Source organism: Larus michahellis, chromosome 7 (assembly GCF_964199755.1).
Source record: "Larus michahellis chromosome 7, bLarMic1.1, whole genome shotgun sequence".
NCBI classification, from domain to species: domain Eukaryota; kingdom Metazoa; phylum Chordata; class Aves; order Charadriiformes; family Laridae; genus Larus; species Larus michahellis.
This window is the reverse complement of record NC_133902.1, coordinates 10,084,013-10,156,101: the sequence shown is the minus strand read 5'-3', so window position 1 is coordinate 10,156,101 and position 72,089 is coordinate 10,084,013. Positions and strand designations below refer to the sequence as shown.

Below are 72,089 nucleotides of genomic sequence, written 5' to 3'. Positions count from 1 at the left end.
CAATAGGGGGTTATTTCTTATGAAAAACTAACTGAAAAAGCAGGCAGTGGTGTTAATTATATTCATTACTGGATCCAATCCTCTCCCCTCCTTTTCCTTTCCAAACCCAGGCTTACTTTACAGTATCAGTAAGAAAACGCAGGAGTGAACAATGCCCAACAAAAGTTTTGCAAGTCATGGATCTTCTCCATAACTGCCATCATAACCATGGGAAAATATTTTATAGCTGCAATAATGCCCTTTAAAGGGGATTACCAAAGTTAACAGCCATGATTGAACAGTAACTGGTCCCAGCTTTGTTTCAGTCCTTAATTTGTACACTTTGCTAATTGCAAGTTATTGCTGAAGCACAGTGAATTTTGCTTGGTAAATCATTTTAAAGAGTGTTTCTCCATATATTAAAAGGCCTGAAAGTGAGGTTAGGAAAACCAATAAACTTAAGAGTATGAAAAGCTACAGACACAGAGAAATCTTTTATCAATGCACAGCATTGTAGTGAGACATCCCGACATGAAAAAGTAATTTGCATGTTTACTGATGCATTGTGGATATTTGTTCAAAGCCTTTAACATAAGCTGTTAGTTCCACAGCACTGATTCATTTAAGTTCTGATGATTTCTCAAAGTTTTAATTAGTTCTGAGAAAATGTTTTATGTAGAAGTCACAAGTCACCGTGAAGTAGTGACTTCCCCTCCCTTCTTCCAGTGGTTCAAAACCTCACGGGAGAAGTCCTGCATATTAGACTTGGGCAGAGAATGATAACGCTCCTTAAACAGAAAGCTGCAGCACTTCCCTGGCTGCCACACAGCACCCTGCATTTTTTAGCACCCAAAATACTTTACAAAGACAGTACATTTATCTGCGTTTTACAGATGAACCCAAGCTGCAGAGAAATAATGTCATTTCCTATGCACTGATAGCCATGGCAGCATCAAGGGAATAAAATAAATAAATAAAGATCGGCAGCAAAGGTTTTCTGAACGTCAGTGCAGCATGGCTGTGGCAGTATGGGGTCCGGCACGATGGGAGAGGCGGGCTTGCAAGGCCCCTGCTCTGTTCAAACCTGCACCCCACGTTCCCATCAACACGGAGAAGCAACAAAGCTCACATTCATCCATCCACACAGGTTGGTACTGCCATCAAACCTCTAGTACAAGCTAGTTTGCTGCCCCCAGCTCTTTGCGCCTCTCGCTCAGAACACGGCATACTAACTCTGCATTCTGTCCTGCGGGATGACTAAGAAAACCCTAGCCTACTGGAAGCGGACAATCTGAAGTTCTACAGTACAGAATCATGGCTGTAGCTTTCTATTTTTTTTTACCATCTCACTGCCTTCATTCCAGTGAAGTTCTATGAATGACACTGAAAGCTGGCTCTGGCATGTGTGATTTGCTGAGGTGATGGACTTTCTGCAAGCTTCAGTGTGTGTGTTGTTTTCTTACTCTCTTATTTTACAAAATAAAGTAATTGGAGCGCATTCTTGTGGCAAGCCAAAAGCAAGATAACATTTCTGAAAATTGCACCTACCAGATGAATTAAGTAGAGCAAACCACTCTCGAATGTTTAAAAGCCTAATAAATGCACTTCGTACATATGCTTTTATAATCTTCTACAAGATCTCTGACATTTGAGTTACATCTAATTCTTGTTTCTCCATTTGCTTTTGTATTTCCAGTCTCCACTTCCAGATTGTGTTTAGGACTAAAGCAGCAGAAGGGAGAAAAATAGCTCATGTCTTGTTGTCTGTAGCCTGGTGAGAGGGAGACACAGGATTATCTGGCAAGAAATTGCAATCCTGCAAGAATTCAATTTCTGCATCAAAACAACTAAAATACTGTAAATCTGGATAAGCAAGCACCCACACTTTCAGATGCTTATCTAAGCTGAACTAAATTTCTCCGTTCTGCCATTACTGTTGAAGATGACTATTCTAATAATTCATACATTTTCACGGCTTGGATACTTAATGATGCTAGAAAGCTCTGAACAGAAGAAGAGTATATCCCACGACAGAAAGAAAGAGCTTCTTTAATAAGTGTCTTTAGAACTTTTTTGTGTCTCAAAATGTGCATCTTATGTCAGCCACAAGAACAAAGGACAAAGAATTTTGCATACTAACTGCCTCACTAAATGCAACCTCAGTACACAGGATCAAGACAGAACTCCTCCTTCACCCTCTCTTTCCTCACCCCAATGCAAAGTTACTTCAGTTTTTCTTGGATCTGTCCTGACATGTCTTATTGCCTGCTACCATAAGATAGTTATTACCAATACAATTCTGGTTTTATTTAAGTCACCTGACCTGTAGTTTAATTGGTGATTCTTGGATACTGCATTTCCAAACACATATTAGATAAGGCATTTCTCTGGTCCCATTTACTGTTATGAAGATATAATAAACAATTTCCTTTATTTACCAATATTTACACACCACAACAGTGGCACACTTCTGTCACACAGTGACTTCAAGTATGCCATTTAAATGGTGTAAGTCTCGCCCCCCCCCCCCCACCCCGTGACATAAACTTAATTCAAGTGACAATGCATAGAAAAATTACAGTGTGATCATGGGGCTTATTCTATCCTACAATAACCACCTCAGTTCAGCCTTTGTTTGCCATGTTACTGTTTAGGAACCTGGCATCCCCATGTCTGTCTAGCACAAGACACTGAAGTGTTCGTAGCCTTTTACATCCAAGCTGAATCAGCATGACTAGGCAGACAGCTCTTAGCAGGCATCAACTATTGGTTCAAAAATTTTCTGTAGGTTTTTACCTTAAACCAAATTACCTTCTCACATTTCCATCAGCAGGAAATCATTGCTGTGACTTCCAGTATGGAATCACTTAAAACATCAATACATTGGCAAAATTATTAGAAGTGCTACTGCTACACTCCCCAAAGATGATGTTAAGCATTACTGGTTTATCCTTTAGGCCTATTCGTATGATTGCCAACAGACTCTAATTATTATACTTGTTATTCCTAGGGCTCCAGAAACCACAATCAACTTGAACTTTGAGGGACATTTCAGCTTAGGTTTCTGAAGCTCTTCTGATTTCCACACAGATTCCACAGTCAATGTATGAACGCAGCAGAGCAGGCTCTCTGTCTGCTGGTACAAGTGACATTTGTAAAATCATGCTTAGCAAATACTGTTTGACTTGCAAAGCACTTGTAATAGAATATATCTTTTTAATCTTAAACTTTGCTATTATAATCTGAACTTCATAATTATTTACGGTTCTGCTACTTCTTGGCTGAATCTATGCAACCAGCCTGCCCTTGTGGCTGTATCCACTCATTTGTGTGCGTGCTCTCAGTGCCATCCTACCTACCTGTTTTCAATAAGCCAAGCAACCAAAATAGTGAAAATCTGAAAACAAAGTGAAAGAAAGCAGAGGTATGAAAGACATCGCTAGTTTGAAAGAAAACCAGAGAAAACTGCATGTGATGCTTCTTTGTTACCATAAAACACCCAAAATTTCACACAGCTATATTGTAACTGAGGAAAACCTACCTGAAGGAAGCATCTTTTGTCCAAGCCCTGAACTCATTAAGACTGGTGACAAACATGCTCTTAACAGCAACGTTATTTGATGAACTTATAAACCAAAAAGCTAAGCATTCAACAGTTACCCTCTTGACAGCCTTTCCCTCAGTCATCATAAAGAAAACCCAATTGGACAAAACCATTTGATGGCATACTTAACTGACTGTTCCATTGTCTCAAATAGGAGAATAAACGTTATTCTGCAACTGTTAAACTATAACCTTCTAACAACTCCCTGGGAACCAGTTGATTCTTTACAGTCAACTTTGGTTGAGATATTTTAAACAAGCGCTGACTCCTCACGGATAAACCCCTAAAGACAGTTAAAAGAATTCAGCAGGGATGCAAAAAGCTTAGCTGTGAAATTTAAGTTACCACTGAGATACCCAAGTACAGTATACAGAGAGACTGCAATAACCTAAGTTATCTATATTCCTCTATCAATGCTCCATGCTTAAGAATCACGCAAAAAAAAATTAAAAAGTGAAAAAGCCACATGTGTAACTGAGCCTCACCTGACTGTATATATCAAGTAAAAACAATTGTTTAGATCCTTACTCTGCTTATGTAGCTTTTCATGTTGCTCTGCTAAAAGCAATGTGATGGCAATTACTGAATGCCATCACAGGGCTCACAAACCACTAGAGAAAACACTATCTACTACAATATAATGACACATGATCGTAGTTAAACCATTCACGTTTACCAACTAGGAGCACACAGATGGTCAATTGTTGAAGTTTGGCTGATAAGTTGCTTGCTAAGCCACTGGAACATAGGCACACAGGATCTTAAGAATAAACACTGAGAGCCCCCACTGAAAAAAAATCCAGGAGGCTTGTGTTACTAATTGCTTTGGATGCTTTTGATTATCAAACCTCAGTGGGAACTGCGCTGCTCTGCAATGCTTCAGAAAAAAGGTACAATGTCTTTTCCTAATGCTTCTACACACACTCTTTGACACCATGGGTTGTTTCCCATTGCTGTGCCACAAGCATCTTCTGATCAGTATTTACTTCTGTGGTACTTAATATGGACACAACATGGTGAGGTCTGCAGAGACTAAAGGAGTACCAAACTCTTTACTGCTTAGACCACAGCAGTACAGAGCACTCAGAAGGTTAAGATTATCCCAAATTTCCCTTAAGAACTTATGCTGCAGCGCCAGCCATTCTTCTGTGTGGGTCTCGCTCTGTGGAGCAGGAAGCAGTTTTCTTTCCACATCACTGCAAGTCATGGCCAGGAGTCCCAAGTGACAGAGCACTGCAGGGCTAACATTGCCGATGTATCTGGCTAGAACGAAAGCTCAGTAATAGCCACGTCAAAAAAATTTTATTTACTACAGTGGGGAGAATTTTTGTGAAACCACAGCACCATCATCTGGTAAAATGCCTGCACTGCTTTTTGCCCTGATGTTAACACTAGATTATTTTGAGCATAAACATTTTAATACCTGTCTCAGCATCTCACAGCGTTTTACATTATAAACACATTTCATGTAATTATGTTTAGAATGAAAAAAAGTAATTCGCTCGGTACTCTTTTTACCATTTTACCGCTGCTTTCCCTACCTTTCTAGTGCCAGTTCCATTAATTCTTCCTTTTCCTTCAGTCTCACAAGAGTGGATTTTCAAAAGCAATAGATCTTCAAGGGAGTTCTGGAAAAATCCCTGATCCAGAAAAATACAAATAAATCCCTAACCAGCTTTGCTAGTACAGTGAGAAAGATAAGAATAAATCTAACTATGGCTCCAATTCAGTCTTCTTACAACCTAAAAAGTCTATTGGAAAGGAAGACTGATGGTTGCTTTACTGCATGTTACCTGTACTATTATTTTAAAATATTTCTTAACTGTTAAACTAGAGAGACATTCCTGCCCAATGAAGGTTTAACTCTGCCTCCCTTGCAATCAAGTAGGACGTGATGACTCCATCTACTACCTCGTTCTCTGAGGCACCCTATAAACCTGCTACACAAGAACAGCAGAACAGAGCTCCTGCCAAAGAGGAGAGAGCTGAAAGCAGACATTGTTAGCTAGAAGCTGGGAAATCAGATGATGAAACCCCTAAAGTCCCGTTACCCTGAGGGACAGGACTTGGCACTCTACTTCAAAATTCTACTGCTTGATCTGCCACCGCAGCTCCTCAGCCCTCTTTCCCATTCAAACACACATTGTTCACATCCATATCATGGTACAGAGAAGCAGCCAGGGAATTTTCTCATCCTGCACTAACAGAACTCAGAGGAACTACTACAACCCATCCTCCTGTCCTCAGCTTTAACATACCACATTCACACTGTGTCATGGTGCTCTCATGCTGGCATTGAAGAGTTAACCCAGATCAGCAGCTCATTGCTCCAGGCACAGCGCACACAGTTACTTGTAATCAGTCACAGTCCTTTACAGTTTAGAACCCAAATACACGAGAAAGGGAAAGAGATACACTGGCACAGCCAGCATGTCCTGGGTCTCCCACACACATTGCAGAGGCTGCCTCCTGCTTTCCATTCATGACATGTACCGGGTTGCTGAACTTTAGTACTCGGACCCAGCCGCTCCCAGCACTGAAGCACACGATGTGCTAGATAGATTTCGGAGCCCAGGTCATCACTAACTTCATGATCTCCTTACAACGCTGTATTCAGTATATACTTACTCTGCAGTGTCCTTATGAATCATGTGCAGCACTACGGCCCAAAACAGGCACATGTGAAACGGGACAACCAACAGCACTAAGTTCCCTCCACAGCGGCCAAAGACAAACAAATACCACAACCCTTGGAAACCATGCAAACTGAGATGGGTTTTGTAAAGTCATCCAAAAGATTTAGGCATAAGTATCATTTAAGATAAACTTACTGGCTATTAAAACAGGTATTACTTTTAACAAGGCCAAATACAATTTCAGTGGTGAACAATAACAGGATTCATGCTTTAGAATTTAGAACATCCTTGTAAACACATTTGAAAAAATAAATGAAACAATTCACGTTTTCAGGAGTTTGTCAACAGCATTCATTTAAAACTGCAAGTCCACCTGGGTGCGTCCATTCTTAAATAAAGGACATGAACTAAACTACATGTTTTCTACTCATGACTTCTGTTGCCCACCACCACCACTCTACCTAAAAAAAAGTTAGGTTAGCCAATACTTTGCATGCTACTGCTTGAAAGAGGGGGGGATACACAGAGCCAGCACTGTACAGAGCTGGAGACAACGTGAGGGGAAGTAATTTTTATACGTATGAGAGGTTAGAAGTAGCCTAGCCTTTCAGTTGTCCAGCAGCCCACAAGCAACAGAACAACTTCAAATGCAACAAACCCAAACCATGCAGCAGGTTTTTGGTATCTGTCTGGGACACATTTGAAATATCAGATCACCCTAGTTCACGTGTGCTTCTAAAGGCCTGATGAGAACTTTAAGCTGTTCAAACTTCCTTTGCGTTCCTTATTTGGCATGCTACCAGAACTCCTGCAGAGCGAGCAGGGGATGCAGCACAGTGCGATATACCTCGTGGTACTGAATGGCTGGAAACCTCAGCCCCGGCATCAAGAGTTTGATGAGCCTTAATCACAGAGGACTTGGACTGATGAGCAGGAACTGCATAGCTTTGAGTAGCTAATGAAGTTGCAGTGGGGCACTTACCAAGGGATTTTTAAAGTAAACATCATTGATTTCCTTGCTGCAAAATGTAGCACTTAAGTGACGAATTCAGAAGTGGCTCAGCTACCTGGTCTCTGGGGAGCAGGGAGGTGGCGAGGACAGTAACCTTATCAGTCACTGCAAGCAGTGCCATCTCTGTTGTCTATCCAGCTGTTGCCTCCAGCTGGATTTAAGGACTATTTCAATGAAGCAAAGCAAGTACTTGAGGGTATCAGTCTTCCATCCTGGGTCAATGCTCTGACAACCAGGCTTTTGAACTGTTAGAGGAGTGCATCCCTCATGTTCACAAGACTTATACTAGGAGCCCTCCTTAAAAGTTTTAACAAAGCCAATATGCTTCAAGAAGATGTTTTTCTCATTTTGAGAAGCCAGCATTTTCTAATAAAAAAAAAATGGAACGGTTCACAACCAGCTCCATTTATTGTCCTAAATTATTTATCCTGTTCCTCTGGGCACCTTGGGGGAAAGTAATTTCATTATGTTTTGCAAACATGTTCAAACAAACTTGCTCTACCCTTTCCTTTACTTGGCCACTCGGCTTTCGTGCTGTCTCCTCAGTTGGCTGCAGCTCAGTTCTTTCACAGCAAAGGAACAAGGGAACCAGCCATATTTGCTAACTGTGGGAGGTAGCACACTCCTGCCTTGGGAGACTGGGGTGCTCTCGGCAACTGAAGGCAGTTTGCAGTTCCCCAGCCAGAGTAAGTATTTGCAGCCATTTACAATCTCACTCCCTTTTCCCAAAGGAAACAAACTACAGAACTGTTTTTCCCCACAACCACCGCATGGTTCCCAGTCTCTTTTGAACTCTTGCAGAAGTGGTCCACAAAGGCCAGTCTATGTAGCAGTTTTTCTATATGGATTTCCATTACTTCTGGTCTCACCTGAAATTATGTCAAACTGGTCTCAACTGAATTCTGTCAGTCACAAATGGGGCCAGTGGAAACAAACAATAGCCACACGGAAATCACACCCAAACCAGACCCACACCACAGGCTAAGGTTACAAAAGACAAATTGCTGCAGACCATTAGCTTAAAAACTAGAAGTTGCACAATAACAAAGTCCGCTAAGCCCCTTGAGAGTAAACCCACTGATGGAAAAGACCATAAAAATACAGTGCCAAAATATAACAGCTGCATACGCGGGTATTTCAATAGATGAACGCTCTATAGTTTCTCAAAGATTTGTTACTGCTAGTCAGTAACCAAAACACATTCAGTAATTGAACACAGTTAGTAATGCAGTTAGGAACATGCACACAAGAAGACTATGCTGGCACCGCACAGCTCATTGTTTCAGGTCACAATTGACAAGACTCCACTGATGCAGATTAAATGCAGCTGCAAGACCCAAATGGACAAGATGGACAAAGTGCCACGAAAAAGAAACAGAAGAATGAAATTCAGCAGTCACATGTTATTCATGAAAGGCTATTAAGTGAACATTTCAACATGCGTGTTTGGTTATTAAAGGATAAACAGAATGTACATCTAAGATTTAAATAAAAATTCATTAAAAACAAAGAAAGTTTTGCAAAAGAGCTACTTATCTGCACTAATGGCCGCTAAGAGATTGTCTATGTCAAGCGCTTGTATTAAATAACAGCCACAGTCATGGTACTTTGGCAATAAACAAAGGATCACTGAAAACTATGAGTTGCAGTGCTTCTCCTAGACAGATTTTGGAGTCTGCAGGCAGTTATCTCAACTCACTAAAGTACAACTGTCTTTTGCTATACCAAAAACTGAAAAGCTGCCAGCAACACTTATGCATACTACAGAAAACATTCTGCATGACTTCCATCTGGTATTCATCAATCTAAATGGATGTAAGGATGGCATATGTTAGTGTTCTCCCACAACCTAGAGAAAGTAATCAGCTTGCCCTCCTTGATGCAAACATCACATTTTTTTTGCATGAAACAGATATTTTTATTTAGTAGTTTTTAACATGCTACAAACACTTCTACCTAGGAGAAAGCCTTCTGGGCATTCCCACTGGAAGCACCAGGTCACTGGATGGTGTTATGTCTAATTTTTCCAAAGCAGAATTCTACCTACAAGCAAATCAAAGAATCAGGCTACAGAGAAAGCTCCAGGTGGTTTGTACCACTGAAAGACATGTGGGGCTGTCACTTCACCACAGAGGAGTCCCCTTCTATCTGAACAAAAACCAAAATTCAAACACACTTTGTTTTCCATCATTAGTAATGTTAAATTTGCTGCAAGTCTTAAAACCACATGGACAAGCTAATTTTTTCCAAGATTAAGGCAATGAAATCCCAAGCAGATTTGTATTTTTCTTTGTTAACCAATATTTTTCTCCCATTACTGATAGTGTAGACCTTCCAGCCAGCTTCGTTACAGAAGGAAAATAGCTGTTGTCTATGCGAAGTTAACGCAGAGATGCATGTATTTGCTAAAATTCGGACTGAAGGTTTAAAGAATTAACACGGTTGCATTTTTAAGTGCAAAGCAAATGGATGACCTAGCTGAACTCGATTAAAAAAAAAATCCCACAAGGCTTCAAATTTCTGACTGATAAACCACTGCTACACACACAGTGTGAAGTAAAGCCCAGTGAACTCATGGCAAGATTCTCTTCCACATAAATGGACACCAGATCAGGTTCCAGGCTTGGAGTAGAAAGACAGAGCCTGCTCAAGTTTCAGCCAGCAGATGTGTAGCAGAGCGCTCTCTGCCAAGGAGGCACAAGCTTGGGTTTTTGGGTTTGTTTTTTCTCATTTCTTACTGATTTTGAAACTATTGCTATTAAATAAATTAAACAACAAGAAACCCCAGACAACGTTGGGGGAATAGACAAAGGAATTCATCAACTATTAAAAACCAAAACCAGCAAAAAACTTCTTAGTATTTTAGATTCTATTGAAAACAGTCATTTTTTCCCCTCACTATTTTCTTTGAATCTAATGTCCCAATCCTGCCCTCTGCATTCCATGGTATTAAACTCCCTGAAAATGAATGAGAAACATACAAACCCGAACAGCAAGCTGGCAGCAAAGTTCTACCAACTACAGGGAAATATAAAAAAAAGCTTTCAACATCACCAGCCAAGAACAATCCAGTAAGGATTATTTCTAGTGCTTTGCATTTCACAAGGAAGAACACTTTTTTTGCCAGCATGGGCAGAAAGCGTGGTGTGGAGGTGGCACCAGCGTGGAAAACCTGATCCAGATAGGCTTTTCTGGCCTTTCCTGCTTTCCCAGAGTTACCAGGGTATTTATCACTGTAGGATATGCTTCAGACATTTAAACACAAATATTTCATTCTGAGAAATACGGACACTGCTGAGAGACTAGACTGGCAAGATAGAAACCAATTTATCTAAGAGTATGCTTGCAGAGCAGAAGGAAGCGCCACACAGCAGACACCTGAGCTACCTCTTTCTGTCTCCTGTTATGAGCTCTTCTTTCCCTACATCCCTCCTGTAGCCCTTTTCCCCCAGTCCCAATGTGAATTTATCTTTCTCGAATGGCAGCTCAATTTTCTGACTACGTTTTAGATAAAGTCCTACCAACACAATGGACAATAGCGTTATTATGACTGATCTTTGTCCGAGTTCTAAATAACATACAGGGAAAATGTTAAGTCTCAGAGTCCTTTCAATGGACAATACAAATTGTTTAACAGAAAGTTCTCGTAACAAAACAGGAAAGTTGCGGTCAACTCACTGCCACATTTGGACAGAACAAGCCTGCTATAGCCAGATGAAGGTGCAAGGCCTCCCAGGAAGGAAAAGCAGAGAAAATTACCTTCAGGCTACCACCTGCCAATCTGCTTCTTGCTGAAAGCATTACTGTAACAGGGGGTGGAAAAAAAAAGTAAAAAAAAAAACCACAAACTTCTTTTAAAGGTTTAAAACTTAAGGTTTGAGTCAGATTTTAAGGACATGAGAAAACACGGTCTTATCACTTAGCATGACACACCGCTTCAGCACTGTATTCCTGCATCAGGAACAGGACTTCTGGTTGAGCATGACTATTTCTTTTAGAAATAAAGTAACTTAAACTCCTCGGTGAAGAATCCCTCTTGTCTAGAGGGATGACATGTTAACTACTTTCAGTGATAAAATTTTATACCAAATTCATAGTTTCAATACTGTAAGTTTCAGATTCTATATCACTGAAAAACACAAGCCAATTATAACAGGATAACAGTGAAAGCCATTTTAGGGGCAGAACCATGGCCATATGAATTACTGGCACCCATAGTTCCCTAGAAAATTTTTTTGTGCTTTTTTGTTTTGTGGTGGTGTTTGTTGTTTTTTAAAACAGCAAAATCTTCAAACATGACAAGCATCTTCCAAAAGCAGAGTTATCAAACTGCTGTTTCAGCTCAAAGCAATGCCTCTGAGGGAGGAACACAACCGCCTGCGGAGGCGGGGTTGCGCTGCTCAAGGACCCTCACTCAGCAGAACCCAGGCGATGCAGACCTTAGCTCCCCACCTCCCTCAGGTCCCCAAGAAGTCTTCCTACACATTCTCCTTTTCTGCATTCCTGAAGACTTACACGCATACGAACTTGAGAGAAGGGGTCAAAAGGTAATTTTAATACAAAAGGTGGGAGTCTTTCATACATAGACCTCTTCTGTAACTGACTTCTCTCAGAATTCTGAGAGGAAATCTATATCGCCTATGTTTAGTTTTACCATATTAATGCTTTGGAACAGAAGGAACAATAGCTATTGATCTCCCTGATAACTACCCATTATTCTGTTTTCAGCAGGACATAGTTCAGTAAAATGAACAGAAACAGGAGCAATGTTTTATAACAGTATCATATTAATGATTTGGAAACTAATCATTTCTTATTGAGCTGTGAGCATCAGCAAGCCAAAAACATAAAAATGGAAGATATGTCCTCAAGCTGCATATTTAGTCAATCTATTTAACATGTACTTTATTTTTACATCGTAGCACAGTAAACATTCAGTTATGTACTCTCTAGAAGCAATTAAGTCTTAACAACTTGACACCTCACCATGACTCTCTACATTTTTGCCATCTACATTTTACATCAAGCAAGTAATATAAAAGTGAATAAAAATCTGTGAAGGTCCTTTTAACCTTGACAGTCTGTCGTATTGTGAAAATCAGAGTAGATCAAGAATTGCTCTTCTTTTTCCAGTCTTGCCTCTCATCCAAACACATGGATTTAAACATTTACATGCCTATTCATAATTTATTGGAGCATTTGCAGCTCATATCATAAATACAGGTCTAGCCTACAGGAAAAACAATGACTAATAGTTGAAAGAAAGCATTCCAATTAGTCATCGCGAAGTACATCCATGCTCACTGCTTGGTCCTCAGGTGCCTGCAAAGTCCAACAGGGAAGTCTGACATCAAATATGTCATCCGGAAAAAAACATCACTTTCAAATAGCAGTTAGATCAGAGACTGTGATTTTTCTCTCCCAGTGTGTACCAGTAGGAAGACTTATCTTTAAAGACATTCCCAAAGATCTGAACCCCTTAAGGAGGCTGATGGGGAAAAGCTGTGTTGAGTTGTGTTCCCACTGCTGGGACATGCTGCATTCTGCTTCAGAGGACCCGTGCCAGATTATATTTTCTCTTTCCAATTTCAGTCTTAAGCATGGAGACAAACACCGGAGCCAAGAGATGCTTCCTCTCAGAGGAAAGTTGTTGCTTACCTACCACCTCTTGCTTCTGTAAGACGGAGATCCCACTCTGGCCACGTATGCAACTCAACAGGACATTGTAATTAGATGAGCCGGTTTCTCTCAGCTATTTCTCCTGTCACAACGCAGCAGCCTTGCCAAACGCCATTCAAAATTTGCTTGGGTGCCATCTTTGGCATCCCTGACACAGACTTTTGATCCTTAGATTACCAGGCTAGAAAACACAAGAATCTCCTTCCTCCATCAGGAAGCATTTGCATGGCTCCAAATCAGGCTTACTGAAAAAGCCTTTTGCTCCAAGATTGTGTTCATCTCCATGGTCCTCCTTCCAAGACACTGTGCACCTCCAGCCTAAATCTGGACTTCGGAGAGAAATAAAAGACTACAGTTTGCTTATGCTCTGTAGACTTATAGCAACATAAAGCATTTTGCAAATAAAAAAAAAATTCAAAGACAAACCACAGTAGATGTAGATTTACCTGAGGGCTACAGGACCCACGAAGTCTTTTCTTTCCACTTCCTCCCCCTTATAATTAAAAGCTGACTTGGCGTGTGCTACATCACATGCCACAGCCATGGTCGGAGGCTGTGCCATCAAGCTGCTCAGATGAGGACTGCGTCTGCTTCAGTTTCCAGTTGCATATGGTCACAATTAACAGCTTGCTTTGGAAAGGCACAGGGACCCTGGAAACAACACGTCTGGAAGGGGTTCCTCATATTAAACCTTCTTTCTATTGCATTGAAACAGTTTCACATTAAGAGTTTTCAGTGTACTCTCTAGTAGTCCAGGTGACATTTCTCTAGGATTTTCCTACCGAATTTTTTTTACCCTCTTCTGGAGGATCAGGAATTTATGGAATTTGAGATATGGCTTGGTCAGTTTTTAAGTCAAGTCCCTTCTCTCTGGACAAGTGGCTAGAAACAAGGTAAAAGCAGAGAGACTTGAGGAATACCAACAGCCACCTCCATTCAAATAAAAAGCATGTTGTCTTCCTGAATACATTATGCTAAATTTGCATGTAAATGAGAAATGTATAAATAGAATTGGGCATTAACTGACATTAGAATTTTTTTTAATCGGGAGGAGGCGGGGGATGTTGTTATTAAAGGAGTTAAATTCTAACATCTGTTTTTAATTCTACCAGCTTATTTGTCTGTTTATACCTACAGGCTTTCAAGACATCATTCAACACTGCTAATTAAAGCTGACAAGTTTTGTTCACTGCAATGCTTTCTTGTATCCCTGCAAGCCACTTACTCATGTCAGTGCTGTCATTGCAGGTGACACTGCTTCTTGATGGAGAGATGACAAAGGGCCAGAGTGCCCCCACAGGGGATGAGAAGAGGTTCACCTTGTCCCCTGTCAGACATAGGCTCGAAGAAGTGATGGATGGCAGCGACCATTGCTCTGTCCAGGAGCCTTTGTCTTATCGCCAGGCTGGGTCAGAATCCTCCAGTTTTCTACCATGGCTGACTTAAAACACAAATGCATGGCAATATTCTCTTAGCATAATTCTAAAATGCCACAGAAATGGGACTCCAATTTAATAATATGAAACCAATTATATTTGGAGAAGACATGCCATATTACAGATGCACACAAACACGCATTCTGGTTTTCCTTAGCAGTAAGAACCCCATCTGCAGTCATGCCCTAAGGAAACTTGCTATTTGTGCTTCAGTAAAAACAGCACAATGCTGATTCAAGAGAGTAGCAGTGCATATGTAAGTAGTCCATGCCTGTGAAAGCATTTGCAGAAGTAGCTGATTTGGCTCACACAAAATGATGCACCTTATGGAAGAAGCCACAAGGACAAATGCCAACAAGTTTATTCTGGAATTCAGACTTCTTAGATCCAGACATAGATATTATTAGTTAGCCATTTACATACATTTCTCTTTAAAACAAACCAACCCCATCCCTGCCAGAAAATACTGATGGAAGGTCAAGCAGGCAGGCCAGGGACAGCCCATTATAAAATCCCAGCCTCTGAACCCTCTGCATCATATGTGCTTTTTACTGTCCTAAGCCCATCATCACTAAATGCAATAGGCATATGGGTATTGCTGTGATCCACATCAGGCCAAACAGGCTGCGAGACATGCAAGAAGGAGAAAACCCAGAGAGGTAATGAGTCAATCAGTAGCTGTGCACATTGCGACTCATTCACTTTTTGCCACACAGATTTTTCTTATTTTTCCCCACACAGGAGTTTCACAATCAGAATAGCCCTGTTTTTTTCTTTTTGGAACAACCAACATGCTTTCAAGTGTATTTTTAAAGCTGTTTCAGTCTGGAAGAGGCCTTTTGTTACACAGACATACAGTGTTTAGTACCTGGGGGCCTGGCTCCCTGGGTGAAGTGTCTAGACATCTCTGCAGTGGAAAGAACAACTGCACAGCCTAGCACTGTATTCAATCCACTAGTTTCAGCATTAAGAGTAATTTCGTGCCCCAGGTTGCCATAATCAAACACATCTGTTGCATGAAAATTATCCGCCACCAACTTGAGCGCAAAGCACAATATGCCCAAATTATCTGTGTGCTTAAGATCAACTTTACCTCCTAAAAGACTGTATTAAATACCACACATCGTAACATCTTCAACACCGCTTCAGTCACTCCAAAACTCACATGAAATTCAAACAGATCTAAAAATCTGCTCTGAGGAGAGATGGACTTAAATCAGGAATGGAAGCTTTGACAAGTAATATTCCAACAACTGCTGCACTGCATGCCAGGAATATAAAAATTATGTATTCCAAATACTTTCATAAAAACAGATTAAAGCACTTCTCTCAATCCTCTAAGATGCAAAAAAAGTCATGAAGAAAACAACTATTAATTTAAGCCAGTTTTTAGCTTCATTTGTCTACAGATACACTTTCATAGTTGAATACACAAAAACATTATGACAGATATGCAAATCTGATATTTTCAGGCAGGAAAGGTGAAATCCCTATATATGAAAGGTTGAAGCCTGATCTTTAAAAGAAGCCTGCAGCTGGTTTCTGTCATCTTTCTTTCTCTCCTTGATTCAACAAGCACTCCCCCAGCTTAGGGAAAATGATGTTTGTCCACATGAAGAAAAGAACAACAGACCTCCCCAGACTGAGCCAAGAAATCACCTTTTCTTTGTGGGAAAACACTATGGCACTTCTCAAAGGAAAAAAAAAAAAAAAGAGAAGGGGCAAAAATAAAAATCCAATTCTTCAGGTTTTTAGATACAAAATTTTGAAAGTAAATGAGAAAAGGAAAAAAAGTAATCATATACAAGTATTTCCCACTAATTCAAACACATTACAATTTGCATCCTGTTTTTTTCCCCTCATCTAGTCTAGTGTTGGTACTGCTTTCCCATAGTTACTGAACTGAAGTGGAAGGTATTTTTGCAACTGCCACATTTGCTCTGCAAAATAGAAGTAAATAGTCTTTCTTCTCACTTTCCCTCCTCACACTCTTAAGATGAATGTTGTACGATTTTCTCTCGCCACAGGTTTAAGAGATATAATTTACCTATTAATGCTACATTCCTCAGGTTCAATAGGCTAAAAGCACATTCAGCTTCTTATTAAAAAAAAAAAGAATCCTTTTTTCATTATTTTTAGCTTTTTTTTTTTTAAACACACTACCGGTTTGGGATGCCGAAACCCTCTGAATTACTCTTTCAAATATAAAAATTCTGATGTCTCAGGGTGTCAGACCCTTCATTTCTAGAGCTGATAATCATAGGAACATTCCTCTCGCTGTGGCTCTGCTCTGCCCCATTCCCTCCTCCCAGCAAATGCAGCTGGAGGGCTCTAACAAATAACCTCCCCAACCAACACCAACCAGCAGAGCACCATCAGCAAGCAGAAGCATGGACAAATGCATCCACTAGCTAAAATTAAGCTCTCCAACAACCTTGGAAACTCAAGATATGAGGCTTGCACCACAACAAACCCTAACGAACAGGGTCCAGAGAACAAAGTCCATAACACAAAAACCACAGGAGCACCAAGAGCTCACACCTATGAAGGTACACAGCAGATTCACATAAAAACCTCAGAGCAGGTTGCTATGACTACATCCATTAAAAAGAGTTAACAGTTGCAAAAAAAGTTCCTTAAAGAGATCTTGAACATTTAAAATGCATCAAAATTAACTGCAACTACAATTTTATCAAAAAAATCTTCACAAACAAAACATTCAGGAGGCAACAGAAAACCAGCAAAGCACTTCTTCATTTTAGCAATGCTTTGGGGATGTGAATGCTCCACACTTTCTTTTTAAATGTTGAGTTGCCTAATTGAAATGCAGCTCATATAGTACCCAGGCTTACTTCTGGATCACTAAGAAATTGGTCCGATTTGAAAATGTCAGGATCTGGTTAGCAATTCAAATGACCACAGTGGTAATTACAGCTTTTCATGTTCCAGCATGTTGCACTGCATCAAAACTGACACAAATGCCTGGTTTTATAATATCACAGCATGGAAATAAATGTCCAAAATGATATGAAAATGTACTAGTAAGAGATTAATAACTGTTCTTCTAGGAAGAAAGATGGCTCTTTTCAACCAGTATATTTTAAAAAAACTTCTCTGATAGCATCTCTCCTTGAGGGAAACTGAATTATATTATCACTCATAAGCTATAATCATTTCTGTCAGCACCAGTCAGAATATTTGAAGGAAAAGAGGAGGAGAAACAGGGAAGGGGTTGGGGGAAAAATAGTGCAATCTTATAAATAAGTCCAGAGAGATACTACTTAAAGGTTCCCCTCCAGCATTTTGTTCTCTCTCCCACCCAGCAGACTAGAACATATTTCAAATGTTTTATTTTGATCATAAAGTGGAGGAACTATGTGGATGGGGAGCAATGCATCATGAGCGATGTGCTCAGCTCTACAATCTTTGGTACCAATGTGTCATTTTGAAATATGGGCCTAAAGCAATATGCGTAAGGGAAACTTTTTTTTCTTTTTCAGGGAAGAAGGAGGAAGAAAGGTCTTTTGAAGTCTGATGTGCCCCCAGAAGTCTGTTTACGAAATAATATAAATAAAGCAAGCAATGTCTTTAGTGTGCTCTCACGCAGCAGACAAACCACATACCGGAGTCACTCAGCTGCCTTCTAGCTATCGAATGGCTTAAACAGAGATCAACACTTGGTACTTCTGCCTTTTGCAGAAAGTATATAGGGGTGGAGATACCAGTCAGCACATCCCACAAGCAGCTTCAGTCCTATTTTTTCAGCTGATAGACTGCACAACACACTCTCTAATCATATACATGACAGAAAGCACAATAAATAGCCTGTCACAATGTCAGCTTGAGCCTCAGAGGAATGTCCATGCTTTCCCTGCAGTGTCGTATTTTCTTTCCACCTGGCTAAGGGGTTGGATGTCCGTGTGTCTATCCATGCAGTTAAGATGGAGAGATGTTGTGTTGGGCAATACCCTCCTCCCACCCCCCCCACAACAGTGTTGCGGTTTTATGGGGTTTATTTGTTTGTTCTTAGCAGTATCTACATTTCCTGTAATTCAGCAAATAATAGGGGGTGCTGCTAGAGCTGCAGGTCCCTCAGCATGTTACCCCATCATAACCTGGTACTGATGCCAAAAGGAGGAGTTTTACATTATCCACACCTCTGGTCTCCTTTTGCCACTCCACGCCCTTACACCAAGATGGATACTCTTGAAATCACCCAGGGAAGCAGACCAGAGAGCTGACTAAGAGTTGACCACCCTGATAAGATGAACCAGGAAAAGAGAGCAGGGGAGACCGCTGGTTTCATAGAATGGTTTGGGTTGGAAGGGACCTCAAAGATCATCTAGTTCCAACCCCCCTGCCATGGGGCAGGGACACTTCCCACTAGACCAGCTTGCTCAAAGCCCCAGTGGGCTTGATCCACTGCCATTCAATCTACTTTGTGCTGTGACTCACAGGGGTATAACACAGCTGGCCCAGGGAAAAGACAAGGCCATCAGAAGCAGAATGTTTCCTCCCACAAGAGGCGGCTTAGGTCAGAGTAAAATGGAACAAAAGCAAAGCAGACAATCCAACAGTTACCAGTCTCAGGAGGTATCGTGGCCACTTAGAAAAAACAGACTCAAGCATAAGTTTCTGCCTTGCAGAAGGAAGAAACTCTCCGCAACTGATAATCATGTGCTCCAGACCATATGAGACACACAATCATACGCTGATGCACTACAGCCACAAGCAGCACAGGAAAAACCCTAAAGGAAAACGAATATCTAGGTTCCCATCTATCATACGTGGCCCTTGAAGCATTGGATCCAGCATCAGAGAGATGTCCTCGACTCTGCTATTGTCTTTTGCACACCCTGCCTCAAATTTCCCCAATTCTTAAAAAACTGTATGCATATTTTTCTGCCTAAATTATGTACCTTAAGAGAAACAAGTGCCAAGTCTTCACAACGGAAGACTAAAGTATTTTCTTTATTGATCATTCGTGAAGTATAGCTGCCACTGAGACAAACAGTAGTAATTAAATTTAGCAGTTCGCCAACACACAGAAAACTCACAGCTAGAAAAGCCCCTCCCATGTCACTTCTACTGGGCAAACGTACCAAGAACTTGAATCCTTAGGTGAGCAGACCAGATCTTAAGACACCGTCAAGTGACCAACAGATAGCACACTACCAGCCCTCCTATGCTAGACTGCTGAGTTAATCCTACAACAGTTCATTTTCCTGTCTCAAGTACAAGTCTCCAAGGAATGCACATTCCACTAAGGAGTTCAAAATTGTATGCTTACAGAAATACGGTTTTTGCTATTGGAGGTGCAATAATCATATACCCTTTGCTTAATTAAAGCAATGCATCTTAAGAAAGATTTTGCAGGAACTTCATCTAGCTCATTTTCTGGTGAAATTTATTAAGCACATCTTAACTTTTAAACCTGTGTACACATTTTATCCATATTTTCTATAAAATTTCACATGCCCTTGAGGTGCAAACAATACACCCATGCACACCAATGACGTGTTCAAAACTTCCAAACCATCACTATGTGGTTTGACTGGAATATTGACTAGATTTCAAAAGAGCTCTAAAGACATAGGAAATGAGAGGTATTTGCACGCTGGGGGCAGACTGCAGCACACTGTAAGCAAGCCCAGGTGCTAAAGACTTCCCCGAGCTTCAAGTCCTCTGTCACTAGACACTACATGAACTCAGCTGGCATCTTTTTTCCTCTCAAACTTATTTACTGCAAATGCCACATCTTACAGTATTTCGAATGCAACTTCTATGTCATTGAAAAAAATAACCAAATGCAAACCTCTCATTTACATTTAATGAGAACATTACAAGAAATAAGAAACAACGCATACTGAAAGTATTCAATACCATGTGCCATACAAAGCATGAATTAATTTAGAGCAGCAGGAGAAACCGGCTGCCTACCTTATTTCTCCCCAGCTAAAGACGTGTTAACACTCACTGTCACCCCAAGAATGTTTTCCAACATTTTCAGAAGGGAGGTAAATTTTGTAGAGCACTGACTGTTAACTTTACAGGTTCTTCCAGACTTGGGAGGAAGAAAACTATAGCCAAGACCGCAAACTAAAGCTCCAGCCTAGCAAGGTACAGCATTATTGCTATGCTCAGCCAATCCTTTCATACCATCTCAGCAAGAAAATAATGTCTTACTATGACATGACAAACTGCAATGAAAACTCAGCCTTCTCTGTTGCTTAAAAAAATTCATCAAAAATATACTAACCAGTGACTACACAGGGGAAGTAATGAACTATCATTCCACCATAAAAAAAAAAAACAAACCAACACAAAAAACACACACAAGATTTTCATCTAGGTAGAAATCCCATCTTACACACTATGCAAACATATTTCTTAATCTGCAAACAGGCTTTTTGTGTCCAAAACTCAAGGCGTTACTCTACAGCTGGGATATCATAACATACTGATTGAAGACAAAAACAAGGAACTCTAGTGAACCAATGGGACCATGCAGGAGGAGGCATGCTCATCTGGCACAAGATTATTTAGAGCATTTCTTGTCTTTAGAGCATGGGCAGTAATAAAAAAAATTGCAGAGTCATTTGGAATCCACTTCTGCTAGGAATGTTTTGGTAAAGAAAGAAGCTGATAAATTCATACTCAGACAGTGATCCAGCACACAGAAGCTTACAATAGATTAGCAGATACCTACACACTCTCTAATTATTCTTCTTCCACCTTTATTTTTAGATGTAGAGGTAAAAATATTTAATCTCAGCTTTAGTCTCAGTTTTAAATAAAGGCTACTACCTCTAATTCTCTTCAGTCCTTCTCCATTAAAAAAAAAAAACCAACCCCAAACCTGTCCCAGCCTAACAATGACTTTAACTATGGAGTTTGCAATGGATCCTTTCACCCGAATATACACAGTACTACATAATAGTGTCATTTAGACCAACAAATATGATACTAGATTTAAGTATGGGAAGAGAAACATGTTGCTTATGTGGGAGATTCTCTTTCTACTGCTAAGTGCCAAAATCTGAGCTCCTTCATTCAAGCAGACTGCCACACTCAAGACAGGACCTCAGAGCTGACAGCTGTGCACAGCGAGTGAACCTAGTACTCCCATTCTAATTTGTAAGAATATACAGAGCTGGCTATCACTATTATTTTATCACCAGAACAGGAAAAAAAAATTGTAATTGTAAGTAAAAATAAAATAACTCCTTTAAAGAAGTTAGTCTTGTGTAAAACAAAACTAAGTGAGAAATTCTGAATCTTAAACTATAAATTGTTGGAGCAGACACTTTTTCCATACAGGTCTCAGCATAAAAAGGGCCCACCACATGGCATAGGCTCCTAGGTGAGAGTTATAAACAGTAATAGCAGTAGTAATTAAAAAAAAAAACAAAAAACACACAAATAAGCAGATTGGATTCCCAGTAGATGAACACAGTCTAACAATTTACAATGAACACATGTTTGAAGTCAACTTCAAGTAATATGCTAACAAGAATTATGTGCATCTGCTCCCTGAGAATAATGCCATCAAAACTGAATTCAAATGTTTCAAAGCTACAGAGAGCCTGAGCATGTCTTTGACTAATTAAAATTAACCACTTTACTTAGGTCACAAGCTTACCCCTTTGGACACTAACAAATTCTGGCTAAGGTCACTTCATCAAGCAAAATAATGAATGTCTGTGTTCAAAAGCCATGAACAATACATTTTTTTAATTAACATATTACTGAATTGAGGGAGATTTATGGAGTTATTTGAATTTTGTAAGACCCACAATAGCACTCTTCAGTCATAATACTACGGAGACATAACAATATGCAATAAAATTAAAAAAAAAAACAAAACACAACAGGTCAACACTGGAACCTTAGCTGAATCAGTAACAAGGCTAAACTAGTGTTTGATCCAAAACCAACCTATTTTTACTAAAAAGTATCAATTAGCTTTAATTTTCTTTAAAATTCAAATAAAAATAAAAAAATAAAATGGAGATTTAATTTTGCTTTGAATACACATTACTGAGGCTGTTGCATCTTCCAAGTTCCTTACTGACTTACATAAATTATAGATATTCTTTTCCTAGGTCAAATGCAAAAGGGGAGCAGGGAATCAGAACTGGTCTCTAAACAGAAAGTTCAAGGTGCTGCAACAAGTTTTTTCCAGTCTTCATTTTTCTATAATACAATATAAAATGGGAAAATTAATATCATGATACAAAAAATAAAGATTAGGATTCTCAGACTGCACTATGCAGAAAATCAGATTAGCATAGTGATGATGGACTAAAATTCTGAACCTACCAGTACAGCTGCTGTAACAAACAGGAGGTGCTGGGAAAGCTTAGCCAAGGTGTGCAATTATCATCAGTTGTCCCTGCACCAGCAACTCCACTTCTTAGTGCAATCCGTTCCCTATCAGGACAGGCCTCTGGGTATCACTGCAATATAAATAAACATTTAGGTGAGAAACTGACAGTTTTAAAAACCATTATTTCCTTTGCAAAGCATGGAAATCCATGCTAAAGCATTCCCCATGGGATCCATTCCTGTCTGAACACAGATTTACTCACCGTGTTCCAACTGTCCCAGATGACTATAGGCAATTTATTTTTTTTTTTTTTTTAGCATATTGGCACTAACAAGCCCTGAAGCCTACTAAATGAAAATAATCTTCTTATGTCATAAAATAAAAAAGACCCTCATTTTACCAGACACTGATCTGATTATTGTATGAATAAAGCTAATCAGTGTAATTACACAGTTTAAAAGTGCATGCAGTGGACCTACAGATCATCACAGACAATACTTCTGTAGGTGCCAGCTGTGTTTCAGATTTGCCAAACTAGAGTTTTCGGTAAAGTTCTTTTAAAAAAGAAATTACATTGGTTTCAAATTCTTTCAAATTCAATTATACAAGAAGAACTGGAAGAAGTTTCCTACCATTTGCTTTCCAATCAGAACACTTAGTCAAAAGCTTACAATTTTGAAGATGAAGCACAATAATTTCATGCATTGTGTTGCTACGTCAGCAAAGGGCTGGATTTAGAAATCCAGAGTCCCACTCAATTGCCCTGAGAAAGCCAATTGGCAGTTTACTAGACTCCTACAACATGGACATTGCCTCCACCATGTAGTATTTTAGAATTAATATGTAAGGCTGCCAAAGGATTCTAACCACAGAAATATTTTTCAGGTTGAAAAAAAAAGTTACCTATGCAGTACCCAGAAGCTTTATCTAATTAAACAGATCAGGATGTACTACTGTCACTTCTATAGAGAGCATTTTAAGAGACAAAAATGGAAGGGTCAGTGTGATGGCCTTTTCCCTTTTATGCCCCATGGCAGGCAAAATTTGATCTAAGACTTTGCAGAGATTGATTGGAATTCCAGCTTTACCTTTACCCAGTTAATCCAGCTCTGAGCTGAAGTATCAATGACATTCTCTCACATGCAGGTTCAGCAGCTCTGGGTTGAAAACCACGTTGACATTTCTGGCTTGGTATCCTGCCCTCAACAAATGCATTTGATGCTCATGTATAGCCTCTTGGCTGCTCACTTCCACAGCCATCTGTCCGCCTGGCATACTGCCTGCTCACTAGGTGATGTGCCAGTTTTACTAGGGCAGAGATGCCAAGAATAGGTGGTTTTAAATGCACAGCCAGCACATTAATTCACTGCCATCTTGTCTTAATGCTCCTCCTCCACCATCTCAATGAAGGCAAGAGCAGCCATACAAGAAGAGGCCAGAAGTCCATCCAAAGTTCTCTCCGATTCCTGACACAGGTCATTAACACACGCCTTAGAACAAAACAAGCATCAAGAGCTGAACAATTAAAAAATAACCTGCTCATCAAAAGCCTGGAAACATTTTAGCTGAAAACATACTTATGGGCTTTCCTGCAGAAAATGCTCTAAGCCCTGGAGTGAACCCTCTCATTTAAAAATGAAAATGCCTCAATGCTGTTTAACATGTAAAGCAAATTAAAGCCACTCCAGCTCTGACACAGTGCCTGTATAGAGAGGTTCAACACATTTAAATACACAGTCAAAATGAATTTGAAACAACTTTTCTGTGTTGTCTTCTGTGTTTTCTTATCCTCACAATGGAGGCAAGCCTGAATATGATTAATAGGGATGTAAATACAACTAGTTCTTCTGTAGTGAAAGTTAAAATCCTGGAGAACAAACACTAGTGCTTAATTTTCATGCCTGACCCTGTAAGTCTTTACATGTCTCCCTCATCCTAATACAAAAAAATGAATAGAGAAACCGTCTGCAAGACTGAAAACTCGCTAAATGTCATGGCAGGGAATCTCTTGACTCAGGAGGTGATGCAGCCCACAGCGAGGAGGGGCACACACTTCCACAACTCCCCCAGCCCATGACAGAAGCCAATTCCACTTGCTAACGAGGTAGATGAACTTTCACAGGATCAGGAAGGCCTGTAACTCATTTCCCACTCATGTTTAAGGAATCAGTGAGCAAGGGAGCAGCGAAGAAGAGGCTGTAGACTGCAGGAACTGTAGTGAGAGGACTTGCCCTTGTGCTAAGTCTCACGCCACTGCTGTAGCTGAAGCGGTTAGCGACCAGGTAGAGCGTGTTATCCATTGTGCGTCTGCCTCGCCTCACAGCCATCTGACAGACAGGCTCTATAGTGCTGGCACAGGCAGAGCACATATTAAAAATTAGCCTCAAGGCTAACAGCAACAACCCAGGACAGATCAAATCACACAACATTAAAAAGCAAAGCTGATGGAGTTCCAATACACACACAGGGCTCCTCTGAGGAGGTGAGCTCCAGCCAGCGCGCATAAATACGACTGACCTTTTTTGGCAGAAAAGAGATTTTTGTAAATACATTTGATTTCCCCAGTTATATGGCACATAAAAGGTGCCAATTTTGAAACACATTTGAACACTGAGTACAAAAAAAATGCTTTCCAGGCCTGAATTAGGAGTTCTATCCTATTTGGACAAAGTCCATTTGGAAAAAAAAAACAAAACAGAACAAGAAAACCAAACACCTCATCCTTATTCTGCTCAGACACCAAAAATTACTTACTTTCTCTACACTTTTCCTTATGACTTCATCTTTCTTTGTCTCTCCCCAAATCTTTCCTCCACCCTTCCCACCCCAAACTCCTGTCCAGCTCTCGGATAACCTAAGGCCAGAATTCTTAAATACAGTCACCTACATTTGTCAAGTCAGCTACAGCAAGCTCCCACATAGACCTCTGTCTGCTGCACCAGAGAGAAATGCAGATTTGAGCCCACAGAGTCAGAAACACCAGTTAGCGTAAGTTCACTGACCTCCATCAAACTCTAGGAGGCTGTACCATCAGAACAGAACAATGCTGGTTTCCAGCAGCTGAGCCCATCTTTTCTGACAAGAAGGGCCGGCACTTCAAATCAGAGGATTTCATGTTAAATAATATCAGTTAAATACTTAGCATTTACATTATTAAGTGCATTAGCAAACCATATGCACAAGGCAAACTTCTTGTTTGTTCCACGCAGTAGTTGCCATTATTTTATGGATGCATTTCAGCTCCTTGCTACGTATAACTGTGCATTATTAACTAACGCCACTCAAATGTTTCAACAGAAAGGCAATTCCTATCATAATTTATTTGTGAAAGATATAAGAGCTGTGAAAAATGCCTCTATATTTGTAATTCTAGTCATGAAAAAACATAAAGTCTTACCAACAATTGTTTATGCTTTGGGGCAGCAGGCCAAGTATACTAACTTACACCAGCCACTTTTAACCCCCTCACACTTCCATAGCATCACCTAGACTCTCGCCTTCACGCAGCCATATGCCGTCCCTCCACAAGAGGCCTTGCAATCAGCAGAAAAGGGATGTATGCATGCCCTTACTGAGCAACTAAGTTCTTCTGGAACAGAGCAGAGGAAGGAGAGGTCCCCACAAGGCACAGCAGTTGTTCTCTTCACCTGCTTCTGACTGGGGCATTAGAGCAGACAAGAAAGGAAGGTCTCCGGGACCTTCCCAAATAGCTAACCAGGGCCATTAGCAGGTAGCTTAAAACCAGTGAGGCTCATATAATGTGCAACCAGTACTAAACTGTGCTCTTGAACCCTAGGGTAAGGAAAGCAAAACATGGCTTTTTCCCCCCAGCATTCCTCTCAGCTCTGCTCCCAGTTCTTTGATGGGACAAATAGAGGTGACCTTGACCCACCTCTGACAAGCAGTCAGTCATGGGATTTTCACTCACCTCTTAAAAAGAAGCAGCAAAACTCCAATGCATTCCTTCAGTGCTGCCTGCTCAGGAGGAAGTCAGCACACTCTCTGGACCAGGAGATTGTTTTCATTCAGTGTACGTGTTGCTCAATTTGCGCATAGTTTCCTGCAATATCTGTATTTATCTCCCATTTGAAAACTTGCTGCACATTAAGCTAAATTCCTTCCATTCTTGCTATTTCTACACTATAATTACATTACGGATTTCATAAGCTAAAGCTGTGAAAAGCAACAATCCATTCTATTTGAATGGGAGCAGATTACACTTGCTCAAAATTCTATAGAATTTGTTTATGTTTGCATGATTTGCAAACAGTTGTGAGGAAAGAGGATTACTGTAACCACCATGTTTGTTTGGTTTTTAAAGTGCTTGTTTTTCCATCATGTAGCAGATAACATCTGTAGTCATCATGCCTTAGTACACTGAGCCTCTAAGACAGATAATTATAGCAGAGACAGACAAGATACAGCTTGTTGGAATATCTCAGCTGATGAATTCCCCTGCAAGCACAAGAGTCTCCAGTGCTACTGTGTATTGGTACCATGCTCAACTTAGTTTCTCAAGTCACAAAAAGACAGCCTCCCACCATTTTCCTTAGAGAGCTTTTAAGTTTTCAGAAAATTCCTCTCCCTGTCCCCCCACCAGAAAAAACACACCCAAAACCAACCACAAACCAAAAATTTCAACAACACGTTCCTTCTTTTATGCCCTTATGAGAAGGAAGCATCCCTATTCTGGGAAACAATGAGAGTCCCAGATGAGGCAGGGACCGAGCTGTGTGTGCTCCTCAGTCAGAATTCCACTTTCTTGCTTGCTGAGGACTTCACAGACTTTGTTCCACATGAGGGAGATGCGTTTCCCAATCACCTGGGGAACACTGATCTTTACATGACCCTCTAACTTTTAAACAAAAGCTTCAGAGACCCTGCCTAGCATTCTCTCTTCATGGCACCATGCCCTGCCACAGAGCTTGGCAAGGCTGCTGCTAGAAGGCTCCCTCTGAAAAGGAAATTACATACAGGTACTTAGGATGGGAAAAATATCTCAATTCCTAGTAGCATAACCCCTTGCAAAGCACCTGTAATCTCCCTACCCAAACTAGAGATTTAAATGAACATCAGCAAAAAAGCCCATCGAGAACAAATTCCAAAATACTGGATCATTTGCAGCCATATGTTTTCTTGTATGAAAAAGTCAGTCATTCTGTCTATCACATCCTTCAAAAGGGTTAGTATTTGGCACACAAAAAAACCCAAGCAACTTCAACAAGCAGAGTTACCACAACAAAGTTACATTGGTGCTGCTAGGTATGCAGAGCTAAGTTACACAGAGCTGCAAGACAGAGCCTGATATGATAGCAACCAAACTTAAGAGTGTAGAAGATGCCACCAAATACAAAAGCAGACATTAATCCAGGGTATCCACTAACCACAGAAAGGTTAGAGGGAAAAAAAGCCACTCAAAGGGATGTATAACACTTCTCTGTTCAAAAGGTATAATAAAGCAATTATTGAAGTATGAACTAAACCCACTGAGTACTAAGAAGGCAAGCAAGTCACTTTTAACTGAACACAAGCAATTTTTAAAAGTTCTGCAAAGCAGGACCTGTGTGCAAGAAGCTTATTATTGTGTGCTTCATAGCTCTTAAAAAAAAACACATAAAAACTGTAAAAGCAAACAGCTCTGTTGCTGTCCAGACCCGTTTGCAATGCTGTTGCAAATAAGACTGTAAAGAGGCAGCGTGACATAAGGCATTTAGCTGCAGATCTGTATTTTGAGAGACCAGCAAGGACCTGTGCACTGCACTCTGGTGGTAGCTGTAACACAGAGAGGGCAGCAGTCTCAGCATCACCCCTGGAACACCTGTGGGTCCATGACCGAAGCAAACTCATGCTAACAAGAATATCTTTTCAGTCAGGTATGAGACTTCTGCCCTTCAAGCTTTTAAACACCTTTGTTCTTACTTGTACTCCTTCGAAATTAGAAACAATGATTTGCACCTTCCAGGACATAACTGACAGCATAAAATGTAATAAAAATACAATAAAATCTGAAACTTCCACCTAGCATTAACAGAAGCAGCCCAGGAGAAAGCTCCATTACTTAGCATGGTAACCTGCTACAGCTCCTACCTTTTATTCCATTCATGTCTTATTATGGCGATTTGGATTTTGCAGTCTTCTCTCCAAGGAAATTCTTAATATGAATAGTAGAAAGCTAGTGAAAATAAAGATTAATGTGTAACACACAAAGAAAATGTACCTTCGAAGTAATATCTCCAAGGGCTACATTTTCACTTAGACACCTCATTCTTTCATGTAGAGAACCTGAAAATTTTGACTAAATATATTCAACCTCTCTGGATACATTTGGGCTTGGAAATATCATTTCAGTAATCATAAAACCATTAATACATGAGAAGAACCAGTATTACTACAGTAATACCGTGCTGGCAGAAGTAATTGCACATTAGTTAGCATATAGACCTTGTAAGAAATGTCCACATTACTATACAAATTGCCTTTTTAAAGTAAAAATTAAGCTTTTATTCCTCCTTCTAATATCAACAGTACAAGCCCTTGGTGCATTTAAAATGGTTTAAAAATCAATTCAAACTTCCCAGAGTTTTAAATGACTTCAAGCTTGACCCAGCAGCTGGGCAAGGAAGTAGAACTTTAGCAGCTAGAATTACAAGCAACTTCGTTAAAACAAATGCATGTGCCTGGAAAAATCTAGTATCTATTTTAAGAAACATCGGCTTAGAGGAGTCATCAGTCCAGCTACCCTCAACACCTAGAAATGCTCAAAAAGGCCAGAATCGAGAGCAATTTATTGTCCTAAAGTATCCCTAAAAAATGTAATACCAAAATCATTCTGCATATAAAAACAGCAGCACCGGAATGAATGGGTAGGATGAAAATTAGCTTGTTTTCTGAAAAGAAATTACAGAAGGTAGATGACCATTAGGATTGAAGGTAGGATGAAAATATAACAACTATAATCACCTCTGAATATTACCAAAGGCAGCACATTCTCAATTCATAGCTAAAGTATAAGCTACTTTGTGGGCAAAAGCAAGTGATAAAATACATATTTAGAACACATTTACTCACAGATTCAGCGCTGCTACATTCAAGATAGCTGCTGCTGGACAGAAGTCAACTAAGAAAGTAAATGTGTTAATTTTTATCACTTCCATATTCTCAACTCACTTCAAAACCACTTTTCCAAACCACCCAAATGTCAAGTCAGTGTAGAAATGAATGAGTTCTTCCGTCTGACTGACGGATAGCCAGTTCTGCCATAAAAATCAGAACTACTACTTCTTTCTGTAGCAGTCACGATTTTCAAAATTAAAATCCTGTTAAGAAGGAAATGACATATCTGGTTAACAGAACAAACTAAGGGGATGTGGGGTGGAAAAATCATTAACCAAACAGTGCAAGGTGAGATGGTGAGGGAAGGAAAGCTGGCGGGCTGGGGGGGTTGTTTGCACTGTTTTCTTGGTGAAACAAAATATCAAAAAAAGCCATAATGTTACGGTGAAAAAATAAATTTCAGGTGCTAGCTTCCATTTTAACACAAACCTAATCTAAATCTGGGTGACATTCAAGATAGGAAGAAGTTTCAATTCTCTTATTCTTTCAGCTGAAACAACTCACAGAAGTTGGCACAAATGTTTCCAGTCTTTGATCTAAAGTTATACTATTTTGGAAAACAAATAATCTTTGTCCTGCCACTGCCACAGTTTCTTAGTTGTGTAAATATCCTTCCTAATACGACCTCCATTTAAAATACATCCCTCTAACTGGCTTTGTTCCCAAAATGATGACAAAATAGTCGCTACAAATTCTGAATTAGCGTGACAGGGATTAACACCTACGTATGATGAAAATGAATTTATTTATTCTGTGAGACAGGGCACCAATTTATTACACACATTGACTTTCTAAATTCAAAGGAAATGTTCTCATTTATATGACAGAAGTAGAAAAACCTATCCAAGCAGAAATTACCAGCTGAGTATCTTAACTAAACAAAATCCCTTACTGTTTTCGCCATGGCCTCTCCCCAGCTACCCACCAGTTTAGTTTCTTGTTGTAGCCAGTCCAGTTTCCAAAGCTGGGGTTTGGGTTGTTTTGATTTTTTTGCCCCCCGCCCCCCCCCCCCCCCATGTTTACCATAAGTAAACTTAACACATGCTACCGTTCAACAACAGCAGCCTCCTCAAATGACAGTCTCACTTATCATTAGAACTCAGGGATCCTTGAATCAATCTAAACAGAATAAATCATTAGCCTTTCCTACTCTAAAGGAGCCAAACAAAGCCATTCTCAGCTCAGAAAACAAGAGACACCCATGAGGGCTACTGTGGGTATTCAGGATGTTGGGAGGAATGGCCCCAAAAGTTAGCAGATCTACAAGTTGCCAGGGTCTACATCGCTGGTTGTTCTGGGGAATCAAAGTTTGTCTCTCATCACAGGAAACACTCAATGAATCATCAGACACTGGTCCCACAGGCCATAACCTTTTCTGCACACACAGACTCATTCTTTATCTTCCTTATTTCCGCATCTCACATTTTCCTCCTTCAAGGATGTATTAAGCTCCTCCAAGTAGAACATGGTTTAGCTCTTTTAAAGCAGAGTGAGTATTTCGTACCTATGTACCTGACCAGATTTCTTAGTAATTCTGTACAGATAAAGGAAACTCAGCCTAACTCATACTGGGGTACAAGCAGCACATAAATGGCTTTAATGTCTTTTAGTTATAAATCAAAGACTCCAGCTATTGCAACGATCTTCTACCAAGTTTTCAGGGCTTCTGTACTCAGGCTGCAAAAGCTACAAAGGGGTAGAAGAAGTAAAATGATAAAGGCTTTTAATCCAGCTGAACAAACACCAAACCCCACAATCCCTATGGACTCCTCATACCTAGCATTTCACCTAAAAATAGAAATTTAAATATAGAACAAGAACTTTCAACATTATGAAGGTGAAAAAAGTCATTCTTCAGGGAACAAAAATCAGTCCCTAACTGTAAGCGATTAGGGAAAGAAATTTATTTTATAGCTTATATCGTAAGGACAACTGCACACTCCCTTGTGAGTAGGCCCCAGGTTTGCTCTGGCCATGCTCCAAGCTAGATGGAAAGCATGTAACAATATTAGCCTAGCACTGCGCACAATCTAATAGTCCCTGTCTTTGAGGAAGAATTACCAGCTCAGTTTCAATGTGAGCTAACTCAGTAATACAGTTTCCAACTCAAGAGTTCATCCACCTGGGGTTGGCCCAATCTCATCTGTCCCTAGACAGAGCTCTGATGCAGATGACGGGTAGGAACTCCTGAAGAGAATCTTCAGACAGGAGCCAAACTTGCTGCCGCTGTACATGCTGGTGATGGACAAGAACCATCTCACCAGCTGCACGTGCCCTGCGCCTACTCCTTGGATGCTGCCAGCCAGCATCTTGAAATACAGGACAAATGCATTGTAACAGCGGATACTCCTGGACGGCAAATGTCTCCTCAGCCTCCCCAGTAAAACTACACCTGAAACACGCAGCCAGAGTAGAAGGCATTAGGAACCGGTCACAGGTCTAATTCTATGGTCACTCCTATTCTTCTTCAAACCCAGACCCTTTCTCTCAACTTACACAAGATAAAATTCTGAGCTCCAGGAAAGCACAGTTCCAGACTATTGGCTGCAATGCCAGGAAAGGTCATTCTGCACTTCAGAGAAAGGGCTTGGAGAATTTTGATAGTCTCCCATATCCTGCAGAGTGCATAGAAATGAAGGCTGCTCCCTTTTAAGAGTTATTTTATACTCTATTAGGATACCTTCTTGGCACCTTTTTTCTTTTCACATACAGTTTTCTTTTCAGGAAGAAACAGGTACCTGAAAGACCCACAAAGGCAGTTTAAAAGGCAGGCTCCTACATTTTCATTAAAAATCCTGGATAGTTGACTGAGAGATTTAGAGAAAGAACATAGGATGGAACAATCCAAAAAGCCGAATTCTTCTTGCCAGGGGTGAAGTAGGGCTTCCATGCAACAGCTGAGGACGGGGAACTGCTACCTCTACAGACAGCAGTAACTGAAGTTATTTACACACTACAGGGAAAAAAGAAGCTGGACAAGACTTCAAGAGAACAACATAGCAACAGAGACGCCACCACCTCAGATTCAAAGATATGTCAAAGTGCCCTGCAGAAAACCTGTCAGTTCCTAAAAGACCCCCAACAGGAAACCTGCTGGGAGGATATACATTTAACTCCTTCCGCAATACAGGTTTTGCAGCCCTAAGAAAAAACAGTAGAGTTTGCAAGTTTACTCCATTCAAATAACTGACAGTAGTAATTTTTGGCATAACAAAATTTTGTTTGTTACTCAAACAACTGAAAGCATAAGCTTGCTAGATATAGTTATTTCCTAAGCTATATGGAAACACCAATCAAAACTTTTTCCTAACTGCAGTGAGCTTTTATCTATGCTCAGTTATTTGTTTACTCACTGGAATAAAAGCCCTGTTTCTCAACCCCAGTTTTTAACTTACACTCACTGGAAGCAATGGTTCCTATCCTCTTAACGCAAGGATCAAGACTGAGATAGTCCTAGTCTGCACACACAAATTGCAGGCAGACTATAAAGAAGCCACACTTACCACTAGCACATGGTAGAGCATGGAAATAATAAATGACACATCAAAGACAGTTTCCCAGCTGTAAAAGATTCTCCTTTTTAATTCATCAGCTCATTCAACTGCCACATTACTTCGTTACAGTTCATATTCAATACAAAGTAATTGCAAGTGTTTTACTGGACTAAATATGGAATAATTTGTAGCAATTTGGTCCAGAAGACAATAATAAAGGCCTTAATATCGCTTCTTCTGTTATTAGAAAGCACTTTTATGATAAAAAACAAAGTTTCTTGACTTTTAGTAATTCACCATTTGGTCCTAATGTACTTAAATGGAAAAAATCCTTAGAGGTTTCAAAAAGCCTAAAATAGAGAAACATCTGCTAAAATTTAGGTGCAGCTGTTTAGTGAAGAGGTCCAATGCTAGAAAAGCCAGTATTTAAAGCTCCCTCTGCAATCAATAAAAATTCCATTTAAAACGTCATGGAATAGAGTGAAGTATTTGCCCAGGTTCAAAGTGATTTGTTTGGTTTTGTTTTTTTAAAGTGCTGACATCTTTTGGTCATCAAAACTTGGAGGGATTTTTTAATTTAGTGTCACACAGGTGTTTCAGCCCAAGTCCAGCCAGGCCAAATTCCAACCAGGCCATAGCTTGCTGCTTTTTCCAAGCAGTCAGAGTTGTTTCAGTTATAAGAATAAAGATCCCCAAAGCAGTTTAATTTTTGGTACAGGAGACTTGCTGTATTTCTTGCTTAGTAACTGCACTTCAGTGGTGAACAAAACGACTCTGTGTTAAGCCTACTACCAGCTTTAGGCTCTTTTTAACAACTCTATACATATTTGTATGCAAAGCATCTTACATGGCATCACTACGTTGTTTCCCTATTGGGGGAAAACCTGAGTGATATTTACATAAAAGACTAACCCATACGGCACTAGCATAATTTTGGGTCAGGGGACTGTGAATGTAGACTATTATAAGCCTTAGCCACAGCGAGGGGGGTGGTGTCCCTCTAAATTGTTCATTTAATTTTTTAATTGAAATTGAAATGAAAGGGACAGACAAATTCCAGTTTTTCAGCAATAGCATTCACCACTAAACCTGTACCAGGCAGGGAACATTCCTGTTGAAAAGAACATGGACTGTTAAACTGAGAAAGTTCTATTTGTTACTGTACACCAGAGCAATCTGAGCATAAAAAAAAACCCACACAAAAAAACCCACAGTAAAAACAAAATATGAGAGACTCAAACACGAAGCTTATATCTGCTTGCCTAATGCTGTCTAGTGCCTGTGAATACAATGCATACTATAAAACTACCTTATATAAATTGGAGAATAGAGTCAACGGGTTGATTTAACAAGAAAAAAAAGAATAAGAGATATTACACCCTTTGCCAGTTACCCAAATCAACACAAATAGAGCAAAGTTAGAGACTGTCACGTTTCAAATGCTATAACCTTAGTATTCCCTGTAAAGTTTGTACAGCTCCAAACACTTCATCAAGGTAATTTAAATAATGACAACAATGCAGTAATTTTGTTTTTTTAAGAACAGGATAAAACTTGAGTAGTCCTTTATGTTTCTGCTAGAAGAGGGAGCAGGAAGGATCAGAAGTGTAATTCACAACCATAATGTTGGTACACAGAACCACAAGCTGCCCAAAAGATTTAGGTGGTTCTAGATTCACGATAACTATTGGGTTTGACATCCTAGTTGATTGCATCACGTCAAAAAACCCAAAAAACTTGCTTTCAACCTTCTCAGTTAGGAAACTAGATTCGTGCACAACAAGATGACTAAGAGTCTACAGCAGTAAATAAAATAATGCTTAACAAAGCAAACTGCAAGCTAGCTGTAGAGAAACTGTTTCTGAGTTGACAGTGACTTCGTATTTTCCACTCAGTCCCAGTGCCTTCCCTGGCAGTCACGGACACAGCCTCTCTCTTCCATCTTTTTTGGACATGAGTCAGAAGCAGTTTGTAACACCAAGAAATATTTATGTTGCCTTCCTGTTTTTTAGGAAAATGTTGACCTACAGTGTGCGTTAAGTGCACTTTGGAACAGGCATGTACTTTTTATTGATCCTTCATAAAATATTTGTGCTTCCTATCAGATCTCCCCAAAGAAGCCGTTCAAGCATTAAAGTGAAAGAGCTAACTAAACTTTGAAACATGCTCCCTCCCACAAAAAAAAGACCCAAACCCAAGAAGAAATCGCATACTCAGAGCTTTTATGGAATTTACTAGTGTCTTCATTAGAACACAAGCAGTTCCTTTGATCAAAATATGATTTTCCAAAAGATAAAAGGTTTGTCAATGATGTATAGATATCAATACCTTTTGCTTTATATAGTCATTTGAAATATAGGCCCTCCTGGTTACTGCTGGATATGAGGAAGAGGAGATTTCTCATCTCAAGAGCTATGTTTTCAGGCCAGAGATGTAAAAACAAAACAAACAAAAAAAAACCCCACAACTGAACTCCAGACAGCTCTCCTCCAAAACACCCATTTTCCTTTTACCACAAAATCTTCATAAGCAGGCAGTTTAGACACGTAAACAGAACAACTTATGTATGAGGAACAACTTAAGTAGATGAGGACTTCTCTGGTGGGAAAGAAGATAGCAGGGGAGGATAGGAGATCTGAAATCACATGAGGCATAAAGGTAAGGGTCAGCTCCTGTGAATTCCACAGAATAAGAACTAGGAAGCGTCAAGTGAAACTTTAGGGGAAGTGCTAAACACAACATAGAAATGGTAATTAACTACACACATGTAACTGACCTCTAGAACTTCTTGCTGCAAGGCTCTGTGGGTGCTTGTAGCCTATGTAAGTTCAAAAACCAAGCAGATAAATTCACGTGGCTCAGAAAGGCTTCGTGCCACAGACAGCTGACAGTGATGTTCTTCAGAATTGTCTCTATGTGCTTGCTCTGTTCCTATACTCACCCAGGTATCCATCACTGGCCTGCGCTGGAGACAGCACACAAGCTCAAGGGACATTTCATCTCTTCTAGTACAGTCCCATGCTGATGGTTCTCCCTCAGGGAAAACCAGTGGAAAATACAGAGTTGAAGATATTCAGGATAAAATATGTATTTCTTTGCTGACTTTTCAGATTAACAGCAATGGACTGAGGTAACAATTTTATTTTTATTTTTTAATTAGTTGGGTGAAAAGAAAATGTCTCGTCACAGTTAACCTTACTTCTGCACAATGCATGTCTGAGCACAAACACTACCCAGAATATCGAAGTGACTTTTAAAAGACTTTTATGGATATTTCATTCTCAAAGGATGCTGGACGAGATCAATGGACGCCAACCGAGATCATTATGTATGACTTACCTTGCCCATTTCCTTCCCTTTCTGCCTTTGAGGCTCTTTTAGTGCACTGAATGTCTTTCTGGGGAATTTCATTTAATATCTTGGCAGCATACTCGATTCCTCCCGTCAGATCCTTGAGGCAGTCCTATAAATAAAGGTCAGAATGCTTTATTACTAGAGTCAGCAAAAGAATTGTGCACAATGATGTCCTTACTCATACCACAACGTTATTAAAATGTGCATACTGTTTCTGTGGTTCAGAGGCAAAGGGAGTCAAGCAATTGTAACTTAGTGGCTTCAGTTTCCTCTTCTCCTAGATATATATGTAACACTGTATTTTGAATTCTGCTCTACATGAGCTGCCATCTCTGCCTCCTCTACTTCTGTTCACTCACACAGGCCCACATCTTACTGCTCTTGCATAAGCACATGCTTCATTTGTGTTTAATTCCGATACATAATTAGTTTAACTGCAAACTGTGCACTTCAAGTTTTAGCAAACAGCAGCCTGCTAGGACAGACAGTGCTATGTTGAAGGTTAGAGCTCAGGACTCATCAACCTTTGTACTTCCAGCTGCCCCTAGCATGCAAGAGACCAGGAAGAAGTTACATAGGGTTCCCATTCCACATCCACCGAAACTTCTACAGCCTGTTGCTGCAGAACAGCGGCCTCAAAACTTTGATCTGAAGTAGAAGAGGAAGCAGGTCATTGCTAAATATACTAATTTAAAACTGGTCTACTTCAAAAAGACTTCAAAGTACTTGCTAGTGTTACAGAACAATCCATTCAGGGATGACTTACAAACACACATTGCAGCCAGACTCATGATTTTATCATGATGCTCATCCTATTTGTGTGCACTATCCTCATGGGCTTACATGACAAGGAAGAGTTTTAGGATTTACTTCTTAAAAAAAGATTATATTTCTAACACGAGGAAAGCACTAAAATAGGACCACAACCTACCATTTCACCATTCAGGAACTCTAGTCCTACAGACAGTAACATCATAACCAGTTTTGAAGTGGCAAAGTTGCTTAATGTATTTGCAGTATGATTCTCCCTGAGCATTAAAAGTATTTTCATTTTCCTATTTTAAGTTATTAAATAGTGCTTATTAAAAACTTAATACTGGATGTTGTCTGGTAACAGATCTGCAAGAAAACACAAAGTCCAAAAAGCATCAGCAGCATCTTATTCAGGTGCAGCAGTTTTAAGGCAAACACATTTACCCCATGAGCAGCTCATCACCTTTCCAAGTAGACAGCATATATTTGTCTACCTGGGGGGGGGGGGGGAAAATAGCTAGATGCAAGAGTATCTTCAATACTCTGAGGAAGGGCATTGCATTAATAAATTCATTTCAAAATAGTTTATATTTATTTAAGGCTTATAAAACTTCAGCAAAACATTGTCTTGACCACAATGCCATGCAGCAAATGCTCCAGATCAATCATTAGCAGCCTCTTCAGGGAGAGAGAGGAGAGAAGACTAGGCCACCTCCTTCTGATGGAAAATACCCACAAAAGAATGAATAATCATTATATACCCCAAGACAGCCTGCACGCACCTCTCCCTTTCTCTCCCAGTTTCAGTTGCAAGTAAGCTGCACATGCCAAGAGAGTTACTCTTACCCTTACTCCTGTCCTCTTGACCTCGCCTCCTCACCAAAATTTTTAAACTGATGCCCTACAACCAAATTTTGTGGGAGAAAACCAAAATTCAAATGGCAATAATTTCTCAATGTGGACTTAGGAAAGACCCATTTAATTAACTGCTGGGCTTATTTCTTGGCATGCGCAGGGGGATGGATATCAATGCTTGCATCTGGTGTTCTGCAGCCACTGCCTGTTCAGCTCTGCTCACAGCAACTCTTAACCACAGAGCAGTGGGGATGCCTGCTGGCAGGGGGATAAAAAAAAAAATCTTTTAAAAAAAGGTCTTGCAAAAGATAGACCTTCCAAACGTCCTATAAAATATCTTTTTTTTTAGAACTACCCTGCATTACTGTAGCAGTACTTCTACTTAAAAGGAAAACAATCTCTCCTCTATTTACAGCCAGTGTGTTTCTAGATTTTAGTATAATTGCTCCTCTTAGGCTGAGATGACTCAGTTCCACGTACCTAGCACACAATGAGGCCATGAAAGACAAAATATTAGTATGACTTTCACTTTGGTCCACCTCCAGCAATACGGTTACCAGTCAGCTCTTACTGCAAATCTAACAAATAAAACTTATTTCTCAAACCCAGTATTAAAGTAGACGTCCTCTATTATTAAAATGCTTATGTAAGGAAGAACAAAGGTGTAAAATAGCAAAAATATTGCTACTCTAGGGTCTCAGCTGATGCAGATCAGTATGACTCCACTAGGCCTTATTCACTGTTTACTCAATAAAACTCATTCTGTTCAGATCAGTCATTGATTTTCTCAGTACACACCACAACATTCAAATCCTGAATTTTTAATAGTAGGTTTCCATGAGGACTTCAGTTTTAATAGAACTTCATTAAAGTGTAGTAATACAGTTCAAGTAGGCTTCACTTACACACATGGGCAGTTTCTGCCACACAGAGCCATGGGGAACACTAACAGTACTAAGCGCTATGACCAGTAATATGCTCTCATCCATACTAACACCAGAATCAAAAGATTTTGTCATTATTTTAGTAATACAAATAGCAGCTGCCATCCATTAACACAAATCAAAATGTGAGAAAATAAAAAGCACCATTACACATGGTTTCTAATTATTACAAGCCACACAGTAAACCTGCATAAAGTGACATCATTATTTGAACTGCATCCAGATTAGTTTCACATCTCTTATGTAGCTCTGTGGCAAAAAAAAAAAAAGGAATGAACTGTAAACTTTAGAGCAAAAAGAAAGATCTTTTGACTGGCCATCTGTTGATGGCACATGGAAACTCTGATTTCCATTTATCTTGACAACAGCTACAGAAAGAGAGTCTAAGGTCTGAATTAAAGACATTTGTAACATGACTTCTTTAGGTTTCTCTGAAAAGCCAATGAGATGCATCAAAATAAATTATGCATCAAAAACAATTCAAAGATTCATTTAGCAACTGACAAATACAAATATTAAATATGAAAAAGTAGGATGTTCGCACAGTTCCAATATGTATTTTTTTCTTATATACATACACAATTCATATATATATGTATACTTTCATAGTCAAGATTTAAACTAGCAGCGCGGTATGGGCTGCCTTTCAGACACATTAAGTGAAAAAGAAAACCCTTTAAAATTATATGCATGTATTCTTAAACACAAGCATGCAAAATATTCCTCGCTGCCTTTGGAACAGGTATCAAAGTCAAACTCGGGGCTGGAATGTCATCACTGCTGGCAGGGCACTACTGTGAGGACACTCATGTATGCAGTGGTCCCACTGACACCATCAGGTGTTGTTTATGCATGATCCAAGTCTAGATGTCAAGGCAAAACAGAAGGAGCCAGCAGGGAATATACCACAGAAGAAAGTGATGAGAAGAGAAGAATTAGCTACATAGATACCAATAAAAATGAAAACATTTTTTCCCTTCTCTTTCAAAGGGGAAGTTAAACACAAAACTAGATTCTACTGTAAACAGGAATGATCCTGATATGAAAGAGTTGACATTTAGGCCTTAAACAAACTTAAGAGAAACTTAATATTAGATGTACTTTCCTACAATATTCATATTTAGAATCTTTAAAAAAAAAATCTTAACAGATGTTTAAACCAAATTTTGCTATAATCTGCTAAAACATGGGCCCTTTTTTACAAGAGAAACCCAACAGAAAAATATACATTTAAATAATTCCCATTTTTTTAAAAATGAGCTCATCTTCAATTACTTTTACTTTCAAAATCTGTATCCACTCTTGATTTGAACCACAGAACAGCTTTAAGGAGAAAAGTAACTCATTGAAAAAGACTAGATATCTATGAAACTGTTATCAGAAAGCATTCGAGTATATTCCCAGAGGTTTATTCTTTCACTGCACAAAGCACCTAAACCTGCACTGCCAAAATGCTCTCTGCTTTTTGGACTATGTGCAAAGTAGTTCCGCTGCTGGGGAATCAGACCACCATTTCAGGAGATCTGGATTCCAACTATTTTCCCTAGACTTGCCCTCCCAAGGGAGCTACAGTAAATTACTTGATTTCTCCCAGACTTAGCTTCCCATGTGTGGATAAAAAAAAAGTATGTATTTGCTCCCCCACTGTACCTGCTGATTTTGATTTCAAGGTGTGCAGATTTTAAAGCTACATTTGTGCAGCACTTTAGGATCCTGATCCTGTTTGATTCCCATTCGTATATGCTAATAACAAAGTGTATAGAAGCCCTATCAGTTAAAAGAAAACTGCGTTAGACATGCATCTGGGTTTACACCTGAAATAGAACCAGCACTGTTTAGATCTGGATGCAAAACCAGAGAGCTTAGGATGGCATACTATAGCTAGAACAACAGATCACACAATTTTGTAGGATATAGAATAAGGAAGCAGAGCGCTAGACCTTTATGAAAAGGTTACAAAATTGTTTAATCAAACAATAAATATACATTCACTGGTCTAGTGGAGCACAACACATCAAATTTCCATGAAGATTCAAGTCACAAGATTGCTGTAAACATTCTTCATTCTTAGGTAAAACACAGCAATACATTTAACTTGACTAATTTCCGCTTACCAAGACCACATTAAACTTCCATAATTATGAAATATACATTGACAAACATAAGAGACAAAACTAGCCTCAGTGCAGGGCGCACGTTCATTGGAATCAAACTAGGTAAGTACCATCAAACATTGAATCTGGCCAGAGAACAACTGGTTGAATTATTTCTGCAAAACCAGTGCCGTCTTGGGACGCTTTCAGCTCCCCCTTTGTTAAAATTCACAAGAGTCTTCATTAAAGAGATGAAGGTGCATTAAATGAAGGCAGAAATTAGAGCTAATTTTAAATATGCACCGGTTTAACAGAACCTTGTAATCTGCTCAGGTGCATTACACTTGTGATTTCCTTAATGTTTCTTTAATGATTTTGGAAGGTAATTCTCTGTTGCATTGCAAACCAGTTTTGTTCAGACACACTCAAGTTTTCCCACAGTGGAGTAAGCAAGTTATCAAGAGAACTAATTAGCTTGACCTTCTGTTTGCCCAGTAATGAGAAATGCATCAAACAGGTCTCTCTTTTCATGTCTGAGTCTGTCAATTAAAGCTGAGGCTTTCTATTCATTGCATTGTACTCAGGAATATTTACCACAAGCACAGCCAATCTAAGCAATGCCCTATCCACTCACCTCTTCACACTACCAGGTAATAGCTTTCAATTTTCTTCAGTGGAGGAAAACAACAGCCATAAATGAAACTTCCTTTGCAAAAGCCAGACAAAATCCTTCTGAATTCATAGTTCCTTAGGCAAATAAAAAGCTACAGACTCAGACACTAATGGACCCTACAAGCAAGGACCACTCTCAAAAGATTAATCATATCCTGATTTTTTTTTTTTTTTAATTCAAGAACTGCTACATTTGAATAAACTATGAGCCTGATTTCTCTAGCACTCTAATAGCACATTTTTGCTCATCTAAGCCCTTAGCTCATACATCCAACCTTCTTTTACAAATAAAGCAAGTCAGGAGATAAACCATCAAACCACCAAAATCAAAGGCAAAGACCTGAGGACTAACAGGAGGAGCAGGGACTCTGATGTAAATTATCCCTCATGTTACTCTGACAAGCTCGTAACAGTCAAGGTTACACGGGAATGACAGAGAATGAACCGAGGAAGGTTATTTTGGAGAGGAAATAAGGTGTTGTCTGCCTTTTTTCTACTTTAAAATAACCCAAGTCACATATGTGAAATTCCAGCAATGTTTGAAAGGCACCTATACAATCACAGAGAATGGATTTTAAGACCTAATATAAGCCCTTAGTGTTCCATTCCACAGCCTTAGATCTATACATTCATGACATCTTCCAGACATACTTTTACAAACAAACCCCAAAAGCCTTGTAACGTAACAGACCTTGGCAGTTCCTCTGCCTAAGGAAACTTCTAGGTCTGCTGGACTCAAAATTCTCTTCCCATTTCATACAAAACACTCCAGTTTTGCAGCCCTGGTTACTCTCTTCATAAGTGTGCAACTGAACTGGACAGAAGTCAAGGACCAGCTCTCCAAAGAGACTGGTTTCTTACAATGAAGAGCACCACAGATACCTAAGCCATTTTCACCAGTGCCATCCATCACTGTGAATGAAGCTCATAAGCTCACCAAGTGCTTCATGGAGAAAGTCAGCTCATCCACATGGTGTTCACGCCAACCCCCACGCTGAGCTAAATGCCATCTAAATCGCCTTTTTCAGAAGGAGGTGTATCTTGCTTCTCCTACAGGGCTCCATCTTCCTGTTAGAGTTCATACATCTGACAACATCTTTGTGAGCTGTTCACTTAACATCTTTCTACTGAAATTCAGTCAGTCTTCCCTCTGAAACATGGCTGACATGGGATGTAGCGACATTCCTCTTTCACTCAATGCTCAAGTCATCAGAGCATATGGCCAAGATGTAGGAAGCCCAATTTCAGTTTCCTCTCCTCTGTTCAAACTCGCACCCTTCACTGCCCTACCAGTCAGGACACCTCAGAGCCTGGGAACTCACAGTCAGTCCTAGGCAGAAAACAATGCAGATTTAAGCTGGAGGCAGGCAGGTGAGGGAAATGAATTTTGAACTTTCCATATGCAGGAGACTGCCCTAAATGCTAAGCCACACATAAATCACCATCTTTTCACCCCTCATTTTTCTACAGTTTTGAGCTGACTTTTGACATGATCTTGTAATATGCATTAACATGTTTAAAACACATCCCACAAGATGTCCCTTGGAAATAGAAATGCTGCAAGCAGCTCAGTGGAGGACTCATGAGTCAGAGAAGAAAGGCACTGTGCTATTCCCAAGGCAGTCCAGAGCACATGCCCAGGTAGGGCCTTGTGGAAACTCCCGGATGAAAACAGCTGCCTGCAGGCTAAGAGAGTGGATATTAAGGACCGTGACTTCCAGGCTTACACACCTGAATTCTGCCTACATCCCAGTGTCAGCACCTTAAAGCTTTTGGGGACTGCTTCTCAAGAAATTCCTTACAGATCTAAGAGACCAACACACAATGCTCTGAGTCCCAACCTTGATCTTATTCTGCTTGACAAAACTAGCCCACCTTCTATAAATTTGCACCCATATTACTTCATGAAAGAAACAAGGTTGATCATGAATCACTTCCGTTCCCAGCAGCTTTTGGCAGCAGTCATTCATAGTGGATCAGATATTATTTGCTGTGCAGTAAGAATACACCAAACTTTGGACAATAATATCAGGCATCAGAATTCAACTGGTGTTCAACCAGCTGAATTAGAAGCAATGCCTTGTGGGTAGAGCACTGCCTGCAAACTGAGTCTCTTTCCTAATTCTGGCTTTTGAACATACTTTTAAACCTCAGGGAGGCCATCAGCTCCTCTATCTGACCATTTCTTCAGCTGATAAATTCTTCAGGAGATAAATATGATCTCTGTTATAGCATGCTTTGAGAACTACAAAATAGTAAGATTATGTTAGCACTTAAAGGTAATCAGCACTGCAGAGTAGATGACACTCCTTCAAAGCATTGGCAAAGAACCACTGCACTTCAATTTTAAAACATAACAAAGACAGGTCATTAGTAAAGACAGTAGCTGCCAGCCAGGCAACTTGTTTTCTCAGTCAGTTTTATATAACCATCATGAAATCTGCTGGTCCAAGTTCCCCATTCTCTGAATTTTCAAAATGAGAGCAGACTCCATCGTTTGCTCTCTTGAGCATTGTGCCACCCAAGAGCTGATGCTCAGGGTCCACAGCAGAACATACTACAAAGTCAAAAGCAACCCTTTTGGAGTTTTTTTTTTTTTTTGCTCATGTCAAAATACGAAAACCAGAATTCCTTTACCTTAAAAAAGTCACTAGACGGGGAAAACACAACACAGAAGAACGTTCTAGTTTTATAATTAGAATATCTTAGAGAAACATGTTACAAGGGCACCTGTCAACATGAAGCAGCCTTCTCCCTCATGGACATTATCCACATCGTCTAATGAGAACAGACAACCCGGACAGTTAGGTCAGCATGTGGGTAGCTGATGTGTTTGATAGGCAACTGCATTCACGTGGCATTGTGCAAGTTAACATGAGACAGACCAAAGGGAACTGCTCCTTTCACAGTACTCACCCTTCTTAAACTAGAAACTACTTTGCAGTATTTATATGATGTAGGAAGGAAACAAAATAGAAACTGGAAACAACTTTAAGATTATAGTACCCATAACGTTAGCTGCATAATCGAATGGCAAAACTAACTCATTCATTACATCAGTATTTCTTTCTCAGTGCCATAAATTAAGCATATTTTTTGGCAGTTCTCCCTTGCCAGGAACAATTCTTTTATTCATGAACCCGCTCATTTTAAGGGCTGAGTCTTTAGAGCCCATTAGAAAAACATCATCAACACATTTAGGTTTTTTTAATGCAAGGAAAGAAACGTTAAGCAAGCTGCCGTTCCCATTTTTCAAAATAAATCTGTTCTTCTCTCCCACAGTTATATACCAGTACATAAAACATTGATTTCAGCAGAGTTACTTCTCATTTACATGGCTGTGGAAACAGAGTCACAAACCCATAGCATACGTAAAGATATTTCTGTAGAGCCTCCTTATGTTGCTGAGTCTGCACTCATCTACCCTAGGACAGCAGAGGAATTTAAAGTGCTATTATGCTGCAAAAGGAAAACGTGCCTTGCTTCTCAGGCTAAGGATTATTATTCATATTGCCACAGTGCCCTGAGAGCAAGACCTTATGTGCTAGTTGCTGTACATACCTCAAGACAGAGCATTTTCTGAATATTTACAACCTAAACAGATAACAGCAAAACTAGAGCTAGGGAATTGAGACAGAAACCTCCACCAGGGCTTCTTCAAGGTCTCCCAGAGTGCCTGTGACAGGCATAAGCACAGCTCAGGGCCACAGCACCGTATTTCTTCTCTACTTGGACTCCCTCAACCAGACAGTGCTTTCTGCTACAACTTCGTATCATCCTTCTGAACTATGACACAGATACAGCCTTTATTTTTTTTAGCATGATACATTAAAACACCTCATACTTTATTCTTTTCACATATTTGCAGGGACATGGCCTTAATGAAAAAAATAATTCTTCACCTTTGGAAGTACAAAAAAAATTAGTACTTGCTGGTATTTTAGCTCTCTCCTCTTTATGACAAATGGGGAAGGGTGGTGGAAATCAAAGACACACATGCTATCATTTGAAGGTCTGGATCAAACGAAAAAAAAAAAGGTGGGTTTCTCCATGGTGATTTCACAATCTTTGTGTATGTAAGTGGCCCTCCCGTAGACAGGAATTATTTCTCTGCAAGTCCTTGGGTCAAACAGATTCAATGAGGCATCGCAATTTTTCAGGTACGTTTAAAAAGCAATTTTCTAGGTATTCATGGAGCTCCTGCCTAAAAACACACACACTCCAGTTGGTTAGGCACATTATTAAAACATCTAGCTCCAGTGCTTCAGTCAGTTATTGACTTCACACCAACCACAATTTATTATCACTATTTGTTCGTGACTTACATGTCTTTACCAAAAAAATACAAGTATAAATAATTCAGTTCTCATTTCACACTAACAGTACATTAATTTATTCATCAATTAGTCACAGATGAAAAGCAGAAGGAAAATATTCCTTAGCACTCCCAGTGTCAGATTTGAACTTGAAACAAAACAGTTCTCAGACATCTCAGAGGCTACATATTTTAACAGATGCAATCACTTTTGCCAGCAGCCTTAGCATCAAAGGTGGCCCTTGGATTCATACTATCCAGCACAATCCAAATTCCCTATTTCCACTTCCCATAATACAATAAAGAGATATCCTCTCACCTCCTCCTCTTTCCCTCTTTATTGTGCAGGCAAAGTCTGGTTTGTCTTCCATAAAGCTAGGAGCAAAGTGAGTGTGGAAATGCCAGCTGGCTTAGTACTTGCACCGAGAACGCACGCTGCTTAAAAACAGACCTTCCCTTCACGTCTAGCAAATACATAGCATCAGAGCACTGGCAACCTATCTATTGCATTCTTTTTGTATTACAGATTTTTCATGGATCAATGGCTGTATTAAACACAAATATTTATTATCTATTTATTTATAGTATAATATTTACTATATATTAGGAGGTAATAGTATAGTAATATTATATATTACTCATATTTACTATATATTAGGAGGTAATGCACTCCACTCTGAGATGCTGGACTTGGCGGTCTATGTCCAGCTGGACATCTGACCATCTACAGGCTCCAGTCCTCTGCTTATGTTGGACATTGGACTACAGTTCTTTAGCGGGAGTATTTCTGCATATATTCTGTGCAGGGCTCAGAGCAATGAATGTCCAAGTTCCACTGGAATATTAACGTACCAAAAGTACCAGTCTCACACAAATAACAAACTAGACTAAACTGAGAACAGTCTACTAAACCATGCACTTTATGTAGCAGTTTGTAGCTCAGAGATTGCCTTTCGTCATACCGTTACCTAATGCATAAAACACTTCAGCTTTGTGTTCCACAACTTTTATTCCAAAAAGAAAAAAAAAGGCAAACATGAAGAATCTGATCCCCCCACTGCAAAGCAGGCATGTCACGTGAACTCAGTTAAACCAGACTGACACATAGTTCTCAAAGCTGGATGACTGTAACCTCTCCTTTTATGTGTGTAGTAGCGACATAGCTAATATCTGCCACTGCATTTTTCCCCCTACGAGGGGGGAATTTCTGCTAGAACTGATTCTTATAAGCAGTAGCTGAACACACACACAAGAGAGGGGAGTCTAATTCATACCTCCTGGTTCAGGTCGCAGGAGGCAGGTCTGACTTTTTCCATGTCTGATGCAAGAAGCTCAAGAGACAAATGTGTCATAGCTCCCACAGAGGAGACACCCAGCAAAGTTAGTGCAAAGGTTCATCAGTTATTGCTGTCTAATTCTCTTTCCTGTTTTGCTGCCTGACTCAGACAAAGAATATTTTTTCATTATCTCCTGCCTGATTTATGTTTACATATATGTACAACAGAAACCCGTGTTACCCTTTTGTAATTAGACACTGTGCAGCCACCTGCCCGACTGACTGTGCTCCAACAACTCAGCATGTGCTTGTATAGCCAAGGTACCGAAATCACTGGATTGCTGCACAGGGTGACAAACTGCAGCAAATATCTCACAGGGAGGCAGTCTGTTTACTTACATCTAGGATATAAAACCCTCCATGCAACTCAAAAAACAATACCTAGTGGCAGAGAAGAGGAGATAAACAGATGGGCAATGTTGTTCCCCTTCCTTGGCATTTTCTACACTTGTTTTCTAGCTTATTTTACCTAAGCTGCTCAATTCCCCAGTTTTGCACAGAGCTAAGGTGGAAACCCATGCAAGTGTTTCATAATCAGATAACCCTTATAACCTATTTTTTTAAAAAGCGTATTGGGTACTTTGACCATATATGCAAGCATCTAACCTTTTTCTATTTGGGGACAGCAAACAGAGAGCAAGCAGGAGCTGAACTCACAGATTCCCAGTCCCCAACATGACAGTCCATTTTCCCAACATGTTGGATATTTGTTCCTACTGGCTCCCTAGGCCAAAAGCACAGTGATTTCATTGGAAACTGGGTCAGATGCTTAATACCAAAAGTGGCCTTCACCGAAAGGTGCACATCACTACTGGCTGGCAATATCTGGTCCTGAACAGTACCATTTACAAAAAGTTAGAGAGAGATCAATTCTGTAAGAAAGAACATTCGATGTCACGCTGCATCAGAACAAAAGCTAAAAACATAAGAAAAAGCAGAAGAGAAGCCTCTCTGTCAATCCTCCTCGATAAGACACTGACCTGGAACATGGGAATCCAAGTTCACTTGCTGCTTTCACCCACCTGCAGCAGGGTCTTAAACCAGCTTTCCTCAGCATTTGAGCAAGTGCACTGGTCTAGCAGCTATTGCTCTAGGTTGATACTCTTGTTTCAACACGAAAAAACAAATAAACAACAAAACCAAAAAACAACAAAAACAAATCCATGCCACTCTAAAGATTAAACCCAGCTCCCCACCTAATCTCTTACCAGACTAGAGACCATTTAACTTTAAAATTACCACCACGTTCAAGTAGTGGTTACACCCCATATGCAAGCACATATTCACCACACCCCTCCACCTACTGCACTTCCACATGAAGTGTATCAGCCCTGTAGCAAAAAGTACATTGTCCTTTGTCACAACCATTTTCATTATTCATGTGTCTATCGATCCATTCAAAGACTGAGTTCCTTCTACAGATGAAGATAGCCTCTTTTTTCTGGCTGAAGTAGATAGCCTACCTAGGACACTAACTGAAAAACTTCAACTAATCTATCACGTGCAAGTGGTTTGTCTTCATAAAACAGTCCTAGTGCAATGGATGGCCGCAACATTCATTTTCTCTATCCTGCTTCTAACTAGTCAAGTCACAGGGTGCAAAGCACATCTGAATGTGGCAAGCAAGAACAAACAAAGCCGAAAGAGGAGAGGAGGCTAAAACAGATTGCACACTTACAAGAAAAATAAAGAACAAACAGCTATTTATAATACCTCCTGTACAATAATTCCAACTACAGGGCATTTGACTAAAAAAAGGGAACCTGCAACAACTGCCAGTCACATACACATTCCCATAAGTAACTGCTGTTTCCCAGCAGCTTCAACAACTTTCAGTACTGGCTGGGAAGCTCTGGCATCTCCTTCCCCAGCTAAGGCGAACCATAACCCAAACATCACTTCAGCTCTTCCATGTGGATCCAATGATTTCCCCTCATCACCAGTATTTCCATATTCTTTAGCACCAAATATATGGATAAATATTGAATCGGAAAAGAAAAGTTTGTTACAGAAGAGAGACAGTGCATGGATCATACACAATTTGTAAATGAAATGCCACCCTGAGACAGTCTTTGTTATAAAATACATGCATGACAAAAGCAAAAGCTGTCTCCTGTGACAAGGTTCATGAAGGCTCTCACCTGCTCCTTTGAAAACACAACTAAACAGGCATGGAAGAAGGTGATCAGCACTTCATCCAGCACATGTGAAGACTTGGTTTCAGTTTGCTTACATAAACCCTGAAGGACTGCAAGTACTTGCAGTGCCACCACAGACAGTGCTAAGTTCACGGGGTTTTAGAAGACAACCATGCAGCACGACATCAGTTACAGGTTATCGTTAAAACATGAGTAATAAGCTCCAGGAAAATGACAAGCTCAAAGGTATTAAGATGACAGTTTTAGACACAGCCATTATTCAAATAGCTTTCTGCCACTGAGGGAAATTTATTAGAACTTTCAGTGTGATCGTAGCAATATGTAAATTGGACTGCTCGAATGAGGATATATGGTGTCTATGTGTGGTATGAGTCACCAACTAAGAATTGGAAGTAGGGATGAAAAAATGATGCGATTACTGTGGTCAGGCGATCTGAAGGCCTTGGTTTAACAGATTGAGCAAGATGTACTACATCAAAAAAACCCTCTAGAATATAGTTGCTCAATAATAATAACAATAAAGTGTCTGTCTTAAGTACTGAACTATGGAATATAGTGTATCAAAACCAGGTTATTACAGAGACACAAAGAAAGACAGGAAAAACAGATGAGTCTTATGGTAAACAAAATACAGATTCTTCAAGCAGTAAAATTTAGACAGAAGAAATTATGAAACTATCAGATTCATGTTCCTAAATAGTGACTGTTTCAACAGTATTGCTGTTCAGATGTGAAGAGTGATTTAAAAAGAGCAAGTGATCATACATTTGAGAAAAACAGGCAGGCAATGTTTGCCAGCACAACACTACCAGACAGATCATTGGGTTCCTCTTTTATAATACTTTTACTTTTTTTTTTTTAATATTCTATAAGGAAAAAGAGCAGAGTTCTCTTACAAAGCATGTCCACTTTCATGTTACTAAGAGTTAAGACCTACAGCATGAGAAAACATGTTAGATGTCCTTCAAATTTTAATGGGGATGAAATACATGGAGTCATACCCACCAGGGATCATCAGATCCTCTCCTGCTTTAGCCAGACACCTTAACAAACCTCTCTTTTCATAAAGTGACAAGTATTCTTGTCTTCAGAGCAGCCTCAAAAATCACCTCTGATATCTTGTCCCTGTATCGGCATCTGACCTCACACACAAGACGAGCGCTGACCACCACTGTTGTACCTGTATACGAACAGGAATCACACTAAACACAAACTGCCACAAAGCTACGTGCTGAACTGGACAGACACTTAACTGCATAGGTACTTAAAGACACCCAACAGCCAGGCAACTGTAACCACAAGGAAAATGCACTGCAAAAATTCAGTGGGAGGTGCAAAACAGATATTGTACAGATTACAAACCACAGTTTATATCGTGCAGAAACTGTCACTTTACAGGGAATGGAAGAAGCATGCTGGAGCACTATCAAGTCACCTCAGTCAACCAAAAGAACCACAAGATTTTAAGTTACAGTGAGAAACTAGACATATCTCGTCGTTTACTCCATGACTATGGCTATTTCCCCTCATCATCTAGGTCACATTTCTGCTGGCCACTTTCAATCCATGTATGTATGTCAACAGCACATGCATCCAGCAAAATAAATCAAGTGGAGCTTTATAGCATCCAAATACACTGCTGCTCAGATCACTTGATAGCCTTGAACAATAGGGATGCCAACACACATTTCTATCCCACCACAGGAGAGTTAACCCTCAAGGCAGATGAGCAATCACATAGAAGCTTTCAAGTTCTCAACAAATGAAAAACAGAGACTCTTGAGGGCATCTAACCTATCCTTGCCAGGACCCAACAGACAAATCACTTTCCTGTCACTGGCACAGAGATCAAGGCTGCAGGCTGAGAATCAGCATTGACACCTGGTCTGTGTCCATAGCAGACAAGGGCATATGCACCACAAGCCTCTCTGGCAAGCTTAGTATCCACCTGCATCACTACAAGCAGGGAGAAGCTTAAGCAATCTACCTGCAGTGGCTCACTGAACAGCTATTCATGATAGCTGTCAGTGACAATGACCGTTGTGCAGTAAATAACGTGTGCCTTTCCTTAAGATAAGAGGAACTAGGTATCTTTTGGAGTAAACTTGGCACTGCACTTTAAAATGCTGTGTCTAAACATAGAAAGCTATTGAGACTTTTGAATGATTGTGCCATAAAAAAGATCCTACTAATGGGAAGTATTCATTTCAGTCTAACATTTTAAGCTGGAAAATAGGGGATATAGTTATAGCATCTGTGTGTTCTTTGAATTGTAACTAGCAAATTCTGAAATATGGTATCCAGTTATCTGGTATCTGGTTCCACGTTCCAGTAAGAGCAGAGGGTTTATTCTGGATACGTAACAGATTCAGTCCTCAATGGCTTTACACTCACAGAAGCACAAAAGTGCAGTAATAATATGGAAGGGCTCCCAAGAAAGATCAAGCAGGATCTGGTATGGCCCAGAAAGAGAGAAACTGCTGTCTTAAGAGAAAAAAAAAAAAAAACCAAACAGACAACCAGATTTATCTGTTGGCAACCCTACAAAAAGACAAAGACTTCAAGATGTAAAAGAAGCACATTTTTGCAAATGGCTTGCAACTGTTCTCCTGCCTCAACAAGAAAGGGTGCTCTTAAGGTACCTCCCACTAAGCTGACTAAAAGAAGAAAAACTTTGCAGTATCTTCTATTGAAAACTGAAAGTAGACTAAATGTCCTGGTGACTAGCATAAACCAGAATAAGTCAATTACAGTAGTGAACTACCTTCCAGGTTGTGTTCAGACAGACATAAAAGAATTTAATCCAGACTAGGATTTTGCGATTTAAGAAAGCTATTCCTGGATTTGGTATTTTATAGTGACATTTGGCATAACTAACCTCAGCATGATGCAGGCTGAGAAAGTAACTTGTTCTATGAACAGGTTCCTCTGACAGACTTATTTACCCAGCCTAAATTACACTCAAGACCCTGTACTTTGCATTTTCTAGAAGTGGACCATCGTTTAATAACACATTTCAGTCGCATGAGTTGTTTTTTTCAGTGGTTGCTCCATCAGTGGCTCTGTAACCACTGACAAAACACAAGGAACTTAAGTAATTTTAATGCATCTCTTAATGAAGTTACAAGATGGGACTTCGGGGATCATCTTCTAAAAACAATGGGCAAGGACTACTGCACTGCTGCCTACCCGCCTTTCTACAGTCTTCAACAAGCGCTGCTTTTTTTTTTTTTTTAACGATTTCTCTGAATCCCTGTCATCAAAAAGAAAGATGCATAAATGCATATTCCCTTTAGAAAACAATTAAGCTGAGCTTGTACCCTTTTGATGCTGAGATCTCAGCAGTGAATCTCCAGAAATATCACAGTAGAGTCTTATCTGTTGCATCCTAGGGCTGAATGAGGGAAAAACAATAATAATAAGCAGCACCTTCAGCTTCAATCAGCAGCACATTCCAAGATTGCAAATTGCTACTGTGTATGAAGAAAGATCTGAAATGCAAATGATCAAGAGGCCATTAGAGACATTAAAGATTTAGCAGTTGTATGTTCATCCTGTTTTTATTGGGGGAGGGGAGATAGAGGCATTAATTCCAAAGAAATAGATAATAAAATACCATAATGAAAGTTACCATATTCAGCCTTTCACAGAATAGTTCTATATGTCATTAGAAGTCCACTTACTGTCCAATCTTTAATGTTTCGTGTGGGGAAAAAAAATTAAAAATAAATATTCCCCATTCAGCTCTAACTTTAATGACTGTTATTTGAATCAATAATTTTGCTTATAGGATGGAAAGCTACCCCAGAGTTGTCTCACTACAGAGCAACCTTCAAATGACCTTCCATTCAACTTGGACTGGACATATACTCTCCTCAGAGGGAAACAGCCTCCAAGATTCTGTTGCTACCTCCATTAGCATGGCATCAGGATTGAACAGGTGATCTTGCGATATGGATCTTGCAATTTGAATTCTCCAAACTAAAAAGAGGATCTAAAACTATTTCTCTTCAAAGGACATTCCTGACATTTACTGCTGCAAAGACACAAAAAATAATCCTTATTCATAAAGCCATTCAACAAATACCTATTCATATGTGCGAACAACTGGAAGAATTTTCTTGGCATTCCTTTAATTTCCATGTCTAGTCATCTTCATGATCAGTGTCATAAAGGTTAAAAACCCTACTTTTCAACTAAAATTGGACCTACAAGCTTCTACTTTCATTCTGCAGGCTTTAAGACCATATTATTGTCACAGTCACATCATGTTATTTCCACCAAAACAGCTGGAGGTTTCCAGTGTAGGAAGCAATTATTATGAAAAGCGTCAATGTGTCATTCTCCCCAAGTCAAATGTTTAACTTCACGTTATAGCATTTGACAAGTATCCAGCTCTTAGTCTCCACCAAGAAAAAGGAAAAAGGAGAGAGAGAACACACATGAGTCACAAGAGAAAAGAACAGCTTACCCAATGCTATGCAAGCAGATTTTGACATTACTGACTGCTGATGCAGTTGTGGTGCATTTCTAGAATTTAATTGCTTTGGTGGAAGGCAAGCTTAGGTCTGTATGCACGAATGAATACACTGTTTGCCTTAACCCGACAATGTATATACAAAAGGTGTCAGTCTAAAGCAACATGCTAAATAATTACATGGTCAATAAGTGGTGCAAGCATTTTAAGAGGCAATAGTCACAAATGGGGGGAGGGAATGGACAGGGGGACACAAGAGAAAACATCCTGCCCATCAAATGCACAACAAAGAAACAGAGTTACTCTGCGATACCTTTCAGGCCCAAAAGACTCAACTGAACCACAGCCTAGGTACAAAGGACCACACACATGCCTGAAGCTTCGTGGCACAGTGTCTTCCCAGGGTATGTCCACACAGAGAAACAAAGGCGTGGTTGTAACCTCAAGCAGGTATATCTATTAGCATATGGTATATCTACTACCTTAACTCATCTAGTCTTAACAGTTGCATTAGTAAACAATAAAGCACAAAACAAAACAGGTAATAACAAGCCAGCAATCTGGCTACGCATTCCCAAGAGCAAGCAGAAGCACCCTCCTCTACATCCTCCCTACATTTGCTGGCTAGTAAGCATGTTCAGAGCACTCTGCAGCTTGACTCTCCTTCAAAGGCACAGATATAGAATCATAGAATGTGTTGGGTTGGAAGGGACCTCTAAAGGCCATCTAGTCCCACCTCCCTGCAGTCAGCAGGGACATCTTCAACTAGATCAGGTTGCTCAGAGCCTCATCAAGCCTGGCCCTGAATGTCTCCAGCCACAGGGCCTCCACCACCTCTCTGCGCAACCTGTGCCACTGTCTCACCACCCTCATGGTGAAGAGCTTCTTCCTAATGGCTAATCTAAACCTGCCCAGCTCTAGTTTAAACCATTGCCCCTCGTCCTATGGCTTCATGCCATTGCAAACAGCCCTTCCCCAGCTTTCCTGGAGCCCCTTCAGGGACTGGAAGGGGCTCTAAGGTCTCCCTGGAGCCTTCTCTTCTCCAGGCTGAACCCCCCCAACTCTCTCAGCCTGTCTTCATAGGAGAGGGGCTCCAGCCCTCGGACCATGTTTGTGGCCCTCCTCTGGACCCACTCCAACAGGTCCATGTCCTTCTTGTGCTGAGGGCTCCAGAACTGGACACAGTACTCCAGATGGGGTCTCATGAGAGCAGAGGGGGAGAATCACCTCTCTCGATCTGCTAGCCACAGTTCTTTTGAACCAGCCCAGGATGCAATTGGCCTTCTGGGCAAATTGCCCAGAAGAAAACCCTGGTGGTTTTTCCTCTGGAGAAAGTGGGCCAGCCAGCACTGTGTGACCAAGGAAGCCTTGGGTCACGCCAAAGTCAGTACATCCCAATGAACAGTTCTCTGGTTCACAGTCTCAAACTATTGACTCAGTCCTGGCTCAAAACACAAAGCTCTGTGGATGCCCATCTTTCAGGAGCATGCACAAGTCAGACCGCATACCGAAGAACAAAGCCCATAGGTAGCAAAAACCACTCCAACAGCTTATAGTGCCAATATCTCTTTTTCCCCCATTACACTTTGGCACCACAAGGATGATGCTATTAATTTTGAAGCTAAAATTTGTGAAAGGATTTGGAAGGGAGGCAAAAAAAAAAAAAAGGGGGAGGTTGGGAGGGAGTAGGGTGGGGAGGAACTTTACCAAAAAGCACTTCAATACTTTCAAGTTGGAGTCAAGACAAGGAAGTGATACAAAACATATGAGATCCCGAATCCCAATTCTGCTTAGAGCGGGAATCTCCTGTTTGTACAGTATATTCTCCAGCTACGCATGGTGTATTAAATTAATGGAAACTCTGAGCTTTAGCATATGTTTAATAGCTACAGTCTGCTTTTTTGAGCAATGATACAACTTTCTTACTGTATACAAAAAGCCACATATGGATGCATTTATGTATGTCAAAAATACCCATGCAAGCTCAACAACACATATTGTCCATGGTCAAACAGTGCTTTAGGCTGTATTAAGCAATGCAGAAGTAAGCTGGTAAAATAAACGTCCCAGTTCCTAAGATCCTAGCAAAATCTTATTGAAAATAAACACATAAATAAATAAAATCAATAGTCAGTCAGGAGAAAGATGCTTTTCCACAATCAGCCTGAGCCCAGTAAGCCTTTGCTCCTTCCACAGTAGGACCAAAATACCATCTTATAACCCAGACCCCTCACACTCCCACAGCTCTAAAGGGCTGTGGGACACAGCAGGACAAGGTGCAATTTTTCATCTGTGTTTCAGTCTACCAAGTGTCACTAACTAGCCTTGGCACATTTGGCTAACCCTTGGTGACAAGACCCAAGGGAAAAAACCCAAGGTCTAATTCTCAATATCTGTCACCTAGAAGGATGAGTGTGACATCATTTGCACATTTGGAAGGCGCTACATTTTGAAATACAGCAAAAATTAAATGTTGTTGCCAGTGCACTAAAATAACTGTGGAAATATAATTGCTTACTCAGCAAATTAATCAGACAGATACAGGCAAATCACAGATGCTTTTTAAGTCATGGCCTGCCATTGCACAGACACAGTGTGGATGCCTCTGAACCAGCTATCTCTGTAAATCATACTAAAATTGTGTTCCTAAAAGCCAGTAACGTTGGGCAGTTACATGTTGCACACTCAACCACAGGAACACCATCCTCTTTTCTTCCCATGATACATGCAGCTAATGCAAAACACTGTACCAGAACAGAAGACAACCATACCAAGGTAGTGTCACAGCAGCAGGCAAAGGGAAAAACAGTTCTGCAGGCAGAATGGGGGAGTTCTCCACACACAGCTTTCTCCTGCGAGCCAAGAGTGACATCTGCTGGGACCCGGACTGCCATGCATGGGGCTTTCTTCACTTAAAGGAATGAGATGAGCCCAGCCCGAGACCCCTCACTGCACTGACAGCCCTTTGTGCAAACACACATAACTATAACTATCAACACTTCAGAGGGATCCCCATACACTCAAGAGGTTTCTAGACAAAGCGTTGGCACACCATATCAAAACTGCATCAGAAAAGCAGCAATTATGCTTGTGTCAGGAAGAAAGGATGGCTGCGTCCACTTCAGAGCGGTGAACGAGACAAAAAGCAAGGACATGAAAGGGCAAAAACATTCACTGGAATCCTTTCCAACTCTGTCCCAAAAGACTTACAGGGACAGTGATACAACCTTAGAAATGGAACAAATAACACAGCCACAAGGAAAAAAACAAAGCAAAAACCCCTCAAACCCTATTACCTTCAAACATTGCTATCTTAGGAATGCAGACAAAGAAAGATGCCTCATATCTGGCCTTTAGACCCAATATTGGGTTGTAGCTTGGAAGGAAAACAATAGACAATGTTGTTGCAATCAGACATATGCCACCTACCTGCCCAAATTTGCCAAGAGGATATTAAATTGTCCTGAGATAAGGGCTTGTACCACAGTATCTAATGGCTGACTGTGAACTCTAGTACTTCTTACCCCTTCTGCATATAATATGCAGATATTTTTAAAGTAAGTAATCCCAGGTCTGCTCTTGAGAGGACTGCAAATACTATCTTTGAATGAATGAAAGCCCATTTTTTGTGAAATTATAATTTGGAATAGATATTTGACAGTATTGACAAATTCAGGAAGGGAGACATAAGGGAAAAAATTAATAAGTCATTAGCAGGAAAGGCCTATGCAAGTCACCAGGTCAGGAGAGCAACTCCACAGTGACACAGATCTGGCATTCACACACCAAGACTAAACTTCTGCACATGTCAGCTGAAAACAATGCAAGTGTTTATGGCCAGCACAGTGCCACTCCCGAGCAAAGCCTATGATAAGCCAATACCCAGATCTGATTTTAAGATCCCTAGAGAGCTCAGCAGAGAAAAAGAACCTGTCTTGTTCAGTAAGTAACATGCCACAGCATGATTGAGTGTTCCTTGCACCTAGATGTCACTCTGTGCTATCTCTACCATGTTGCTCCTGTGCAGCTCTATGGGCCCTGGAGGTACCACAGGTTTCACAGTGGCGGTAGGGTTGGTAAGCACATTTAGACTAATCCTAAGAACTCACTCCCAGCCATTTTCCTACAACATCAACCTCAAACAGACACCAGTTCTGCATGCTTTTGAAGGAGGCGGCTCAGGACTGAGACGTGCTTCACACCTATCTCCCACTTAGTCCCACCGCTTCCCCCCAGACCTCAGGGAAAAACAGGAAGAATGAGTGGGCGCTAAGGGGGTGATGAAGTAATCCCTAAGGAAATAAAATTCTCAGCTTCGCATTCTGCAGTTCTAACTTCATGTCTGTTCAACTGCAGAAGGGTGAATGCAAAACAGTAGAGCATTACTGCCACCTCGTGCTACATGCAATTTCTGCAATCAATGCTTTTCTTATTGTCTCTCTACTTTTTTAAACCACAAAACCAGAACCAATATTCATATTAGCGTGTTCATAACAGAGGGCGAGCAAAATGCTCCTGTCTCACCACACAAAGTGCCTGCCATTGCCTTTCAGCTGAGTGCCCAGGCCATAGAGCATAGCTGGCTCTGCTCTCCCCCACGGCCTGGGGCACAGCTCCCCCGCAGCAAGAGCAGAGGGGCCCAGTGCTCCCTGGGGCCTCTTCAGCCAAGCAGGGCCGCAGACACAGCAGCTCACAGCGCCAGCTCTTCCCACTCCCCTTTAACCAAAAGGCATCAATGATTTTCCCCTTTATCATCACTATTTCAGCGGTATAAATCCCCCATGCCTTTTATTTATGAAATGAAGCTCCTCACAAATACTCAAAATGTGGCAGGGCTTTCATTGTCCTGCCCGATGGGAGGCAAACAGCCTATATAATCACTTTTCATTGACAGTAATCAGAGGTTTTGATTCCGGCTGAAACCAAACCAACGCACTAAACACCAGAGCTTACTTTACAAGGACTGCTGGTCTAGCAAGGTTTGTGTTTGTTTCCATGCTCAAGCACAGTTTGAATATAACTATATTCTTATGGAGATATTTTTGCTACACTGATTTCCCAAAAAGGTCCCAGAAAGGGGACTGCATGATACTCCAGATCCTTGGCACCCACATACAGACCCTTTATGGAACAGAGGCATACAATTTATTACAGATGAAATTGAATATTTTGTTCATAAGTGACATACAAAAGACTACAAAATGATAATAGAAAATGACAGATATTCTACAGCATGTTTGAACAAGCTGTGAAAGCTTAATAGAGAAAGATTAGAAAGTTCTGAAGGAGAGAACAGTTTTTCACAAGAACACAATCCTGAAGAAAGGGTATCTGAACACAATATTAATGCATTTTAACTGAACCATTTGTCTCATTGATATTTTTGACAGGTTGGGGTTTTTTAAGTTTTGCTTGTTTTCTACTTTTATCCCTTGTTTCTGAAATCAATCTTAACTAAAAACTAGTTTAAAAAGTACATAATTGTGATTGTTCTCCCACAGCAGCTTAGCATTAACAGAAAAACTACACCTTTGTCCAAAAAAATGCCAAAGTGTTTTCACATTTTAAATCTTAGTTTAAACAAATGCTATCACAGAGATACAAAGGCACAAGCAACTGGTGAACCAGAAAATAAAGGAAACTTTCTCAGAGAGATGGGCCTTCATTTCTCACTACCCTAGAGGCCTGCCACAGGACGGTCTCCAGATTTTCTTGACCCCCAGCAAGTATTAGAAAGCTTCTTCAAAAGCCAGCTTTATGGCTATCCTCTACGGTTCTGGCACTAGGAAATCTTCCACTTCCAGAAAAGAAACCCTGAAGGCTCCTCTGCCCACTGCCACAGGAAGCTTCACAGAACTGGAATTATTCACATAAAATTCTGTCTTACCTGACCAAAGGATTGGCTCTAGCCAGACCTGTTCCTTATCCAAACCAGATCCTGGTCTGCTCTGCCACTTCTTTCATAATGATATCAAAAAAAAAAAAAAGCCACAGAAAAATCTAACTGCTACAGAATGACTTGTTCGATGTTTTCCTTCCCTCCATTCCTCTTCCTTGTTCTGTGCTAGACACTGACATTCAGCAAGATTTCATGTATATAACAAAGATGTGCACAAAACAGTAGTTTTCTTCAGTTTTGTTACTTCTAACTTTTTACCTGTTCTGTTAATTCACCATTATTTTTTCTATTCCTATTCTTCCCACCCCCTCCCCTCCTGCATCAGCACTGTCTTTTCTCTTTCCCTCATATGCTGACTCTATACGTCAGAAAAACAGCATTTCAGCAAGTGAAGTTGGGCAAAATGAATTGGGGTATACTGACCAGAGATTCTCATTCTAGTTCCTGCTCAGTCTCAATTGAAGTGATGCAGGATGAGAAAAACTACGCTCTGAATCAGTGAGAACAGTAAACATGGAGCATCCGACATTCAAGCCAGTCATGCTGTGGCTACAACATACAAGCAGAGAGACACACCTGTGCATGCCCCTCTGCCTCTCCCCAGTGCGAATCCATTTGCACAAAATCTTTTCCAAAGCAGCATGAAAAATGTGAGGGTGTATTCTGCTCCAGCAAGACTTTGTCTCAAATGAGCAAGGTACACAAAGGCTGTTAAAATGTTTCCAGTCACAGAAAGCCTTTAAGGCTTTGTTAATAAATATATTTTTTTATTCCCAATGGGAACTAGCAATAGTATAAGGTTGGAGTTCAGGCAAGTGAGTTGTGCAAGGTAACTGCATAGCTATCGTGCCTTTCTTGTCTCTGTACAATGCCGCAGCTCTGCTGTAGAGAGAGGCAGCCATTTTGCATTCACTTCAATTAAAGGCAGTCACCAGCATGACTCTTCCGCAGCACACTCGCTGACAAAGATCCCGCAGTTGTTTCCAATCCAGAAGAAGTAATTCTGACAGAGCCCACAGACAGCCTTTGTGTATGGAGAAATACACAGCATTACTGTTCATGTCCATCCTCTAGTGAACACGCAAAGCATATGTGTTGTGACAGCCACCCACGTCAGGAGCTTGGCTCTTTTGCTGAAGCTGTCGGCGCTCATTGTTTTAGCTCTGGAGTCTTCCAGTTCAGTCCTGGAGCACAAGCCAAAACTGTGGCTGCAACAGACATTGTGGAAATACCAGCAGACAGACAATGCTCTGAAAAACTAATGCCTAACTCAGACATATCCAGGCGAGACACAGTGGTTAGATCTCTTCAACATATACCACAGTACAACTTTTAAAGACAGAAATTACAATTTTTTCCTTGCCAGCTGCAGAGGAGCAACTCTCTGAAAGAGTGGTGACACCTCTGACACAGCTGCCTCCTATCTGTATTACAAGCTCCAGCTAATGTTTCTCATTATGGACTTCAATTTTATAACATGACTACATAGGTCCTATTCAGAAAGGTCATTCTCAGCTTAAATAAAACATTTGTCTCCTAAAACAGCACAGGAGTAATGAAGATTATTTTAGTTATGGATTAAGTATGTTAATAGAATACTTCACCCTAATCCTGTTTTCTGAGCAGCATGGCTACTTAAAATCTCAAAATGAACTGTGTAATGAGAGCAATTTCATACAGCGTCAGGCTCCTACAGGTTTTATGCAAACGTCACAGATGTTGTGGTTAACATCCACAACTGATGATCTGATTAAGCCTGCGCTGAGTGGTACTGGAACATACTATGAGTTAATTACTATCAGAAGGGTGAAGGGCTGAAGGTGGTTAGAATTTGAATCTGTCATGCATATACAAATGAATCAGAGGTAAACAAATATGTTGAAATACTTTAGTGTTTAAAAATCCATTTGTTTCTTTAGAAAAGACATCAAATTCAGGATACAAAGCAGTAAGCTCTAACGTACACGATGTAGATTTTCATTGCAAGAAAGACAACTTTCACTTTCCAGTTTCAGTTCTTGTCATAAATTCATGAACAATTACTTGAATACAATCCTTAATCCCTGATCAGTGGTATCACGGGATACAGGAGCGCACACTGTACCAGCTGGTGTTACTGGACACAAATGGGGAAAGGTGCTCAAGTCTGCACAGCCTTCATTTGTATGAATTGGCCCCTAATGACATGGCTCGTATTGTGATCCTTGTAACTGTAATGTACCACTCCACTTCTGTCACAGAGAAATGGTGAGAAATTGTCCATCCCAAAGCATACAGAGAAAGATGAATAAACTCTAACTGCTTAAGTGACACCAGTTGACATAGAGATTACAGGGTAGTCACACTTGCTCCTGTCAAGCTGGATTCCCTTGAGTTTCAGCCAGCACCATGGAGTTAAAGCCACCCTCACGCAATGGGGATGGGGAACCAGTTTAATGTGAGGATGGATGCGGCACTGAAAATCCTCCTATCAGAAGCGAAGAACCAAGTCCTGATTTTCTAACAGAAGTGTGTTGAACTAAGAGGCCACCATGCTTTTCTAGCAAACCTACTTTCTCCCATCATCAAACTTGGAGCTGAAAGAACCATGAAGAAATATAGCTTTCTTGACCATGGTCTTGCATATTGTAGTTCGGGGAGTGGATCCACCAAGATCTGAGGGTTAGCCTACACTACACACTGCAATGCTGCCTGGAAACCCTAGAACTAGAACAGGTTCTCAGGTCAGGGTAGTTCTGCTCAGATACCAGCTCTACTAAAGCCATTACAATGCAATGCAGCACACGTGCTGATGCACTCTGCTTCTTGCCCTGGGACCAGTGCAGATACTACCAAGGAACAGCTCTGTGCTGGCGAGGCATGGTGTGATTGTTGAGAATAATGCAATCATGCGAGAGCTATTCAGGCAAAGTTTTTCTAAGGCATTGCTCAACCCAGACTTCCATCATCTGTGCTGTACTCCATTGCAAGTCCTCTGCTATTTAATTCAGAGCAAAGAGAACCAGCTGCAGACAGATAACAAGGAACGATTTACTATTCCCATTTTATATCTGGTCCAAGTTAACAGCAAACACACAAACACAGCATGATCATGCACTCAGGTGCCATTCTTCCACGGGCAACCTCTTCATTCCATAACTGGATTAATGTCCTACTGACCTTGTCTAAACATGCAAAAAAAGCCAGCAAGAGAGCCACAGTTTCAGTGCAGTCTCCCAGCCCTACATTGAGGCCATCAAACAATCTGCTAGAAGAGAACAAAACCTGCAGAAAAATAAATTGCATTCTAAAAGGAGAAAAACAAATACAACACAGTCTGGAGCTGCTCCTTGCAGCACCAGCATGTATTTGCTTCAGCCAGAGCTTAAAAGCCTCACCTCAAAAGCTATTTTCATCTTTCAGAAAACACATTTTTTAAAAAAAACACTAATAAAGCCTACATAGCATTGTCCAGCCCTCCATTCCACAATCCCACAACTCTATACATAGGCTTAAATCCCTGCTCCCAATCCCACACACTGTCCCACACTCTGTTTTCCTTTAAACCCCACACTCATTGTACTTGCCAGGCAGCTTTCAGTCAGCGCTTCCACTGGACTGATAATCCTCACAACAGCCAAGCTTGCTAAAGCTGCTCCTGAATGTAAGCTGCAAACTACTACTGAAGTACCAGGACACTAAAGGGGTGTCTCTCTGTCACTGTATAAATTCCTCCCAGTTTTGATTCCTGCAACAAGCAAAGCTGCTCCCCATGAAGACCCCCATCCCTGCCCCAAACCTGCATCACTTGTGGTCACACAGGTGGTATCCACAAACAAAAGCCAAAAAAACTTCCATTTCTAACCTGTCCTAAAGTCAGACATATACAACAGAATTCCACTTAAGCTTTTCAGCTCCAGCCATCTGAGAAGCAAAGCAGAGCATTAATCTAGCAAGTCCAGACCTGCTTTCAAACACATTTTCCTTCACACTTCAGTCCTTACAGCCTTGGCTAACAACACTCCTACACCAGCAATTTTCATCCTGTGGTTCACACTCCTCTGGGGGCAGGGAGAGGGACCACAAACTATTCCTGAGAGATCCACAAAAGGCATCTAAGAAAATCAGGTTTGTGCACACCACACAGCTCTTGGAGCCTCCCCTCCAAATTTCAAGGGACTTGTGTGAAATTTTTCATGGGTCCATATGCAGGTTGCTGAGACTGAATAGTGCTGTCCACCATGGTATTCCAACGTCATCAGAGAAATCACCAATTTAAGACTCAAAAAAATCCAAGTTATTTTACCAACTCTGTCCCTCCAGCATAGTGATAGACAGGACTGGTCACTGTTCTGTGCCTCAGTTTCTCCACCTGTAAAACAAGGAAGAAATAACTGCATCTCTTTTTTAAGATTTAAGACCTACCTGGAAATAAAAGTTATTTAAAAGGTACACATTGCTACTGTTCTGCCTCTTAAGTTAACCTCCATAAACCTCTGCTCAGTATGTCAGGTAGTCACCTTGAATTCCTGAGTCTCCTGTAATCAAACTCTGAGATTCAGCATTGGATGCCACAGACCTATAAAACATCCTGTTTGACTGCCTATAAATAATGGTTGTTGAGTTGCTCTAGCGCTTACGCATTAGGACACACACACAGAACAACAAACTGTAAATATTAACGTAGCTGGTGACAGTTACACCATTCTGAATCATATGTTTGCAAACAATTGACACACAAATCCCAGCAAATGGGATCACATCAAAACAGAGCAGAGACAGAATGAAAACGCATTGGTCAAAGAAGCAGGATAAGCCACACTACCATTATAACACCATTAAGCCAAAACTTTCCTAGCAGAACTACCACTCAACACAGGGTCAGAAAGAGAAGATTTCATATAACCTGCATGTTAACAGAAGCACTTCTGTTGCTCCCAGCCTTTAGGTAGAGCTCGGCAATGATCTAAACCCTGCACATCTTCAAGGATGCCCTGCTAGTTCAAACTTCAAAGGATGTTGTTTCATCAAGTAAATTTGCTGTTTTGTTATTAATCATGCATAAGGTCTTGTATAAGGACCAAGAAGCCTTTGTGCTAGCTACTGTCCAAACACAAATTTGTTAACATTACCCCTGTTCCAGCAAGCATACGATCACTGGTTTAATAATTATACGTCTATTTGAGATCTCATACACAATTATCCCATGTTACATGACCTGACTTTCACAGGGCTTTGTTTTAAAAGCTTCATCTGTATTCCTACTGCTTCCTGAAGGAATCACATGGAAGAGCTTTTGTATACACTTATCACTTTTAAAAATGCGTGACTTCATCAGAAGCAGTCTCAGTTCTGCTCTGTAGAAGCATGACCCAAAACCAGTTAAAAATCAGTGGGAGCTTCCTATGACGTAGCCTGGACCTTGAAAAGCACTTGTACCTCCCTGATGAGTTATCTAACCTTTGTTATGTTATGCACTAATTTGTACAGTAAATGAATCCTCTTGCCACGCTCCATTCCCTTGTATTATGTTTCTTCAATTTCTACCTTCCTGGAAGCTTCTGTTGCTTTTAAAATATAAATGTAAAAATCTGTTTTGACCTCCTTCTCCCTTACTAACATCACAGAAATCAAGAAAACTGGGTAGGCTATCAGTACCAATCAGGACTATGTCCTTCCTCTACCCATTGCCTCAGCTACTACTTCCCACAGTGCAAGCAGTTCATTCCCAGGCTTGCTCAAACACGCATGGTTTCAATGTAGAAAGTTCTAGCGGAGCCTCTCAGAGGAAACAGGACACAGGTCACAAGTTGCCTCAGCTGCAAAGAGCCCAACTCACTCACTCTCTGCCCAAGTTTGCTGGGTGTATCTGTACAGAGACAAACCCAGCAGGATTCTTTCAGACAGAAACACACATCCTTAGCAAAACACTGAACAAACATTTAGGTTAACTTTGGCATGCTGAGCTGCTGAGTAAAATCTACAGTGGTAGTGTCCTAGCTTTAGATACAATGCAACACAGCTGTGCCACACCTCCCACAGCTGTGAACAGGGCTACAAAGGTGCATATGCTGTTCTAACTAGTCTCTTAGGGGAAACAATTAGGAAAAATGTTACTATTTGAAAAACAGCAGGCCTGTTATACTGTTCCCAGGGAATGTTTGCACTTAAGTCTCACGTTTGTTTTCATCCTGCAGCAGAATGAGTACTTAAAAGTTTCAAGCACTTCATTCACTACAGAAATTAGAAGCCAACTTCTTTCAAATGCATAATAGTCTGAAGGCCTTCACCTGGCTGCAGTATTGCAAACCCAACCACATTATGCAAAACCCACTCTAGCTTTAGGCAAAAGGGCTCAGTGCCTGGGCAGCGTGCTGTTACTCTGAACATCACTTCCCCCACAATGATGTAGCCAGGTTTTCAGGGTCAGCATATCTGAAACACAAGCCATCAGGAAAACTCTGTTCTGATCATGACGTCCCCTCTACCTGAACAAGATCCTTGGAAAGCTATATTGATTAAAGTCAGGAGATGACCTGCAAACACATCCCCTTCTTCTCAGACTACCACCTTCCTAAGAATTCTGTATGCATGCTTTATCAACAAACACCAAACCAAGCTATGGCTCAGTCAACCAGTTTTGCCATTACCGAGAATTGCTTTCATATACAAATACCTTGAGGATGAAATCCTAATGGTAACTTGTGGGTGAAGTAACTACTACAGACTGCTTAGAACCATATACAAATCTTCAATTTAAAAAACAAATTACTAAAGTGCACGATGATATCCTTTTGCCTCCGGACAAAGGAAAGAGAAGCAAGAAAGAGGAAGATAAAATTGCTCCATACTTGCATTTTACTTATTTTGATCATTTGCACTTCATAGTAAATCAATTTGAGCTGTTCCCAAGAGGGTTTAGGAGTTCACATTTCCTTTCATCTAGCAACCAAATTCTTATCTAATTGTCCTGTCCTGCCATCTCTCTGAAGCAATGCTCCTCCGAGATGGCTTCAGGATTCTCAGTCTGTAACTATCTAGCACAAGAGGTTTGGTTTGGGTTTGATTCATTTTTTTTTAAACGTCTCTTTAAAGTATTGAAGCTGAACGTTTCACCCACAACATGAATACGAATTCTATCTTTAAAATAACCCCAATGAGTTAAACTTGGGCAGCCATTCTTATTCAGCAAGCTTTCACCATGGGTTAGTAGGAAGCCAGGAACAGGGAATGGATATCTGTGCTAGTAGCAAAACGACAACTGAGCTCGCTAAATCAACATGAGTTCTACACAGCAATTAGCAGCATCAGCAACATCATGCTACTAGTGATATTTACAGGACTGCCAGCAGAAAACTTTAGAAGGATTAAAAAAAAAAAATACAGAAACTGAAAAATGCTTTAAAAAAAAAAATCACTTTTTTTAACTTAATACTAAAAAACACAAGAAAGCGATACTGCTTTGGTTTTAAATTACAGCACAAAGGTCACAAAACAAACATTATGGTAATATAAGGCTAATGAGGTACTGCCCATACACAGTGCTCCTGCGACACTGATGGTCTTACAAAGTATTTCTTGATTCCATGCATTTGCTGGTCTTGCTAGTGGAGGAGGTATTTTTTCTTAGAGGTTTCTCTATTGGTCCCAATTCGCTTACTGTATAGCATATGCTATTCCATTTATAGATACAAGAACACATTGCTTCATTAATACAGAAAAATCCTTGATCAGGGAAAAGACTTTTGAAGGAAAAAATCAATTTAAACCAGGAAAGCCTAATAAAGCACTGGAAATCTGTCAGATAGACACAGAAATAAAGGTGAACTAGGCCTTAAAAGGAATGCAACATGCTGCAAAATTCAGCACTACTAACTCATGCTGCGTGGCAAAGAAATAGCTGTATTTAGGATTTATTTTCCAAACTTTTTTCTTTTTTTTAAGTCCCATTCTCCTGCTAAAGGTCATTTTTTTCCATGTGTAATTTAAACAACCACTCTTATTTACCTCAGGTTGAAACCTTTCTTACTTTGACTGGCACAACAGACTGCAGGGAAGTCTCTTAAAACACAGCAAGAAGTCAGTAAAGAGGCTCCCAAGGAGATTCTCCAGAACCAAACCCTCTGAAGGGGAAGCGGGCAACTTCCCTCAGATAAAACCACCCCAAGCCCCAGCCCTCACCACCCACCTCCTCCCAGCCTGACCAAAAGCACCCAGGCTGAAGTGCTTTTGGAGGCAGTGGCACTTCTAACACAGCTGTAAGCACACCAGGCTGCCCAAAAGGTTTTCCGATTTAAGAAACAGCCACAAATATAACTATGGATGGAGCTAAAAGCACTCAGGGCCCAACCACACAACACTCTGGAGATTGGCCTCCCTCATAAGCCCTTTCAAACAACTGCATTGAGCTTCACCCTCCCCACAGAAATCACCTGTAACTCCCAGTACCTGGGTCTTTATGAGGTAATTTAACGAGAAGTCGCTGCAAACACATCTTCCCTGTATCACATTGAGCATCTCAGTGGGGTAGGTGGGAGCTACAAGACATTCCTGAAGGTGGCACCCTGCTTAGGGAGCTGAAGAGCCCAGGGGAAGTACAGCAGTGAGGCGGGAAAACAAAATGGTGGTGCGGGGCATTGGGGTGGGGCCATCAGCCTCATTACCTGAAGGGAAATGGGGGGGGGGGGGGGGGGGGGGGAAGGAAGGGCCTCAGCTGGGGGATTTACCTCTTCCTCTCCCTGCTAATTAAAGCTCCAGATCCTTAAAATGAGTGTTTCTCTCACTTTCAGAAAGTTCCTTAAAGAAGTGGGTTGTATCATCTCCTTGTGTCCTGTCAGCAGAAACAGAGCAATAGATGCTGGAATGGCAGTCCTGGCCTACTTCAGCAGGTGAGTCAGCTTTTAGTACCAACAAGGAAGTGTGAATCCCTCGCTAGAAAATCATTGTTAGCCCAAGATGATCTTAGCTATGTAGATAAGTATGTTGATTTTTATTTTTTTTTAAATGTTGTAGGTGGTTTTATGTTAATAAACTCTTTAAGTAATCCTGCCTCAATAACCCCAATAAAACAAAATGGCTGTCGGGGGAGGGAAAAGGTATAAGGCTGCTGTTGTCAGGCAGGAGTTTGCGAACATTCAGAGATTAAAGCCTCACTCCAGTAAGAAGCCTAAGGCAAACAGATTCCCTCGGCTTTGCCCTGCCTGTGCCTGGGCCTGGCTTGCGGGAGTGGGGCTCTGCAGGCTGGAGATAGTAGAGGAGGCTGAGCTTGCCGCTCATGATCGGAAACATTCTGTCCCCAAATCAAAGGGTTTGTGGATAAAGCTAATTTGTGATCATTTTAGGCCAAATTAATCTAGCCCAAGGGACTTTTAACTTCCTTTTAGTAATCTTATTCAATGAAATGGCACAGTCGTTTTCTAAAATAAACAGCTCAGTTGCTTGATACTGCTTAGATGTAAATAAGGAAGACATGAATTGGGGCTCATACTATTACTGGGTTTTTTTCCTCTCTAATTTTGTTACTTGAAATCCAATTATGTTTAAAATTCTCAGATTGAGGACTTTAAAAAAAAAAAAATCCAGTATTACAGGCAGTGCATGAAACCAATTGGTGCTGCTGGTTGTAGTGAAACAAATTTTTCACATGTGACTGCTGCAAGCCCTCATGCAACTCATAATCCGTACAGTGAGCACTAGTCTGAGGCCTAGAGCTTGCAGAGAAGTCCTGCAGCACCGATTAGACTGGTTTTCTGGAGGCTAGAAGCTGAAGGTCAGCTCTTTCTTTCACAATGGGCAGTAGTGCTTCTGTTGTGCACAGAGGAAGTACTCTAAATAGTGATGGTATTTTCCTGGTGTTTTTCCATGTTAAGTACAAGGGAGAAGCAAAACTAAGCATGGCACCCGGAATTACTCCACATCTTTGGTGTGATTTTTCTTATGTGTATTTTTTTTTAATCCTCTTGTGCTGCTGTCTCCTGGGCCAATCATCTGACCTAATTCTATAGGGAAAACATACCTATCAATTTCTGTAATCCTTATTGCCATTTGCTCAGTCACGGAGGGGATTTTTTCATTGCCCCTTAGCCATTGTCATATCACCAGGCATTAAACTTATTTTTCTGCTATAAAATACAAAATTAAAGTTAAAATGAAAGGTTAGTTTACACTCGTAAACACCACCCCAAAAATACTTTGTCTAGTATTTCAGACACTTGTGTAATGGGGAAGAAGGTGCTGTGAAAATTACCTGTTTCTCCAGTTGAGAATTCTGCTCCTACGTAATCTCTCTAATATGCTGATTTTTTCTGTGCCTACCATGACTCCTACAGTCTCTAGGCAGAAAATGCTGAACTGTGAATGACTTTCCGCCCCTTTAGGGATTACGGTAAGTCTGAGTAATGATCACTTCCATTCTGAAAACAGCTGCAGCAATGAATGTACTGAATTGCTAAAGATTTTTCTGACTAATAATCACTCTGCATTTCTTCTATGTATGGCAGAGTGATGTTGTCATGTGTTTAATATTAAATGTTCTAGAGCTCAGTAGCCCAGTGAAGATATAAAGCAGGGTAGACCTTTATTGTCTGTGTATGAAACACCTGTATTTAACTTACAGAATTTAAAAGATAGTCCTGGGATTTCATACCAGCTATTAAAATAATAGCTTTTACTGGGGAAGCAATGTAAATCAATGCTGCTTGCATTGGTTGGCAACTTGCTAATTTGTTCTAAGGCAAGCATTAATATTTCACTGGATTTGTGAAGCTCTGTGAAAATGTCTTTTTAAAGCTAGGAGAAGACACTGTATCAGGAGTAGGCCAGTCCCCAGTGTGCTTGTCTCTATAAGTAGCTGTCTGTAAACCAGTTAAACTATGCATCTGTTTCATAAGGGTGTTGGGAAAGGCTCATGCGTGATTTGTTCAACCTAAGACCAGGATGTTAAATCCCATTTTCAGTCATGCTTTTGAAAGAGGTTTTATAGTATTTATTAATACGACACACACCTCAATACACAATATGAGAACAATTCTCCCATTAAGAAATATGGTAAAAATACTTTAGTTTAGAATTAAACATAGAAAAATGCAATGCATAAAGAAATCTCGAATTTATACAGCTTTTAATGGTAAAGCTTGCTCCCCTGTTGCTCTTCTGTATCAGTAGAGAAAATTGTTTATCTCTTTCATTAAATTCTGCCAAATAAAACTGTTCGCATAATTCACCTACCTGAGAATAATTCACCTTTCTCCCATGAATGTAGTATGAACTACTGAGGTGACCTTTTATGAGCTAAGACATTATATACCCCTGATGCTACCTAGGTAATCTTCATGTGTCTAAGAGCAGCTATCATGTTTTAAATTGTTACACTGAAATTCCCATCCCTAAAGCCAGACAACTGAATATGGTAAATTTTTTTTGCTGTCCCAGTACAAAATGTTGGTCACTTTAGCATAATACACTTTTAAAAAATATTTCTCAATGTCATTTCCACGGAACATTAACTTATTTCACTGATTTGATGCTTGCTTTTTCCTTCATCAATTTGGAGGAAACTCCTTGCCTCCATAGACATAGCGGTGCCAGTCAAGAAGCCTTAAATTTGCTCTCCTTTATTAAAAGGATTTTGTATTGGATTATTTTGTTTTCAGATTGCAAGTGATACTTGTATAAAGTTGCCACGAGTCATGCTTTGTCATCCTTAGACAGCCTAGGGTGATGTTCTTGTCCAGAAATAGTCCTGGTGGCATCAATAACACAAGTGAAATGCTGATTACCTTGATTATCAGTAGAGGAATCTGAACTTTTGTTTGAATTCAGTGTTCTACGCTTCGTCCATGTTGAGTAGTTAAACTTTAGTCCTGCTTTCCATGCATTATGTAGCCATTGATAATTAGAAGTAGCATATATCAAGCCTAGGAAAGAGCTTGCAGGGTCATCTGATCCGTCGTCATCTTCCACAGAAGAATCA

The 72,089-nt window shown here is 40.3% G+C and overlaps 1 long non-coding RNA gene across 1 annotated transcript; it reads right to left on the bottom strand.

Annotated features, from left to right (window-relative positions):
- Positions 1-20,173: 20,173 nt before the first annotated feature.
- Positions 20,174-68,808, bottom strand: LOC141746432 (uncharacterized). Its single transcript, XR_012588353.1, has 4 exons — positions 68,567-68,808; positions 36,622-36,745; positions 22,669-22,805; positions 20,174-22,542 (listed from the first exon to the last, which is right to left on the bottom strand). It is a non-coding gene; the product is annotated as an uncharacterized LOC141746432 (long non-coding RNA).
- Positions 68,809-72,089: the final 3,281 nt, after the last annotated feature.